At 46.0% G+C, this 71,484-nt stretch overlaps 1 protein-coding gene across 2 annotated transcripts; it reads left to right on the top strand.

Moving 5' to 3' along the window:
- Positions 1–32,398: 32,398 nt before the first annotated feature.
- On the top strand, positions 32,399–70,674 carry LOC136568509 (mothers against decapentaplegic homolog 7-like). Of its 2 annotated transcripts, XM_066568516.1 has the most exons (5): positions 32,399–33,656; positions 34,215–34,268; positions 36,731–36,789; positions 39,782–39,853; positions 69,587–70,674. In XM_066568516.1, exons 1-5 carry the CDS (start codon positions 33,155–33,157, stop codon positions 70,043–70,045), a joined length of 1,146 nt encoding a protein of 381 aa, XP_066424613.1. In that variant the 5' UTR covers positions 32,399–33,154; the 3' UTR covers positions 70,046–70,674. The 2 variants fall into 2 exon arrangements, with proteins under 2 accessions (XP_066424613.1, XP_066424612.1); XM_066568515.1 differs by lacking the exon at positions 36,731–36,789.
- The last annotated feature ends 810 nt before the right edge of the window (positions 70,675–71,484 follow it).

Below are 71,484 nucleotides of genomic sequence, written 5' to 3'. Positions count from 1 at the left end.
AAATCAGCAGCTATCCCAGTCACTCAGGCTGCAGCCAATACCCCAGCTACTCAAGTTGTAGCTAAACCAGACAGTAAGCCTAAGCCACTGGCAGTTGCTGCAAAAAAAAAAGCACACAAACAAAACCAATCAGCCAGTAACCGACAATGATTATCCGGGGGAAGGACCCTCAACACCAATTACTGATACAAAACCCTAAGTTAAAGCAACTGACACAACATCCAAAGCCGCTATTAAATCCTATTCCCTAAAGGACCTTCGTAGCCTAAAAAAGAATTACACTCAAAGACCTCATAAATCTATAATTAGTTGGTTAGTCCATCTTTGAGATGCTGAAAGCAAGGGTACAGTTTTGGACAGTAGTGAAGCAAGGCATTTAAGATCCCTATCACATAATCCCGTCATTGACCAAAGAATGATGAGGGAGGCTAACCCTCACAGCCTCTGGGCATGGGTCCAGGGAAGTGTAGCACAAAAATACCTGTGTGCAGACAATCTCTATATGCAGCAAACTCAGTAAAAAAACATAGAACGAGAAATTCAATGCTTGAGGGAAATGGCAGTGGCAGAGATTGTCTTCTCAGATAACATAAACACTGTAAATCCAGACTTAGTACTGTGAAAAATGCGTCTTTTATGACTGGCTTTTTGCAAATATTAAAATTAATATTATATGTATTATGTTAGAAAGTTATGTTGTATTAATTTTCTTAAGTAGTGTGTTAAATATAGTTTTAGGTTATAACATAATGTTAAAATAGAAACTATGCTATGTAAGATACTTTTTTTTAAAGAAAGGACTTGCACCGAGATAGCAGCCACAGGACACCTAAATCTTTCAAAGAATTTATTGCTCTCTTATCAGAAGAAACTAACTTCTTCTCACCTCGCTCAGCCCTGAAGACACCATTAGGATTAAGAGGAAGAAGTTGGCACTGACCAGACAGAGTCCTTTGTTTGAATGGAATTTATGCATCATGTATGTAGATGTATGAATATGCAATGGGCTATTGTTTTTAAGGGTTAATCCTCTGTTAACGTGTGTCCTTTTTTGGGCTTGTGCTGCCCAGAAAAAGGTACCTGGATGTCCGTAACTCCTTGTTTTTTATCGTCTCGTATTGTCCTAAATCCTAATTGTCCAAGTTTTTATTACTCTAATTATATTACTATTTTTAGAATGATTTATTACTATTAAACTTTTAAAATTTAAAAAAAAAGTGATTGGCGTTTTTCACAGTACCATGTACATCCATGATGTAGTGAAAACTTATACGACTTAAGCCACAAGAATATGCTTCTACTTTAGTAATAATGAAGCAAAATGACAGTGAGAAAACTGTACTTAATATGGCAAAGAAGGCTCTGAGCATATACAAATACTGTACATAGCCCAACACATGACAGAATTGCAGCAGTAGAAACATGTCTCCAAAAATTAGAAGACAAGATGGAGGAGAATTGCAAGAAACTCAAAAAAAAAGATTAAAGAAGGCTTTCTCCAAATCTCAGCAGTACAAATCAAAGATTCTAGTACCCAACGCAGACATTCCCCAGATAGGGAGAGAAGGTACACCCCACAAGCTGAGCTATAGTTCTTCCTACTCAATTGCAGAAAAACCATGAAGAACTAGAATAGAAAATCTACTGCTGCTCTAGCACAACAAGTGCGTGAACTAAAGACTCAGAGAAAAAGTTCCAAAAGAAAAGCAGCTCCAGTGACCTGTAACCAAACTGCCATATATAATGATAATGACAATATTTTCAATCCCCTTGAAAAAACCTCCAAGACATATGCCCAGGGAAAGAAGGATAAACAAGCTTAAAAAAGCCCTGCCTCTAGCCAAGTAGAGGCTAAGGAAAACTATGGTTTTTAGACTGTGTGAATTTGTTAACCTGGCACATCTGAACCACAAAAATATAAAGCTTTAGTCGACACTGGTGCGCAGTGCACATTAATCCCATCAAGACATGTGGGGGCAGAATCTGTTTCTATTGCTAGTGTGACAGGGGGATCACAAGATTTTACTCAAGCAAAAGCTAAAGTAAGCCTGACTATAAATGAGTAAAAGAAACACCCTATTGTGACTAGCCCAGAGGCCCCATGCATTTTAAGCATAGACTTCCTCCAAAGTGAGTATTTGAAAGACCCAAAAAAACTCAAATGAGCATTTAGAATAGCTGCTATAAAGACAAATAGCATCAAGCAAATAAACACCTTACCTAGACTATCAAAAAACCCATCTGCAGTAAGTCTGCTAAAAGTAAAAGAACAACGAGTACCAATTACCACCTCAACAGTACACTGCCAACAGTACCAAACAAATTCAGATGCTGTAATCCCCATCCACAAAATTATCTGTGAGCTAAAAAGCCAAAGGGTGGTCAGCAAGACCAACTCACCCTTCAACAGCCCCATTTAGCCTGTACTCAAATCTGAAAAAGAATAAAAATTGACTGTAGACTACCGTACATTGAATAAAATGACTCCACCACTGAGCGCTGCTGTGCCAAACACGCTAAAACTCCAAGCTAAAGTCCAAAGCAACAAAGTAGTATGCCACTATCAATATTGCCAATGCATTTTTCTCCATTCCTCTAGCAACAAAATACAAGCCTCAGTTTGCCTTCACCTAAAAATGCATGCAGTGCACCTAAAACCGACTGCCCTAGGGGTGGAAGCACAGTCCTACCATCTGCCATAGACTGATCCAAAGTGCACTAAAAAAGAGTAAAGCTCCAAAACATCTACAATATATTGATGACATCATTGTGTAGAAAACAACAACAACAAAAGTGTTTTAAAAAAGTGAAAAAATCATCCAAATTCTCCTAAAAGCCGGCTTCACCATCAAAAAGAGCAAAGTCAAGAGACCTGCTCAAAAAATCCAATTTCTGAGAGTAAAGTTCCAAAATAGATGGCATCAGATTCCCACTGATGTCATCAACAAAATCACAGCAATGTCTCCACCATCCAACAAAAAAAAATCACAAGCTTTCCTAAGCGCCATAAGTTTTTAAAAGATGCATATTCCTGAGTACAGTCAAATTGTAAGCCTTCTCTACCTAATCACCCGTAAAAACCCACTTTCCACTAAAACCCTGAACAGCAACAAACCTTTACCCAAATTAAGCAAGAAATCGCTCATGCGGTAGCCCTTAACCTAGTCAAAACAAAACCAAATATAAAAAACGTACTCTACTCTGCAGCCAGGAACCATAGTTTATCCTAGAACCTTTAGCAGAAAGTGCCTAAGAAGACTCAAAGCCAACCACTAAAATTTTGAAGTCGAAGCTACAAAAAATCTGAAGCCAACTATATTCCAACAAAAAAAAGAAATTTTAGCAACCTATAGAAAAGTCCAAACCTCCTCAAAAGTAATAAGCACTGAAACACAACTCCTCCTGGCACCCCGACTACCAGTACTGGGGTGAATGTTCAAAATAAAAATTCCCTCTACCCACCATGCCACCAATGCTACATGGAGCAAATAAATTGCTCTCATCACACAACGTGCCTGTATTAAAAAACTGAATCGCCCTAAAATTCTAAAAATAATTACAAACTAGCCAAAAAATAAAAACTTTAGTCCTGCTAATAAAAAACCCCAAAAAGTACCACGTGCTAAAATAAGCGCCACCATATAACCAACTGCCAGCAAAAGAAACAAAATATGCTCTTTTTACTGATAGTTCTTGCCACACTGTAAAAATAAAACAAAAGTAGAAAGCAGCTGTATAAAGCCCTACACAACAAGTCGCAAAAACCACTAAAAAAGAAAGTAAATCAAACCAACTTACTGAACTCAAAGCTATTCAACTAGCCCTAGACAATACTGAAAAAAAGAAGTAGCCAAAACTCTACCTCTACACTAATTCATAAATAGTAGCCAATACTCTGTAAAGAAAGTGAAAAAAGCTAATTAGCAACATAAAAAAAAAACCAATTTGAGCTGCTAATGAGTAAAAAGGCATTGTTACCAAAGTAAAAAAGCTACCTGTAAAAGTCCGCCATATAAATGCCCATGTCCCCAAGAATAAAGCCAATAAAAAGCACCAAAGCAATAAGCAAGTAAACCAAGCTACAAATTAAGTGTCAAAGATAGACTTAAATTAACAACACAAAAAAGAGTTATTCCTAACTCGATGAGCCCATGATACCTCAAGTCATCAAAGTAAAAATGCCACCTATAAGTGAGCGTGAAACCGAAGAGTAGATTTAACCATAGACAGTATTTCTCAAATTATCTACCACTGTGAGACATGTACTGCCATCAAGCAAGCTAAGCGAGTAAAGCCCCTATAGTATAGTAAGCAGTTATCCAAGTACAAGTATAGAAAAGCCTAGCAAATTGACTACATCACACTGCCCCAGACACGCCAAAGCCAGCGATATGTGCTGACAATAATAAAAGCCACCACAAGATAATTAAAAACCTACCCTGTACCTCATGCTACAACCCATAACACCATCCTAAGCCTTAAAAAACAAATCCTATAAAGACATAGTACCCCTGAAAAAATTAGGTCAAACAACAAAACTCATTTCAAAAACAACCTTATCAACACCTAGGCTAGGGAACATAGCATTAAGTAAGTGTACCATATTCCCTACCATACACCAACTACAAAGTAGAAAGATACAACAAACTATTAAAAACCACCTTGAAAGCCTTAAGTAAAAAATCTTTCAAAAATTAAGAGCAACATCTAACACAAGACACCTAGTTAGTTAACACCTGAAACTCTACTAACCAAGTAAGTCCTACCCAATCTAAGCCTTTGCATAAAGTAAATAGAGACAAAGTCCCAGTAGTACATATCAAAAGTTTGTTAGAAAAGACAGTTTGGATCAATTCTGCCTCGAATACAAACAAACCCATTTGTAAAGTTGTTTTTACTCAAAAACCAAGTTGCACATAGTAAATAATGCAAAAAAATAAAAAACCACAATGTATACCGCAAAAAGATCTAATTGTTAAGTGAGAACTACGCATAAATATCACTGTTTGCTGAATGTTACTACCATTGTCTGTGTATAGCTGTATATTGGATGTATATGTGTTTGTAAAGTTAAAATATATATTAGTTTTAGTAGTAAGCTGACGATATAAGGATAAGAAGTAGAATGTCCTGAGTTGACTATATGATGCTTTTATCCCCAATTGTCTTGTTCTGTTTATGCTGAATAATGTTTTGCACCTTTAAGACTTGTTCCAAAGAGTAAAAAAAAAAAGAAAAAAGCACAAGCAGTTTGTTTTCAGACACTGCTCTCACTCCTCCACATTCCTCCTCCAGGACTGTGTTGTCTGCAGACGGACAGACAGCAGGACAGAGCTCTCCTTTGTTTTAATTAGTTTTAGCTAGCTGAGGCAAAGAAGTTCCCTTGACTGTGGGTTTTTTTTCCCTTTTCTTTAGACCTGTTTAAACCTGCTCTAAACTGAACACCCAAAAGAACCCCAACAGCTTGCACCTGTGGCCTACCAGGCTGGGCCTAAACCACAGCATTTTCAACACCAAAAAGACTGATAAGAGACTGAGTAAGCTAAGCTGCAACCTGGGGAGGGGACTTTCTGAATTTGTCATCTCTTTTAAAGCAGCAAAAAGTTTTATTGTTTAATATTGTTTAGTTTAGGTTTTATAATTTAATAGACAAGTTTTTTCCACTTTTCTCCAAAGAAATATTTTAACCTGCTTTCCTAAAAAAGCCCCTTTAAAAATTCTCTCCCAAATTTACCCTAAACCAAAACAACAGGTCAAATTTGTGCTATGGTTTCCATGACACCCCCCCCCCCCCATCACTATTCTGGCAGGGACTCGGGTTGCTCAACTTGTGCCTTTTCAGTCATGTGTCCCCAGGACTGACCAGCGGACTTGTGGAGATGGCGGCTTCAGATCCACAGGACTGCCACAAGTCTTCTGGTCCTGCCACAAGTCTTCTGGTCTGCAGATATTGCTGCTCAGTGACCACAGATGACGTGTACCCTGATTCTACTGGGTGCCAGCCCACCTCAGATCCAGCTCTGAGGTTTGATTGACACAGGGGCTGATGTGACAGTCATCTCCTTCTCTGCGTGGTCTCCTATGTGGCCTTTGGCTTCCAAAGGTTGGGCCATCGAAGGGGTGGGGGGTGCCACACAGACCTTTGCAAGTCAATGGTCTGTGCTGATCAAAAATGTAGATGGGCAGACAGCTGCAGTTCAGCCCTATGTCACTGCAGCTCAAATCAACCTCTAGGGGCAGGATGTATTGGCAGCCTGGGGGGGGTACGGATTGGGAGACATTTTTGTCTGGGGTCACTGCGCTGAAGGACACAAAGTATCCTACACTGTCTTTAGGGTGGCTAGTGAGCAGACCCATTTGGGAGAACCAGTGGCCCCTGACAAAAGAAAAATTGGTTGCCCTTCGTGAATTAGTTCAGGAACAATTGCAACAGGGACACATTGAGCCTTCTACTAGTCCCTGGAATACTCCTGTCTTTGTGATAAAGAAAAACTGGGAAATGGAGGCTGTTACAGGACCTCCAGAAAATTAATGCAGTGATGGAAAGTATGGGGGCATTGCAGCTTGGCATGCCCTCATCCACCATGCTGCCCACAGGATGGGAAATTTTGATCATTGATTTAAAGGACTGTTTCTTCATAATTCCTTTGCATCCTGATGACAAACCAAAGTTTGTCTTTACAGTGCCTTCAATTAACAATGCTGAACCTGTGCAGAGATATCAATGGGAAGTTTTGCCACAGGGCTGTAGAAACAGCCTATTTGTCCATGGTATGTGGCTCAGGCCTTGTCCAGAGCCTGCAAGCAGTTTCCTGACGCATATCGCTATCACTACATGGATGACATCCTGGTGGCAGCATCCACCCAGGATGAGTCGCTGAGGATACAGCCTCAGCTGTTCACTGCTCTACATTCATATGGGCTGCAAGTGGCTCTGGAGAAGGATCAACAGCATCCTCCTTGGAAATATTTAAGAGTCAAAATTCTGGATCAAACCATTCAGCATCAAGAGGTGCAATTCACGGATTCCATTAAGACTCTGAATGATGCCCAGAAATTGCTGGGTACCATCAGTTGGTTGCGTCCTTATTTAGCGCTAACCATGACACAATTGTCCCCACTGTATAATATTCTAAGGGGGGGGACCCTGAACCTGAATTCACCTCAGAAATTGACTCCTGAGGGTCAATGAGCCCTGGAGGAAGTCCAACAAACTGTTTCTGCTCATCAGGTTTATCGAGTAGATCCTTCCATTGATATCACTGTTTTCATTACCAATCCAGATTTTCATCCTACAGGTATCATTGGCCAATGGAGTGAAAAATGGTTTGATCCCTTGCACATTTTGGAATGGGTCTTCTTGCCCCATCAACCAAAAAAGACAGCACCCACGTTGTTTGAATTGATTGCTCATTTGATAATCAAATGCCATCAACGGTGTTTGCAATTAATGCAAATTGTAATTAATGGCAGCTGATCCCACAAAAATTGTTCTTCCAATAGAGCGGGAAGTCTTTGAATGGAGCTTCATTAACAGTGCTCCTCTGCAAAGTGTGCTGCAAAACTTTTCTGGGCAGATTGCCTATAATCTTCCCAGTCATAAGTTATTGCAGTTGGCAAAATTAACCAATCTATCTTTGTGGCCAAAAAATAGTTGTGTGCCGGTGCAAGGACCCACCATCTTCACTGACAGCTCAGGAAAAACTGGGAAAGCCATTGTTACTTGGAAGGATGAATCTGGGTGGCAAGTGCTGGAAGGCCATGAATAAGGCCTTGCCCAATTGGTTGAATTAAAGGCTGCTGCCATGGCATTCCAGAAATTTTCTCAGGTGCCTCTGAACTTGGTCACTGATTCTGCTTATGTTGCAGACATAACCAAATGTTTAGATTGTTCAGTTCTGAAAGAAGTCAATAACGCAGCTTGGTTTCAGTTATTGGAAACTTTGTGGTGTGCAATTTAGCCCCGAGTTCATTCGTATTTACATCTTGCACATTCGGAGTCACACCAATTTACCAGGTTTCATAACAGAAGGTAATGCAGGGCTGACAGGTTGGCTAACCCTGCGTGGGTAGCACCTCAGCCTGACAAGATTGCTCAAGCTAAAGCATTGCATGATTTTTTCCATCAAAGTGCACATACCCTGCAGAAACAATTTCACTTAATGCCAACTGAGGCTCATGACATTGTCAGTTCTTGTGCTGACTGTCATGGGCATGCTGCACCTTTACCAGCAGGGGTCACCACATATTACAGTTGAATCCGTGATGTTCGTATGTCTGAGACGTAACATACAACAAAACTCCCTCTGGTCATCAGCAAACGGCATTGTTTATTGTGTCTGGCACCTTTTATAGCCTATTCAAAACACCTGGGTTGAGATAGCTCATTGGTCTATCTCTGAGCCCCCAGACTCTGAACCAATACAATGTATGCATCTTAGGAGAGCTCCCATTGTCTGTGAGCTTCTGTCAGTCAGCCCAGAGGCTGCTTCATGGACCTGAGCTGGGCTGCTTATTATAACTTGATTAATACTAATGCAACAAACCCCAGAGGCCTAAAAGCCTTGCAGCTTTGGCAAACGGATGTCACCCATATTGCCAAATTTGGCTGACTTAAGTATGTGCATGTGTCTATTGACACTTTCTCCTCTGCTATGTGGGCATCTGCTCATACTGGAGAAAAGGGTTGGGACGTGATTGCCCATTGGAGGATGGCTTTTGTGATCTTAGGTATACCTTCTTCTGTGAAAACTGATAATGGTCCCGCCTACGTCTCACAGAAGACACGGCAGTTTTTGTACCTATGGGGAGTCTCACATAAACTTGCTATTCCACATGCTCCAACTGATCAAGCTGTTGTTGAACATGCTCATAGTATTTTAAAGCGTGTTCTGGAAAAAAATAGGGGAATGTCTGGAGAAACCCCCACAGACAATTGGAAAAAGCTCTATATACAATCATCTTACAGTGCCACAAAATTCAAACAATCCTATCATTTAAAATCACTTTTTCTCATTGCAGTCTTCAGGTGAGACGCACCTGCCTTGAGCGAAAGTCCGGATATGGGACCTAACCACTAATAAGTGGGAGGCCCCGTGCGAGCTTATTGCTTGGGGTCGCGGGTATGCATGTGTTTCCACAGATACTGGGTTATGGTGGATACCTGCAAGGTGTGTTCACCCTGACTTGCGACATCAAAAACAGAATGTGGCCAACAGGCAACCTTTGAACAGTGATCAAGATGCCTATCATCAATCAGATGGTCCCTCTACAAGTAGGGAATGAGCATTCTATCTTTTTCTTTGTTTCTGGAAAAGGGTTGTTGGCAAGTTAGACTGCAAGTTGCCAGTTCTTTGAGCAGACTAAGAATGTTTTGTTACTGTATTAGAATTAGTAAGGATTTCTTGTAAGAAGGAACAACAAGGCTTGATGTTGGTAAAAGGATGTGATTGTAAAGAATTCGATGGTATGTGTTGGAGAATCTCCCTGACCATTCTAAGTCAGCATCTGATTGAGTTTCTGATTGATAACCAGCAGATTGCTAAAGGGACCTCTTGAGCTGTGTTTGTTTTCCTTTCTGCAATGGGCCCTTAAGAGGATTATAAATGCCACCTTCTGCTTTAAACAAAAAAGGGGGACCTGTGGATGCTGACAGATTAGTCAGAAACAGATAACTTTCCCAGGCATCATCCTGGGGAAGTTGTGACAAAGCTCAGAGAAAGAATTAAAACAATTCTTATCTTAATCTCTGCACCTGATGTTTGTGAACATGTGGAATGTTTGTACATGATGTTTATGGAAAGAGATTTACAAGAAGCTGTTGCTTCTAATTAACCAATGGTGTGAGGGATGTTGTTTAAGGACCAATCAGGTTCTGGGTGAACGATCCTGTCTATAAATATGTGTAGTTCCTAATAAACCTTGCTTTATGCCTTCTGAGTGTTGGAGTCAATGTTGTCTTCTTTTAGCCGTTCCTAACTCAATGGCGACAAATATGCATGAACCTATTGCGAAACTTAATGCATATACAACAAGTTAAGGGACAAAAGGAGAGTTGACTGCTCATCGTGGGGGCAGACAAGACTTCTAGCATTACAAACAAAGGATATGTTTATAATTATAGAAATTAGTTTGTAAGTTGTACGTACACGTAGCTGAGGGGGCAGTTGGTAAGTTACAAGGGGACACCCTGTGTGTAACAAGGGCCCATAGGGTTGCTTGCAAACATTGTAGGGTTTACTTGCCAGCTAAAGGGTAATTTGTCATGTTGATGGGACATGCTAGCACTTTTGGGTGTGAACTAGGCAAATTCCATTGTATTACTGCTATTTGACTGTGTACTGTTATTTTGATTGTGTCCAGAATGTGTGAATGTTAGAAGATGCTAATGTAGGTAGATGATGAAGTGTTGCATGCTGTGTGTTGTGTTGAGAAAAGTGAGCACTTTAAGAGACACCCCTTTCACAGTAAGTTTGTGTGTGTGAACTTTCTAGTTGTGAAGAACTGTATTCCCTGTGACACCAAGTGTTTGAGTATAAACAGTCTCTTGTCAATGCCTTGTGTTTGAGTATTAACCAAATCCTCTGCCTGTGGAACCTGAGAGGCAAGAGTCGAAGGCTGTAACATGGTGCCTGTGGTCCCTCTCCTTGTGAAGTTTGTAAAGTTGCAACTTTAGATTACTTTAGATTCATCTAGTGTAGTGTGAGATTTTACTGGTTATTGTGTAGAAGTTATAATTGTAACAAACTAGTAATTTTGTTTTGTGTCAGCTGTGTTGTTAGCTGTGTGTTAAGACTGAGCCTGAGTTGAAAGGGTTCGGCCATTTAGGCAACCTTTCTAGAACAGTTTTAACTTGAACAGGTGTTTGTGGGCTGTTAGAACTGTAATAAAGACAGCTTATTATAACTGATTCCCAGGATTTGGGATACAAGGGGATTGTGTAGTTTTTCTCCTGCATTGTGGTAATTTAATTCTCTGGACTGTACAGTTGTGTTTGTAGAAATTTTAAGATTTGTTTGCAACAAGTACAGCACACTACAGTGTGATGATTTATGTATGCTAAACTGTATTAAAACAAATTAAAGGAATTTCCCTCCTGCAGCAACTTAGCCTTGACTCTCGTGAATTTGGGAGGGGGGGGTTATGTTGTCTTTGTGGGCATATGAGAGTTTTTACTGTAACAGAGACAACCTTTTGTATGAGAGCAATTTGTTTTAACCGTGGCTAGACAGATTGAAGGGGTCCCTTAACCTCAGTAGTTTGGACTTGATCTTTAGGAGTTTGTGCAAGACAATATTATTGTTATTTTGCAAAGCAACAAAGTGTCAGTGGAAACGCTTTAATTGAGCTGATTTTGAAGATTAGATTGTGTGAGAAGAAAACTAAGAAAGGACTGGGAAATTTTGTGAAACAAAGTTTAAGTAGAGTGAGTGAGAAATAAGTAGCTGAAGTGTCCTATGAATAAAAATAGAACTCAGAAGACACTGAGTTTATTAGAGGTTGATTGTCCAAAGGGCTATCCTTGTGAATCCTAAGTTTGTTTATTTTTAGTAGACACAGAGGCAACCTACTCGGTGTTAAATAAAGCCTTAATGCCTATGACAATTTATTATGCTATAGTAAGGGGAGCAACTGGCCAATCTGAAAAAGCATATTTTTGCAAACCATCAAAATATAAACTTAGAAAACAAGTGGAGATTCATAGGTTTTTGTATATGCCCAACACTCCAAAGGCACTGTTAAGCAGCTAGAAGCAAAGATCACATTTAAAGATAGGGAGATTATTTTGGAGGTAAAGGATCAACAATATGTAGACATACTAAGCTTAATGTTAACAATTAGTGAGACCAAAATTGAAAATGAGGATGAAATTAGCAAAAATAATGGATCAAGTGTTTCCTGGGGTATGGGCCTCTAACATACCAGAGAGGGTAAAGAATGCACTTCCGGTGCAAGTTAAGCTTAAAGAAAGAAAACAACCATTTAAGATCAGGCAGTACCCTTTGAAAAAGGAAAATAGAAAAGGGATTAGGCCAGTAATTGGGAACTTTTTTCAGTTTGGACTCTAAAAAGAGTATCAATTTAATTTTAATACTCCCATTTTACCTGATAGGTTACATCAAGTAGTACTGATAGATTACAAGTAGACTGATAGATTACATCAAGTAGTACAGGACCTAAGAGCTGTTAACAAGATTACAGAGGATCTGCACCCAGTGGTTGTCATAGTTGAGACAGTCACAATACAAAGCAACACTCCATTTTCAGAAGGCTTCAAAATGGTTTTATTATAGCATTCATGCTTTTTATACATTCTTACAAAACTCATAAGTTTACACTTTACTCATTGGCCAGGAAAGACAAACAAAGTGCTTATTGGAATAGACAGTGGTAGGTTTCTCTTATTTATCCTTCTTTCTTTCTTGGTTTCTATGTCAACGACCTTAGTAGAAAATTCTTTCAGGGGTTGTCCTGGTTCAGGGCAAATTTGGGAGAGAACCCCCAAAGGGGCTCCTCTAGGAAAGCAGATTGAATTGGCCCCTCCCCCCAACCGGTTCAGGAGAAAATATCTCCTTGGAGAAAAGTGGGAAAATACCTGTTTATTAAACAATAAAACCCCTTGCTGCTCCAAAAGAGATGACAAATTCAGAAAGTCCTCTCCCCGGGTTGCAGCTCAGCTCGCTCAGTCTCTTATCAGTCCCTCTGGTGCTGGAAATGCCGCGGCCCAGGCCCGGTCTGGTGGGCCACAGGTGCGAGCTGTTGGTGCTCTTCTGGGTGTTCAGTCCAGAGCAGGTTTAAACACGTCCAAAGAAAAAGGAAAAAGAACCTACAGTCCAGGAAACATCTTTGCCTCAGCGAGCTAAAACTAACTAAAACAAAGGAGAGCTCTATCCTGCTGTCTATCTGCAGACAACACAGTCCAGGAGGAGGAATGTGGAGGAGTGAGTGCAGTGTCTGAAAACAAACTGCATGCTTCTTCTCTCCCTCCCTTCACTCTCTGGAACAAGTCTTAAAGGTGCAAAACTTATTATTCAGAATAAACAGAACAAGATGATTGGGGATAAAAGCATCATATAGTCAACCTAGGACAGGGGTAAACATGGATCCTCTGATCAAACTTCTCTCTGGCTCACAGAAGTCACTGTAAAACCTCTTCCACAATTCCCCCTTTTTTTGTATTTGAACCACAAACACAACTGCTAAGGACTTTTGGAGGGCCCTTGCAAAAATCCAAGCAGACAGGGGTAACACAAAGCAATGATGACAACCACGAGTGAAATTAACAACCCAACTTCCAACGATACCCCAAACCGTTTAACAGTACCCCAACTTGCAAGGAAACCACTCAACCATTTCCATCCTTCATTCACCTGCAAACTACTAACTTCTTCCTTCAAATCCAAAACTCCTGTGAACTGATTCACTATGCCCTAACAAGCCCATACAACATACGCCCTCAAAATCCTGATGTTTATAACCATGCACCAACAATAAAGATGCACCAACACAGCACATAGAAAATGAATTTTCAAATGCTGTTACAGACCCCACACTCCCTTAATGACACATTTATGGCAGGATGACGCTTTCACTTTTAGTTGAATAGATTTTTCTCCACACAGAATTAGAGACCAAGTCATCTGCCCAGTCACCACTTAGAACTAAGTAGCATCCACTTAACTTTACAACTAGTTGCTGCTGTCATAATGGGCAACAAACCTAGTTGTTCAAAGTGTGGAACCTTAATTACTAATTCAAAATCCCTATGCAAAGGCAACACTTCTCCCCTAGGTACATTAAATTCCCCTATTTTGGGAACGCCAGTGCCATGTAAAGGGAAATTGTACAAGACACATTACTCAGCACTACCAACCTCTCTGTAGAAAAATAAAAAGAACTAAAGTAAAGGTAACATCCACCAACTTAAATTTGAGTTTTCAGGGTGAGTAAATATCCCCCTTTGCTCTGCCTTGAATTATCATCTTCACAGCATGTTCTTTGAGGGTCCGTGCTTCAATCCACCTAGTGGCCAGTGCCACCGACTCATTCTACTTCAGCTGTGGAACCACCTATCCTATTTCTTCCTATACAGTCCAAATAAGACTTACCAATGAGCAAAAACCCAATGAGGGCCATTCTCTAACAGAACACACACCCTTTCCTTCACATTATTAATTCCACTGAGCCAGTCTACCTTCCAGGAATCAAATCTTTAACCCATACCTGTGGCCACAGTTCTCTTCACAGAGAGCAACAGGCACAAGTTTCACAAGGATTTTTCCTAGTCAAGGCAGTGAGAACCTCAGAGAAGAAAACAATTCTTATCTCTATTCACTGCTCCTGTTGTTTTGCACATGTGGAATGTGTTATGGAGATTGTTTACCCAAAGGGATTTGTTAATTGGACACCCGTGAAGGTTGTTTTGATTCCTTGGCCAATTGGGTCAAAGCTGTGTCCTGGCTGTCTCAGACAGTCACGGGTTTTTATTTAGTATCTTTTTAGTATGTAATTTAGTATAGTATTAGTGTAATAAAGTATAGCTTAATAAAGCAATTGTTCAGCCTTCTGAATCATGGGTCAGAGCACATTATTCCCTACATTGGGGTTGCCCGGCATCGATACATACCTTAATATTTTTACGAACATTTGACTATTTAGAATTCAAAGAAGAAAAATTATAGAATATAGGAGACAGTTGTAAGTCAGGTAAAGGATGTAAAAAGTTTAGCACATAAACAGTTTTATCTAATCTCACTTAAGGTAACTCCCTATACATTCCCCCTTTTTATTTTTAAACCTGGCGCTTCTGCCATCACCTTTGCCTTTGCTTTCACCTTTTCCTCATCCCTTCCTACATAAGCTTCCTAACCAGTTCATCCAGGGGCTTATTCTGTCCTTCCTCCAGTCCCTCCCCCACTACTGCCTATGGGTATTCATTCTCCCACAGCTCAAAACCATTCGTTTCTCCAGTGAACCAAAAAAAATCCTTAAAAGAAAGTGCTAATCTTTCCACGTACAATCTACATTTCCCATATGTTCCTTCCTCCTTGTTCTCTCTCTCTTTATCACACACTGTATAACAGAGTCAGTGTCTGTCTTGCCGCAGTGTCCAAATGCGGTCCCCCGCCCAGTGCTCCCGGTCGGCACAGCCAGCAGCATCACAGATGGCCAGGGTCTCCCACAGGCTCACTGGGCTCACTGGGCCAGGGTGTCCCGCAGCCTCATGGGGGCCACAGCCACTGTCGCCCCTGCCCAGGGGTAGCAGGATCAGGCACTGCCTGATGCTGAGCCCTGGCTGCCCCACAGCCCCCACAGACCCCCAGCCTGTGTTCCTGGTCCTGGACCTCCGCACCCAGTCCTGCCACTCCTTGCCTCAACCATATCTCTCCATACTCCCCTTCAACCAATTCTGTTCCAACACACCAACAGTACCCATCCATCCATCCATCCATCCATCCATCCATCCATCCATCCATCCATCCATCCATCCATCCATCCATCCATCCATCCCCTGTTGTCAAGATCCCTTCTCGACTCCCCTTATTGCCCCCGGGACCATGGATTCTCGAGACACCATCTTGACTTTCTCTTATTGCCCCCTTTGGGCATCTATGTCCTTTATTACCTCTGGGAGAATGTGTAAACCAACTCCACATTCTTCCAAGGGATTCTTTGGAGATATTTTGGGATCATCATTCCTTTTGCTGAGACCTCTTCCCGGCTTTACTTTGAAACCCTCCATGGGTACCATCCCAGGTTTACTCCCCAGAGATCCCATTTTACTCACTGGTGAGATTTTCAGTGGTCCTTCCCTGTGTGGACTCTTCACAGACCCCCCCAGTCCACCACTCGTCTGTCTCCTGGACAGTCTTGGGAACTCTATCTATCACCCAGTGCTGGCCACCAGCAAGGGGAGCTGATCACCAAAACTGGGTGAGGCACGCCTTCAGCTCCACTCACTGCCCACCACCCCTGGATGGTGGAAATATCGTGGACAAGAGTCCCCAAATTGTCAGGAGAATTAATCCACAAACACCAGAGGTTTATGTCCAAAAAGGAGACAGAGGAGTCCTGTTACTTTATTCAAATAAAGGGAGAGGCCATGGGGCATTTCCCCTGCAGTCTCTCAAATTTTTGAGGGATGCAGCCTCCTTTTTATCCTATTTTTCCAGCCGTATGTCCCTCTCTCTTTCCCCATTGGCTGAGGTACTTGAGAGGTACAGATTTTCCTGAAATGGCTAATTTCTAAGACCCCCTTCTAATGTATAGCCCCCCCACTTTGTCTTTTCCTTGTGTCACTCAGTGGAATTCTTTATGGAATTTATGATTCTTCTCATTGTTTCTTTCATCTCTCAGTATCCAGTTCTATTTATCAGCAGACCCACAGTTTGTTTGTAAAGACAAGTCCCTCATTCCTTTCATCCCTAAGCAGAAACATTCCCTGGAAATTTTAAATTGTTTCCCAATGTTCTGTCTGTTTAATCACTGTCTCCATTCATGAGAAAGACATGTGTTGTTACCAGTTATTGGGTATTTTGATCTGTCCCTCTGTTCAGGGGAAGATCAGCTCTTGTGAAGTCATGTTCCTATCTTTTGAAACCACTTAGGGAGTTAATGTTAATATAATTGTAATGTTCCAGACCTGGATTTATAAACTTATATATACCTTCTGTGAAAGAAAATTAGCTAATTTAAATATTAAGTTTCCTGCTGGTGTATTTAATTATTATATGTGTCATTTAGCAAGTGAAGAGATAAATAATTGAAAGAAGTCAATATGTTTGCATTCCATTTCATAATTAAAACAATTTATGTTTTTGCTAAGTTGTAAATTTTGACATGACTATCTACTAGAAAGATTTAAGGTTAACTGTGTGATTGTAATATGTTTCTGGATCCAGATAATGTTAATACATAAAGTATGTATAAAGAGATTTAGCTTGAAGATAATTATTTTATGTTACTTATATGCGTTCTTTTGGTTATCTTAATAAAAGTTTGCTTGTAAGTATTCTAGGGAAACCTTCCCAGTCAAAGCTTGGGCCCTGGCCATGATTCGCTTCAACGCTGAGCCAAGGGTCACCTCAGAGAATGACTCAGTGAGGTGAGTATTTGCTTTATTTGGCACCTGGCACTTCGGGGATCGTTCCTCCTAACACACACACTCAGCACTTTACAAAGCACAATATATGGTTAAATTTCATGCATATTCATTACATTCCTTGGGATAGGAGTGGTTATACAAATTACTTCTTAAAAGTCATTAATATCATTAGCATATGTGGCGTGCAAGCACAGTGTACTTTGGTTGTCTCACTGAGGAAGGCTCCGAGTCTTCCTCGGCGGCCATTCTGATGAAGGCTGGCAGTCTTCCTCACTTTGCACTTTCCACCTTTCTTTCTGAAGCATGCACAGTCCTTTGCTGGCTGGTTCAGTGTTTGGGTTTTTTTCCCTCTGGTTTCAACAGTTTTTTTTCCTCTTATCTTGACAAGGCTAAGGCACATCCTGCTTCTTAGGCTTATGATTAATATTTGCTGACTCTTAAAAGATAACTCATTCTTACATAGGTTAACTATTAATCAACTCCTTTCAATCCCCCCTTTTTCTGTTGATTTTTAATTCTTTACAAATATTGCATGTCTTAAAAGTAAGTACCCTTCTTTATCTTGTTTCTAGGTTTGTGCTTTTGCCCTTGTATTCTTAATAAATGACTTACTTTCTGCACTACTTGGGATACAAAATGTGGTCCCCTATCAGAATTAATTTTCCTAGGTATTCCAAATAGTGGAAAAATTTATTGTACTAAGGCTTTAACAACTTCTCTAGCTTTATTTGTTCTACAAGGGAAAGCTTCTGGCCAACCTGAAAAAGTGTCTGTGAGGACTAAGAGGTATTTATATCCTCCTTTTCTAGTGTGAGAAGCGACTGCTCACTTTAAAATTTCAAAGGTTCATTAAACCTCAACAAACACAACAAAGGACTGAATAAGGAAAAAGGGACAGCGCTGGGAGCGTGGCTGACTGCCAGAGGCTCATCCACAAAATGGCGGCTCTGTCTTTTATAGCCCTGGTATTGCATCAGCCAACCCTGGTCCCTCCCAAAGTCTGCCAGTCAACTCTTCTTTGCCATCCATTGGTGGAGACCTTCTTGCAACTTGATTGGAGGTGAGGTGTTGTCATGCCAAGCTTCCCCAACAATAAGCTATTCCCATTCCCAACTGCCCCATGCAAGGGGCACATGTACACACCCTCCCTCCACATGTCCCTGAAAACCCTGACAACCAAGGTTGTTTGGTGGCAACAATACAGAGGGGCGAGGGGAAAGGGGACTATGGGGAGAACAGAAGGTGTCCAAACAACAAACTACAGTAACATAACCATACATCAACAAAACTTCTCTTAACATGCACACAGTATTCATCCCTTGTTGTGGTGTGTTTTATGTCTGTTCAGTTTTCCCCCCATTGTTCTCTCAGAAGGTCCTGCCCTGTTACCAGTTTGTGTCAATCCCCAAACCCCTCCCCAGTTGTCTTGGTTACTAAATGTATCTTTCTCGTTCCCCACCCCTGGCTGCCTGCCTGTCACTCGACACCCCTGCCTCTTTTTCTAGAAAGTTCGGGCCAGGGTGTCGGGCGATTGGGTTAGGGGCCAGGGTCCCTCCCACAACTGTGTTTGATTGGTTCTCCGATTATGCCAATCCTTAGTGTATCCTTCTCTGATTTGCTATCTTTGACCCCCCCCCCCCACCCTCTGTAAAACCCGGGGTTTTCTTGCCTCGGGGCTCTCAGCTCGTTCTCCACGTTTTCCCTACCAATAAAACCACCCTCCCTGTAGAGACTGAGAGTCGCCTCTTCATTTCATCCTGCGACTTCGGAGCTCACTACTGCGGCCACTCGTCCGTAAGCCTGTCATCGCTAGGCACCGGGCCCTGACTTCGTGTTGGGGAAGTGCCTTACTGGCTGGAGGTTGGCTGGACACTTATCTAGCCTGGGCGTTTTACTTTCCACCGGCCACCGCTCCAGTTCTGGCGCCCACGTGGGGCCCCCCCTTTTCGGATTTGCTCCTGACCAGACAACGTCAGTAGAGCCTGGACTCGTGGACCCCACGGACGGGATTTCGAGAATCCCAGCGGTCGCGGAACTACCCTGTGGTCGAGCAGACCTTGTTCGAGAGGTAGCGCTCCCCGGGGACCTCGGACGGCAGCTCCTTGCACCCTGGAGTCGTCCTGTCGCAGGAAACTCCTCGTTCCAGCTTTTTGTTTGTCGCGTCCAGACTTTGTGAGTATTCTGCTACTCTCCCTGTCGCCTTCCCCTCTATTGGTGTTTCGTCACCACTCTTCTTTTTCTCTAGACAGGGGCCGGGGGTGGGCACCCTTATTTCTTTCTTTCTTTCACGTTTACTGGAACGGGGGGGCTTTACCGCGGCTGCCACCTAACATCGAGCGATGGGTGCGAAGCTTTCGCTCTCGGCAGCTCAGAAGGGGCTGTTTTACCAAGTTGTGGGTGTCCTAGTTGGGGGGGGTTGTTCCGTTGATAAAAAGGAAGTTAAAAAATTAATCCGATGGCTTTTTTCTGAGTTCCCCGAAGTCTCCCCCGATCTAATCAAGGATCCTGCCTTTTGGCAGAGGGCAAATGCCAAGTTATCAAACTTGATTAGATCAGGGGACACCTCGCTTTCTCCATTAGCTTTTTGGATTTCACAAATTCGATCTATCTTGAAAGCAGGAGGAAACTCAGAAAAACCTTCGGTCAGTTTTAGTTCGTGCCCCAGTTCTTCTGCCTCTCCCTTTACCCCTAACCCTCCTCCCCGTCCCCACAAACGTAAAACCGGGATTCTGAAGGGTGCAGCTCGCTCCAGCCCCGCGCAGGGTGACCATTCGTCCCCTGGCCCCCTTCAGAATCCTCGGCCCCCCCGCCCTAAGAGTCCTGGCCAGGCTCTTAGGGGCTCCTCGTCTTCCCCTATCTCCCCTGTTCCCGTCCCCAGGTCCTCAGTTTCTAAAACCCCAAGATCCAAAACCCTAATTTCTAAGTCCCCAGTTTGCTCCCAGTCGCCTCCAATTCCCCAAAATGGCTCCTATGGAGCCCAAGATGGAGGCAGCCACATGGCTGAAATGGCGGGAAAGCCCTCTTCTTCTCCCCAGAATCCCTTCTTCCCAAGCTCCAACCCCTTTCTGCCATTCGGCCACTCCCAATGTTCTACCCCCTCGTCCTTCCCCCCTCCTGGTCCCTCCTCCTTTCCCGAAACCTCCCCTTCAGTAGTCCCTCCCCTTTCTCCTCCCATGTCCCCGCCCATGGCTCCTCCTTCAGTCCCTCCCATACCACCTCCCATCTCTCCACCCCCTGCCAGTCAAAAAGTTCCACCCCTTGTCTCTGCCTCCTGGGAGGGTCCCTCGATATCGGACCGCCCTGCCCCAGTTCCCAGCCACGCCCCTACCTCCTCCTCTCCCGGTTCCCACGCTCTCCCTGCCGGCTCCCGCGCTTTGAGTTCCGGGGGGGGGAGGGGGAGTTGGGAACCGGGAACCGGGGTCTGCTGCGATACCATCCGCAGCCCCGGTTGTTTACCATCCAGAGGGAGATGGTGGGGTGCGTCGCCAATGGGTCCCCTTACACCATTCTCAGATCAAGGAGCTGTGCAAGGCACAGAAAGATTACGGCCGGGACAGCGAATACTTTCGGGGAGTGTTGCAGGCAACACTTACCGAAGCCGATGTCACCCCCTATGACATCCGGCGCCTCTTCACGTGCCTGCTCAATCCCACCGAGCGAGTTATGTGGGAGGCAGCCTGGAAGAGGGGAGTGACGGAAGCCCTCCCGAGCCTGTGGGAACAGCCCCACACGGGGCTGGACCTAACGGGCAATGTCCTGGCCGTCGATCAGCTCCTTGGGACCGGGAACTGGGCAGATGGGCACTCGCAGGCGAGTGCCATCCCCCAGGAAGCGCTCCAGCAGTCAGTGCGGGCGGCTGAGAAGGCGTCCCTGGCGCTGCCGGGGGCGGCTCCTCTCCTTTCTTTTTCCAGGATCTTTCAGGGCGCCGAGGAATTTTTCCTCGATTTTGTCAAGCGTCTTCAAAAAGCTGTCGAGCAGCAAGTGGCGGACGAGATTGCCCAGGAACATATCCTGAAGGAAGTGGCGTCCACGAATGCAAACTCTGCGTGTAGGGACGCCATCCTCAGCCTCCCAGTGCACCCGCCCCCCTCGCTGCACGATATACTCGAGGTCTGCACCCGGAAAGTCCTGATCATGCCATCTAGGGAGGGAGAGAAGAAAAAACAGCTGCCGCCCCGAGTCAGCGCCGCAGAAGAAACACCTGAAGACACCTTCTCTGAAGCCACCTGCCGCTCGCCTGCACCCGGTCCTTCCGCCGCCAAATCACCCTGCCATCTGTGCGGAAAGCTCGGGCATTGGATGCCCGACTGCCCGCTGCGGCGGGAATTTTATGAATTCAAAAAGGGGCAGAGACTCCTGGGGAAAACCCAGACAAAAAACTAACATCTGAGCGCAGTTCCCCCCTGCGCCATGATAAAAATAGGGCGGGACAACCAACACCACGCAGGGAGGGGAGATCTCAGGGACCGCCGCCTGCCAAACAAGACAGATTCTCACCGGACTTGTCATATATTGCATGTCTCCAACCTAGACCCGTGCTAACTGCCTTTTCTGCTTTCAGACCCTTCCGGCTGCAGCTGACGGAGCCGCTACATCTTAAGAACTCCGATTTTCAACTCGTGTCAGTCAGCCTGGAATGCCCAGGAAACTGGGGGCGGATAAGGTGTAAGTACGTCGTTGTCGGAGACACTAAGCACACACCTTTAGAGGTGAACATAATCCCGGGTCTTCTGCCATCTGACCCGGGACTGTTCGCCGTGGGGCTGCACTGTGTCCAACCCCCCACTTTCCTGCCCAAGGGACAGGTAATTGCACAAGCGATCCCTGTTCCCGAAATGACTTGGGCCCTGGGGTTTCCTCCGGCTGAACTCCAAAATACAGCAGTAGCTTGGGCCCAGGTCCTGGGGCGGGAAAGGCCTCATGTCACCTGTCATATCTCGAAAGGGGGAGAGGGCAAGCCTCTTAAAGGCTTGTTGGACACAGGAGCAGATGTAACGATCATTCCTTCCCGGGAATGGCCGTCACATTGGGAATTGCAAAACACGCCTGGCCACGTCCGAGGTGTCGGGGGTTTACAATTGGCACGCCAATCTAAAAGTGTCGTACAAATTATGGGGCCGGATGGGCAATTGGCTTCAGTGCGCCCATTCGTATTAGATTACATGGAACCCCTGTGGGGGAGAGACCTCTTGGCCCAGTGGGGAGCCCGAATTGACCTCCCAGCGGCTCCCCAGGTTTTTCGGGCAACGGTCACTGATGAGCGCCCTACCTGGAAACTGAATTGGAAATCAGACAAACCAGTGCAGGTAGTGCAGTGGCCGCTCAACAAGCAAAAATTAGCGGCGCTCAATGAGCTCGTTAAGGAGCAGCTACTGAAGGGCAACCTGGTGGAGACCATGTCAGAATGGAACTCTCCAGTATTCGTTATCAAAAAGCCCAACAAAGATAAGTGGCGGCTCCTTCACGACCTCCGCCAAATTAACAACATCATTGAAGATATGGGGCCTCTCCAACCAGGGATGCCGTCCCCAACGATGCTCCCCCAAAATTGGAATTTGGCTGTTATTGACATAAAAGATTGCTTTTTCCAAATTCCCTTACACCCAGACGATGCTCCGCGTTTCGCCTTCACGGTTCCTGCCATCAACCGTGAAGCCCCAAGCAAGCACTATCATTGGCGGGTCCTTCCACAAGGCCTAAAGAGCAGCCCAGTGATCTGCCAATGGTACGTCGCTTCTTTGCTGTCCCCAGTACGTGCAGCCACCAAAGACACCATTATTTACCACTATATGGATGACATCCTAGTGTGCGCTCCGACCAACGACCTACTTACCCACACGCTTGACCTGACAATCGATGCATTGGTTGTTGCAGGGTTCGAGCTCCAGCAAGATAAGATTCAACAGATGCCACCCTGGAAGTACCTGGGCCTGGAAATAACGAAGCGGACCATTGTTCTGCAAAAATTGGCTATTAAAACTAACATCAAAAACCTGGCGGATGTCCACCAGCTGTGTGGGTCCTTGAATTGGGTAAGGCCTTGGCTAGGCATTCCAACAGAAGACCTAGCCTCCCTTTTCAATTTATTGAAAGGGGGAGAAGAGCTTAGTTCTCCAAGGTCCCTTACCCCAGAGGCCCAGACAGCGCTGGAGAAGATCCAAAACTCCATCTCGGCCAGGCAGGCCCACAGATATCACCCGGGCCTGCCATTTAAATTCATTGTTCTAGGTAAGCTGCCACACCTCCATGGAGTGATTTTCCAGTGGGACAATTCCATCAAGGGCAAGGACCGGGGCTCGGGGGATCCCCTCTTAATCATAGAGTGGGTGTTCCTCAGCCATCACAGGTCCAAAAGGATGACGCAGCCAGCCGAGCTGGTGGCAGAATTGATCAGAAAGGCTAGATCACGGATCAGAGAGTTGGCAGGTTGTGACTTTGACTGCATCCACATTCCTTTAAAATTCAATTCGGGCCATCTAAAAAGAAAGATGATTGATCACCTCCTTGAAACAAATAAAATGCTTCAGTTTGCTCTGGACAGCTACACCGGTCAAATTGCAGTAGATCGGCCGGCCCACAAATTATTTAATCAGGAATTTACTCTAGCTACTAAATCAGTTCAGAGCAGAACCCCTTTGAAGGCTTTGACAGTTTTCACGGACGCGTCTGGAGCATCCCATAAGTCAGTGATGACTTGGAAGGATCCTCAGACTCAGCGGTGGGAGGCAGATGTCACCGAGGTGGAGGGCTCGCCTCAAGTTGCTGAGTTGGACGCAGTCGTCAGAGCCTTTGAGAGGTTCTCTGAACCATTCAATCTTGTTACCGATTCAGCTTACGTAGCAGGTGTAGTGTCCAGAGCCGAAAATGCAATTTTACAGGAGGTATCAAACATCCCTTTGTTTAACTTGCTCTCTAAGCTTGTGAACTTAGTCTCCCACCGAGAGCAACCCTTTTATGTGATGCATGTCAGGTCACATACTGATTTGCCTGGGTTTATTGCGGAAGGCAACAGGCGTGCTGACGCCCTTGCCGCTCCTGTTCAAGCTGCCCCACTCCCTGATCTGTTCAGTCAGGCAAAGATCAGCCACCAGCAATTCCATCAGAACGCCCCTGGCCTTGTTCGACAATTTCATCTTACACGCGAACAGGCCAAGGCGATCGTGGCTACATGTCCTCAATGCCAGTCCCACCAGCTCCCAACAATACCCTTGGGAGCTAACCCCAGAGGTCTATCTAGTTGCGAGGTGTGGCAGATGGATGTTACCCACATTCCTTCCTTTGGCCGTCTGCAATTTGTACATGTCTCAGTGGATACCTTCTCCGGCGCAGTCTATGCCTCTGCCCACACAGGGGAAAAGGCAGCAGATTGTGAAAAACACCTAGTTCAAGCGTTCGCTGTCCTGGGCATCCCCAAGGTCCTGAAAACAGACAATGGCCCGGCGTATAAATCCAGGGAGCTGCGAAGCTTCCTGCAACAATGGGGAATAGAGCATAAGATCGGCATCCCCTATTCCCCGACAGGCCAAGCCGTGGTAGAAAGGACCCACCAGAGCCTAAAAAGAGTTCTGGAACAACAACGAGTGGCCGTAAAGGTGGAGTCCCCCCATATCCGTCTCGCGAAGGCGCTTTTTACCATTAATTTCCTAAACTGTTCGTTTGAAAATCTCAATCCGCCTATCGTGCGACATTTCGGGAGACATGAGCAGCTGCAGGCCAGGGCCAGGCCTCCTGTCCTGATTAAGGATCCGGAGACCTGGAAAACGGAAGGGCCTTTCGATCTCGTGACCTGGGGAAGGGGATACGCTTGCGTGTCCACCCCCTCAGGTCCGAGATGGATCCCTGCTAAGTGGGTCAAGCCCTTCCGCCCTGGGAGGACTCTGAGAGCAGAAAACGTAGAACAGGTCACGGAGGCATGTTGGCGGCGGAAGCTCCCAGGGATGGAGCCACTCCTAGTTTAACCCTCTCCCTGCCCCGGGCAGGACCTGATTCAGAGTCATTCCTTATGTCTGTCTCTTGTTTGTTTTTAGTTTTCCCCCGATGGAACAGTGTTTGCCCTTACCGTTCTTTTGTTTTAAACGAAAAAGGGGGAGATGTTGTGGTGTGTTTTATGTCTGTTCAGTTTTCCCCCCATTGTTCTCTCAGAAGGTCCTGCCCTGTTACCAGTTTGTGTCAATCCCCAAACCCCTCCCCAGTTGTCTTGGTTACTAAATGTATCTTTCTTGTTCCCCACCCCTGGCTGCCTGCCTGTCACTCGACACCCCTGCCTCTTTTTCTAGAAAGTTCGGGCCAGGGTGTCGGGCGATTGGGTTAGGGGCCAGGGTCCCTTCCACAACTGTGTTTGATTGGTTCTCCGATTATGCCAATCCTTAGTGTATCCTTCTCTGATTTGCTATCTTTGACCCCCCCCCACCCTCTGTAAAACCCGGGGTTTTCTTGCCTCGGGGCTCTCAGCTCGTTCTCCACGTTTTCCCTACCAATAAAACCACCCTCCCTGTAGAGACTGAGAGTCGCCTCTTCATTTCATCCTGTGACTTCGGAGCTCACTACTGCAGCCACTCGTCCGTAAGCCTGTCATCGCTAGGCACCGGGCCCTGACTTCGTGTTGGGGAAGTGCCTTACTGGCTGGAGGTTGGCTGGACACTTATCTAGCCTGGGCGTTTTACTTTCCACCGGCCACTGCTCCAATCCCTTAATTGCGAGAGCCAATCATCATACTACTCATCTATAACAATGCCCCCTTTTCCTTTTTAGAGTCATTTGGCTCGAGCAATTAATTCCCATTTTCCACTCATGCTTTTCATAGATCTCTTTGGCTTCTTTGTGGGGGTCTTCTAGTTTGTTTTGCTTCTTCAGCATAATTTGGATGGGTCATAACAGTGTGTCTTGGTTTGGAAAGACAGGTGTCTGCTAAGGAAGGCAGGAGCCTCCCCTGAAATGGAAAATGTAAACCCTCTCCCTCCGACTTGCTATAAATTTTAAATTAAGGGGCTCTCAGGCAAAAATATGGGAGCAAGAATAACAGTTCTTTATTAGGGAAGAAAATAAAATAAACAATGCAGTTAACCAAAACAACACTGACAGAGTCAGAATACAACCTGACACCCTGTTGGTCAGGATGTTGGTATCAGTCCAATTGGAATTGTGGCTGCAGTCCTCCTGGAGTGTCAGGTGTGATTCTGTTGGAGCAGTGATCCTGTAGAAAGGGTGTGGTCTTCCTCTGAAGATCCAGTGGAAGAGGCAGCTGTTCCTCTGGGAAATCCATTGGAGAAGCCGTGCTGGTGTTCCAGAATCTCAAGATTATATCTGGGTAGGAATGCTTGGCTCCTCCCTCTGGTCAGAGCATCTCACAATGGGATGCTATAGTTCTTATCAGTCATTCAGTGACATTCAATAGCCTATTATCAGCAGATGTCTCCCCGAGGGAGGATTAGTTGTGGAAAAAATAAGGAAATCTGCCCACTTAACAGAAGACAACTGCCATACAGATGGCAAATAGAATACAATTCGCTTGGCAATCCAGGACACAGTGCAAATTTACAATAGTGTGAACAATGAAAAGAGTACCCACATAAAATGATTGATCAAGAATTTGTTTGGATTCCAGAAGGGAAAAGACAACTAAGGAGTAATAGACAGAAAGGGAATGATAGAGGTCCAGTATGGCTTCTACCACCACCTACCATGCCTACAGGGTTGCTGCCCGCAGCAGAGTTATATAATCTTCTCAATGGCGAGCACACGGGTCAACCCGGTCTTGCCCTCCGGCTCCTGTCGTACTCCACTTGTCAATTCCCAAGTGAATCATCCTAGCACTTTCCACTGTTTCCTATGTACTTCCCCTCAACAGACACCAGCAATCCCCATCTACTAAATAGGACGACTACATCAGTGACCAATACAATCCAAATCTCCCACTCAAAGCGTTATCTAAGCAGTCCTTAAGATGGCTGGTGGAAGCTTGACCTTATTTCTTGGATGTCCTGGGCCTTTCTGGTTACCTTTCAGTCTTTGTTTAAAAGTCAATCTCATCTCACCCGGTCTGGATGTTATGGTCCATTCCTTTGGTTCTTCCACCAGACCCTTAATTCTGTGGGCACAAGACCATCCCCCCTCCGTAGTTCTCACCACCAATTCAACCGTGAGTAGCACCTGAAAGGGACCTCCCCATTGAGAGGTCAGAACCTGGTCTTTCCATGACTTGATTATTACCCAATCTCCAGGGTTAACATTATGAATTCTGAAATCCAAAGTAGTAGTTTGAGGGATCATCCCTTTATGCCTCAACTCTGGTATTTAAACTGCGAGTGTGAAAAACAGTTACAGCAATTGCAGATAACCCTGTTTATAGGGATTTAATGGAAACCTTCAGCATGAAATTCACCAAGCAGCATCTTGCTGTTGGAGCAGTTACATTCTAAACACCATTAAACTTGATGGAAATCACAGCACACAACCTCATATAAACCTTTCGGCAAATTTAAATGCAGAGGCAAATTCCTCTCCAGGATGGATGGGGCATTATGGCACAGTTTTCTTCACCTTTTGTCCTTCCCCATACCACCCAGTTAGGTAATTATTGTGGGTAAACCAGGACTCCTGAACAACTAACCAATATGATCAAGCAGAAGCCCTTTATTGTTTACATTACACACACTTTTATAGATTCTACAAACTACTAAGATGACACTTCTTGACTGGTGCCTTCGTCTTGTTCCCTCCTTCTCTGCCTCCATTTCTCAATGTCCATGATTGGTTACCATGCAGGTGCTCTACAGTCCTCTGTTATCTAGTCATTGTGATCCTGGTATGCAGTCTCTCAGCTTCTTTGTTCTTATTTTAGCACAGTTTATATCTTAGCAACCTTGATGAATTCCACGGTGCCCTGAGAAAATTCTGATAAGAACAGTTAGAGATGGTATGGCTGGTGCACACTGAGGCCTAAGTTGTTCAGATACATTGCTACAATTCTGTTGCAGACATCTTTTATGAAAAACATTTTCCTTAGGATTTTTCCTCCTGAGAAGCTGAGAGGCCTCAGGAACAAAATGTAAACATTGATTATCTGCTGCTGTTGAATGCAACAGGCGCATCTTTGATTGGCCCATGTTGGATGTTTGTAGTTAATGGCCAATCACAGCCCAGCTGGCTTGGACAGAGAGCTGAGCCACAAACCTTTGTTATCATTCCTTGCTATTCTATTCTTAGCTAGCCTTCTGATGAAACCTTTTCTTCTATTCTTTTAGTATAGTTTTAATGTAATATATATCATAAAATAATAAATCAAGCCTTCTGAAACATGGAGTCAGATCCTCGTCTCTTCCCCAATCTGAAAACCCCTGTGAACACTGTCACACAATTCCCCCTTCTTCTTCTTCTTGCACCAGCCAGACCCTCTTTACTGTCTTTTCTACTAAGCGGGTCACCAACTTAATTATGCATGGAATAACACAAAGCAATAAAATAATAACTACTAAAACTAACAAAATTCCTTTTACCATATCTTTCAACCATCTAGTTATTCCCCATCCCTTGAACCATTCATCCAAACCCCAGTCATTCACAGTCAATTTGTTCATGTTATCTTGTAGTTGTTTGAGTTTTTTGTGAATGGACGCAGAATTGTCAGAAAGGTTCATCCAACACATCCCTTCAAACTCCTCACACCCGTGCCCATGTGCCAACAACAAAAAATCTATAGCAGCTCTATTTTGAAGTGTGCCGTGTCTAATACTACCTACATCAGTGAGCATTTGATTTAGAATAGCTGAAGTTGTGTTCAGTTGCTTAGCTGTCCAGCATTCCAGCATCCCAACTTATTCAATGTAGTCAAAGCCTGAGCAGCCGCAACACCTGGAGCAAGGACTGATGCTATGATTCTTGCTGGAGCACCCCAAAGCTCTTCATGATCATTACAATTAGATCCTAAGCTTGTGATTGCTCTTTTAGTTCTTTTGCTATGTCCTGTTCTCCAGATAGTCTGATTCAGCATCTCTCGCATGCTAGGTGCAAACATGGTTAGTTTTCCTAAGTAACAAGGTCCACCAAATGGATTACTCGGAATTGCAGGCCAGGCTCTACCCCCACAAATTAAAAAGATACCTGGTGGAAGCTTTCTTACAGTCGCATTTGCACCAGCACTGCCATGGTAAGTCCAATTGTGGCAGTATTTGGCCATGTTCTTATACCATGGAGAATTGGGATTAAGAACAACACTATTATTCTTGGGATGTGGGACTAGAAAATCACTCATATTAGTTGTTTTGGGGTCCAGAAAGTAGTTAAAAAACAAGCAATAATTCCCAGGAACTGATCCTAACAGGTCTAGTTCTTGGGATTCTAGTCCAGTTTCATTCAGTGATTGTGTTATCACACCTGCTTGGAAGCCTTTGCCATTTGGCTTAATTCCCAGCCTTTAGCATATGTCCAGTTTTGTACCACCTTTGGTGATGTTAGACCAATGATTCTCTGCGCTTGATCTATTTGTTCCCACATGTGGCTTTCCTCTAGCTCCTACCCACTTTGCAAAACCAGTAAAATTACTCACTGGGATACCAATTAGACATGTGCGAAAAGGATCTCTGGGCATGGCTAAAGATAAACAAAAGGAATCCACTCCAGTAGCATTGGCCCAAGTAAGCCACATATTCTGCCAATGCCATCCTGTCAAGCTAATTTCCTCTGCACTACAGATGTTACCACTTATTACAGCTAACAGAAAAAAGACTTCCGAAAACCCGCATCTCTAATTTAAAGCTGTTCTTTATCTCGCTCATCAGTAAAGAACCCTTCCCCTATGAGATCGGGGCAAAATCTGAACTAACTGCACCTCCTGCTCTTGGAGCCTTTCTCCTATTCCTTCTTTCCTGGTTCCTTTCTTTCCAGATTCTTTGTTCCCACTGACCTGCTCACATTAATGTTTGCATGACTGGGATTTAAAATTATTCCTGCATGTCGCAGACATCTTTCATGAAAAATCCTTTCTTAGGATTTTTCCTTGTGAGAAGCTGCAGTTTCAGCAACCAAAAGTAAACAATGGTTATCTGCTGCTGTGGAATGCAACAGGTAGACCTGTGATTGGTCTCCTGTGGGTGTTTGGATTTACTGACCGCTCATGGCAGAGCTGGCTCTTGCTCTCTGTCTGAGACACAGATCTTTGTTATTCATTCTTTTCTATTCTTAGCTTAGCTAGCTTCTGAAGAAACCTTTTCCTTTCTATTTCTTTTTAGTATAGTCTTAATGTAACATATATCATAAAATAATAAATCAAGCCTTCTGATCATGGAGTCAACATTCTCATCTCTTCTTCATCCTGAAAACCCTTGTGACCACGGTCACACCTGCACTCCTGCCAGCACCAAAGGCAGGGATTCAGGACAGGCACCCCAGGGATGCCCTGCCTGCATGGTGTATTAGTTTTATGTGGTTTATGTCTGGTATTGCATTTAGTTGGGTGCAATTGTTTTAGAATTAGATTAGCTTTCAGCAGCCATGATTTAAGCCTTGGGTTTTCCTTCCAATGTTATAACTGACTTAGTGAGTGACCTTGGAGCAACTTATGCACCTGCACTTATTATATGAAAAAGGAGTTACTCCTCTGTGGGAGTGCATGTGGGATGGGGACCCTAGGGGGCTTCTGCCCTGCGAAACCTGGCACTAGGAAGTCTATCTGGACTTCCCAGCTCTGCCACAGAGTGCAGTAGGGCTGGTAGAGCTGCACAGCTTCTTGGTGACTCAGTTTCCCCATCCTCTGCTGCAGAGGATCAGGAATGGGACATCACGCCATGATCAATATGATCAAGTGAAGCCGATTTATTGAAAAAAGCAAGCTATATTTATATTGTGTTCTACTGTTCATGCCTCGAGCTAATACATGATTGGTTAAATCCTTTTGTGCATGTGTTTTAAGCTTTCAGTTAATTTTAGTTAGTCCTTCTTCTTCATGTGTCTCACTGCGGTTTTCTTGTCTGCCTTTACATCCTGAACTGTCTGCTTCTGAGCATGTTCTTCTCCTTCCATGTCCTTCAAGGGCATGGTGACCTTACTCAATTTCTATGAAGGCTGGATTGTGCATATGTTGCATATGTCCATTGTCTTGCAAAAAACTCTCAACACTCTGTAGGTCCACAATTGGAATGTGGGATCTGCAGAGCTCCCAGGGTGCAAGGGATTATTACCACTAGTAGTATGAGAATATCAGAGTGCTATGTGCTGATCATTTCTGCTTTGCATTTGGTGAGAATTGAAGTGTACCAACCTTCTATGAAATATTTTTCCATCCTTTGGCGACCAGTGCTGTAAAAGTGGAAAGTATTATTATTATTGCTTTTTGTGCCGTGTCCTCTTTCGATGCCCAGAACCATATATATATATATATATATAAATAAACGTTTTAATTGTTATGATTGATTTGGTTTAATATTTCAATACTTACAGTGGGCTCCGGCACACCCCGGCCCCGGAGGCTCCCTCTGCTCTGCCCCACTGGGTCTAGGTGAGAGACCAGCCGCTCCGTACCCTCGCCGTGCTCCCGGAGGGGGGCCCCTCATCCTGGGGCACGGATGGAGATTGGGATGGGGGAACGAGGACGAGGGGGACCCACAACCTTTCAGCGACCCCTGTCGTCGATTGTGCAAGGCGGTTGGAGGTAAATATAATATATAGATTTTTTTTTTTTTCCCTGGAGCGACACGTCGTCTAGACGCCCACGTGACGGGGCCGGGCCGGGGCCGAGCCTGGGCGGAGCCGCTGCGCACTGCGAGTCGCCGTCGGAGCCAGGGGGGGAGCAGAGCGGGGGACTGAGCGGAGGAGAGGGGGCGCAGGCATCGCGCCGCCGTCGGCTCCGCTCCCGCCGTGCCCCGCTCTGTTGCTGGGGTTCCTCTCTCCGGCAGCAAGGACAATACGGAGGCGCTCGTGCGGGGATGGAGGCTCGTTGCAGAGAGTGGAGGGAAGGAAAAATAAAAAACAAAAAACAAGCCAAGAAAGGAGGAGGAGGAGAAAGAGGAAGAGGAGGAGGAAGTGGAGGAGGAAGAAGTGGGAGGGGGGGAAGGAAGGCACGCAGGAAGGAGGAGACAGGAGGAAAAAACCCTAAACACCGAAACAGAGGCGCTGGCAGCAAGGAGAGGGTCGCCAGGTGGTGGGCAGCCCCGCACTCGTAAGCACCGCCGGGAGCTGCGGGCGGCTGGCTTGGCTCGGCGCGGCTCCCCCCGCCGCAGCACGCTGCTGGGGAAGGCAAGGAGGAGGGGACACAGCCCCACTTTCCTTTCCCCCCCCCCCCCCCTTTTCGTAGCAGTCGGATCAAGATTCCATGTGTGTGTCCATGTGGATTAAAATCTTTGGAAAAGAGAAGGAAAAGAGTCCACCTCGAACACTCCCTCAAGACGATCCGGGCTTTAAAACGGAATACAACACTGGATGCGCTTGTTCGTCTCTTTAGTGACAGATGCTTAAACCGACGTCCAAAACTTAGGGTTGGTGTTTCAGGTTTTTTTAATATTTCTAATTTTTTTTCCACTACACACCCTTTTGAATCGCTTTTTATTTTTTATCCTTTGATTCTGCCCTGCCGTATCCCTGCCTCCTTATCCCCCCCCGCACTCCCTCCCCGGTGAACGGGTTGATGGGCACTGCGGCTCCTGGGCAGCCAAGGTTCTCCCGCGGCTTCGGCCGCGCTCCGCCGTCTCACAGGGCGGCGCGGCGCCGACACCCTCCGCCCCCCTCTTCTCGTGTCGGGCGTCGCAGGTTCTAGACGGGCTTTTTCTTTTAAGTGCAAAGCCGAGACGAGCAGCGGCTCCCCATTCGCCCCGGTTTTTCCCTAATTTGATTTTTTTTCTACCCTTGCGCCCTCGCAGCGGGCGGAGGTGCGACCAGTGCAGCCCCCCGCAGGAGGCGGTGGGACCCGCGGCCCCAGCGCAGAGACTGGCGCATGTCACAGCCCGCCTAGGCCCTGCCGCCGCCCGCTGCTGGCCGCCGCCGCGTCTCGTCTCCCGGCCCCTTCATGCACGGCGGACGACATGCCCGTTTTGTAGCCGGAGCCCCCTCCTCTCGTCCCGTATGTTCAGGACCAAACGTTCTGTGCTCGTCCGGCGGCTCTGGCGGAGCCGTGCACCCGGCGGAAAGGAGGAGGCGGCGGCGGGCGAGTCTGGCGCGGCCGAGGCCGAGGCCCGGGCGCCTGCCTGCGGCGGGGGGTGCGGGTGCTGCCCGGGCAAGGCGGGCCGCGGCGGGCGGTCGTCGGCGGGCGTGGAGGCGGAACTGAAGGCGCTGATCCACGCCGTGCTGAAGCGGCTGAAGGAGCGGCAGCTGGAGGAGCTGCTGCACGCCGTGGAGTCCCGCGGTGGGGCGCGGACCCCCTGCCTGCTGCTGCCCGCCAAGGCTGACTCCCGGCTGGGCCAGCATTGGTACCCTCTGCCGATGCTGCTCTGCAAGGTGTTCCGCTGGCCCGACCTCCGCCACTGCTCCGAAGTGAAGCGATTATGTTGCTGTGAATCCTACAGCAAGGCTCACCCCGAGCTTGTTTGCTGCAACCCGCACCACCTCAGCCGGCTGTGCGAGCTAGGTACGGCGGCGGAGGGAGCAGGGGTACGGGAAGATGGAGGGGATGGAGGGATGAAGCCCATTCGCCTTCCAGCCCACCAATTTTTTTCCCCTCTGGAAAAAAAAAAAAACAAAAACAAAAAACCCAAACCAACAAACCAACACACGAAACCTCATTTCCATTGCCTTGGTTTATTTTTTTCTTTTTTTCTGTTTAGAGGGGAGGCGGGTGAGTTCCCGCCCCGGGGGCCCCGGCGCGGCGGGCGGAGCAGTCTCTCCTCCGTCTCCGCGCGGTGCTGGGGTTAAGGGCCGAGCGGCCCAAGCGCTGCTATGGCTCCGCCGAGCCAAGGAGGCCCTGCTTAGACAGCCCAAGTAGATAGCACGGAGGTTGGCGCCAGACGGCCCCTTTTGTTTATCTGACAGCTAAATATCAAGGCAATCACTGCCTCTGCCCTGCCTCCAACCCCCAGAGCTAAGACAGTTTTGCTAAAAGAATGCCACTCTTATCATAAATTCCTATCTTTTTTTTTTTCTTTCTCATGGCTCTGCCTTTATTTTCTCTGTACTTTTCTAATTCCAGAGTGTCCCCCTCCACCCTACTCCAGATATTCAATGGATTTTCTCAAGCCAAGTGGTAAGTGGACTTTTTGCAATGCAGACTACAGATAAAAGGGAAAACAACCCCTTTCTTAGCTAAGTGAAACATCTCCAGCCTTTGTCATGCATTTTGCTTTTGGGCTGCTTGCCTCTGTGCTTCCTGCTACTTCTTGAAGAATTAACATATAATTAACATATAATTTATCTAAGACACCCTCTGCATAGAGTAGGATTTTAAAACTTTGGCAAGAAACTCTAGGAGGGATTGCACTGCAGCACAGGCCTGCATTGCTCGAATCAGCCAGGAAAATCACGGGGCCCAGTTGGAAATGGCAGTGGTCCTGCACCCCTAGGTGAATTTTGTAGGGATTTATGCTAGGAACCAGCACCTCATCTCCCTGATTCCTGGGAATCCAAATGAACCTTGATAAATGGACTTGTTAGAAATCGTTGTCTTTTTAAAGGAAATTAATCCCACCTTGTCAGGTTGAAAAAATTAGGAAAAGGGGTTGAAATGGTTTTTTTCTTGTTTTTTTTTTTTTTTTTTTTTTTATTTTTTAGCACAGCTTTGCATGCCTGTTGCTTGTAATTGAATGTCAGGATGCCAGGGGAGAAGCCCGTTTGAGGCTGGCACCAGTTCTTTTGTGATTGTCTGCATAAACGCTTGGTTGGCAGTGAGCTTGCCGGGTGTGAGATAAATCAGTCTGGAAGAAGGAGGAGATGTGGGGAGAATCAGAAAGGGGAGCAGGTCAGGAAGGAGCAGCTCCTGGCTCCTCAAGAATTAGTGGATCTGGAGTGTTGGCTGGAGCACAGTGGTCTCTGTGATCATGTCCCATGGCCATGGCAGTCAGGAAGGGCATGGTAGTACATGGAGGCAAAGAAGACCAATACTAAGTTATTGTTTTGGGCTTTTTTTTTGTTTGTTTGTTTTTGATTTTTTTTGTTTGTTTGTTTTTTGGGTTGTTTTTTTTTTTGCCAAAAGAACAGTTTCTGTTAAATTGTTGTTCATCAGTTTTTTGGGACGAAAAGAAACCCCAACCTTGAGGTTGCTTTGGTACTGTGTGGGGTCCCACCTTGCCTACTGTTCCTTTAGAGGCTGGACTGTTCTTTTTCCCCCCTCTGCACACTTTTTAAGAAACACTTATAAGTCTTTTTATGACTTGTGGAAATAGGCAAAGATGTTTAACTCAAAATTGGGTCACTGTCGCAGTGCCTCTCCGAGTGTGTGCTCAGAGCCACCCCGGCTTGCTCTGGCACAGCAAGCAGCGAGGGACATTCTCCCGTTCCTCGGGAGGTCAGAAGAGTGGCTAAGGCTTTCACCTTTTGGACAAGACAGCATCACGACGTAGGCAGAAGAAGGAGAGTGGACTCCAGTTGGGGGCAAAGTCCAGGTTTATTCCAGAGCTCAAACGAGGTCCCAAACCCAGAGAAACCAGCCAGCTGAAGACACCCGATTTGGGGGTCTGCAGGGTGTTAAAAAGAGGGGAGTAAACCAGGGAGGGTTTGCCCACCTGCCAATGGGGATACAGGAGGGCGTGGAGACCAGGGAAACAGGCAGGTAGGGGGACCAATAAGAGCCACCCGAGGGAGGGGCCCCGGTGCCTGAACCTATCACTTGACGCCCTTGGTAGAAGTTTTTAGAGGGAGGGGATGGGCCGTCGAGTGAAGGACAGGACACTGGGGAGGGGTTAAGGGAAGGATTCAGCCACTATTGGGGAACAGGGGGAGGAGGTAGGGAGATTGACATTAACAAGAAGGGAGGAGGCAGCAGGGGCAGAACCATTATAACAGGGGGGAAACTGGGATAAACCAAAGTACAGCTTAATGCAACTAAAATATATAAGAACACAATACAACAGGTCACGAAGCATGAACTATTTTGCCTCAGCTTGAAAAAGCCAGGAGATGAAGAGTCATGAATGAAAGAAGGATATCTGGAGTAGGTTCAACATCCTGAGCATGTGCTGGTATGCAGAATGGTTGCTCTGTAATAGACTTTGAGGATCTGCCAGGTTGCAAAATTTTGTGGGTTTGTGTGAGATTGGCATTATTTTGCCTGCATCCCTGCAGTGCTTCCCCAAAAGTTTCTATTTCTGCCTTTATTGCTTTTCTTTCCACTCACCAGTGATCCTGGCATGGGGTGTAAAGAGCTTCGGAGCTGCAGGAGAGAAGGTTTAAAGCTTGATTTTAGTTTCCTGAAAAGATGTTAGGATAAATCTGTTAGCAGGGTTTAAACATCCAATCTGCCTCTGCCAGGACCTCATTTTCAGTTAGCCCAGTGATATATTTATTAATCAGAAAGTGATGACATAAAGTAGCAAAACATGTGTAAACAGAAAAGCTGCAGAACATGAATGTGCTATTTTGAAAGGAAAAGTTATTCCTATTGGCCAATAGGAAGTGATTAATGCTGCCTATCAGAAACACAGGAACAACTGGGTTACTCACCAAAAAAAACCTCCTTTTTTTTCCTTTTTGAAAGAAAAATCTGTTTTACAGCTGAACTCTTTACTGGGCTGCAACAGGCTGAAGTGGAGCCTGGAAGTCTGTTGTTGCAGGTGGGTTTTCCAAGCTCAGGGTTTCTTGGCATTTCTTCTGGGGAGGGACCAAGAGTTTCCTGTCTCAGCCATCTTCTCCCCTCGGACCTTGGGGGGAGGATGGTCCCTCCATTTAGATTTGGGCAGCTGCATCTGCTGATAGAGCTGGGAATATGCATTCAGCAAGAAACTTTTGCTTTTCCATCAAGTGTGATAGTGGCAACAAAAATATTTAAGTATTTAGTGCCATGTCTTGTGTTTGATATGGAGAGACAGACAGAAATACCAGGACCAATATGGGCTCTCAAAGTGGTCATCAGTGCTCATGATCATAGAATCACAGAATGGTTTGGGTTGGAAGGAACCTTTAAAGCTCATCCAGTCCAACCCCCCTGCCACGATCTGGGACATCTTCAACCTGACCAGGTTGCTCAGACCCCCGTCCAACCTAACGTTTAATGTTTCCAGGCATGGGGTATCTACCACCTCTCTGGGCAACCTGTGCCAGTGTTTCACCACCCTCATTGTAAAAAATTTCTCTATTCTATCTAGTCTGAATCTCCCCTCTTTTAGATTAGAACCATTATGATGGGGATTCAACTGTTTTTTTGGAGGTGATGGAGGCTGATACAGGCTGTGTCACTGTCTGAAGGAAAGCAGGGGTGGACAGGAAGCTGGGGGTCTGCTTCAGGCAGTGAAATGCCACATCAGTTTGTGCATTGGCAGACTAGATCTGGCAGAGTGGAAAGATCTGCCCTTGATGGCCAGGTTACCTGTGGGAAGGTTGGACGTCCAGGCTGGCTTGCTCATTCATAGAATCCTAGAATGGTTTGGGTTGGAAGGGACCTTAAAGATCATCTAGTTTCAAGTCTCCTGCCATGGGCAGAGACACCTTTCACTAGACTAGGTTGCTCAAAGCCCCATCCAACCTGGCCTTGAACACTTCCAGGGATGGGGAGGACATTCATCAAGGAGAGGACTTCCCCTCTTTACATGGGACATTTGCAGGCATGGGTGACAGTGGTTTGCATGGGGCTAGTCTCACCCTGCAAGCCTGGAGGCATGTGGGCGTTCAGCATCCCTGATGTCCCTGCAGGAGCTGCTGCTTGCAGCTGTGTTGGAAGCGAGGTGGACAGTTGTGACTCCAAATAATTCAAGCAGGCATTTTGACCCATCATTAAGTGGGACAAGTGGCTGCAAGTTGCTGTGTCCATCATGCTCCTGGGTGGCTAGTCATGGTGGTGCTGGAGTATGAGAGTTCAGGAAACCCACTGAGACCTCATTGAAGAGCTGAATGCCTTCCTGTGGCCTTGAATTTTAGGGGAGCTGAAGGTTAGGCAGCTTCCAGGAGCTATTGGACATGTTGCAAAGTTATGCTGGTGGCCACCAGGATTAATTGTATGTCTCTGCAATGGTTTTATATTGTGAGAAATATTGCATCTTCTAAAGCAACTTCAGAAGATAATTCATTGATGAGAAGAACTGGCTGTGGATGATGAGATACAAGAAGGGAGCTGATAAGTCATGAAAGCACTTCACCCTGTTGCTAGGGTTATGCATTTTAATTTGGGATAGGATTCTCTCCTGCCATCCTGTTTGATGTGCTAACAGGGGACCTGGTTGCATATGATCCCTAGAACAAGACAACATAGAAAGGACAAATTATGTCCTCTATCCCACAGGGACTCTTCAGGGAGCTGTAGCTGGGGGCAGGAGCCCAGTGCAGAGCAGGGTGGTCCAGCCTGCATTCAGAAAGCATCTGTTGCCCAAGCAGTTGTAACCATCCCAGGAGAGGGGCAGGGGGAATCTTCTGCCTGGAATATAAAGGGTTAAAACCCCAAAAAACAAAGGAAAAAAAAAAACCAACACAACTAACCACCCATATTTCTCATGACAAACCATCATATACAGTATTTTGCCAGTAAGTCCATTTCCTGTCTCCCCTATTGTTTTTGGTTTGATTAAGTATATCCTGTTAAACTGTATATTCCTGTTAGGGCTATACTCTGATAAAATGAGGTTATACAGACAGGAATTTCTTGTCCACTTGGATTTCAGGGATGAAATCTTGAAAAATTACTTTATCACTAGGGAGAAAATTATCTTGACTCCTGGTGGTGGCCCTTGCTTTGAGATACAGCTGTGAGCAAAGTGGTGTCATTAGGGAGCCCAAATTTGACAAAACCTGAAGTCTCTGGGAACTTGCTGAGGAGCAGAAGGTTTTGTGAACTTCACAGGCCTTCTCAGGTTTGTCCTTGAGCTTGTTCCACACATAGTAGTGACCAAAAAGTTGAAGTTTGCCTGCAGGACAAGGAGATTGGTGTTGGCTTCTGGCTGTTTTCATCTGGAGGAACAGGCTTGGGATGCAAAGTTCCAAATCTTGACCTCAACTACATTCATGCATCAGGAGAAACTTTTTATAGGGCTGGCAATCTTACTCTGCCCTTTGGTGGTGCATGGAGGAGTAGATCCAGTTGCCCACCTGCCTTAGGAGGTGACAGCAGGGTATAAGATTGACTAGCAACTGGTGGTGACAAAAATTGAGTGGTGAAATGCAAATGTAGACTGTTTGCTGCAAAAGTGCAGCAATGATACATTTCCTTTTTAGTTCCCATTTTGGTGAGTTACAGGAGTTGACTAAATTGGAAGTGTAAAACATTTATATATTTAAGTATCTAATGCATTTAAACATTTTTGGGAGCTTGCTTACATCAGAATGGCGACAACCTTGATCTTGTTACCCAGTGACTTGGGTGGAGAGGTCGCAGCCAGTCTGTAATTTTTGCCAGTCTATAAATCAGCATTGGATGGTGAGGAAGCACAGTGTACAGACTTGACTGAGGCAACAAGTTAGGGTGGATGCTTCTTGATGAACTACAGTCTCTGTGCTGGACAGTTAGTAATTGTTTTTTGCTAAGCCCTTTGGAATGTGTGTTCTGTTCATGGCATTGCTGGGAACCTGTGAAGAACTGCTTATATACTGGATTTTTTTTCTTTGCCTCTGCTCCATCAGATTGTCCAGATTCTGTGCCTTCCTCCACTGAAACAGGGAGAACTAATTGTCCAGCCCCTGGGAGGCTTTCAGGTAAGACATCTCTTTTTTTTCTTGATCTTGGATGTGGGTTGAGTTGACCAAGGGTCCCAACAGAAGGCGAAGTGATGCTGAGGAGTTTTGGGGATGTGTGTTGTTGAGAAAGGCATGCTTGAAGGGGAAATTAGGTTTTATTTCAGTAGCAGTCGCATACCTCATGCAGAGGATGTGCTGAAATCCCAGGTGAGGTTCTCCATCCCTGAAAGCCCATATTTCCTTTTAATTCCAGACTTACGCCCCATTAATTTTTGGACCGAGGCAGGAAGAGGCCTGTTGGGGAAGGCTAAGTGATGTTGGCTGATGATTTGTTCAGATACATGGATTATGGGAGCAGGTGCAGTTGTGCCTTGCAGAAGGATTTGGTGTCAAGGTCTCTTTGACTTGGTGGTGGTGGCACCTCTCGTCTCTGGGATGAGAGCTGTGCTTGGGCTTTGCTCCTGGTAGGGTAACCAGTGTCCTGCATCTGTGTGAGACTCATGGTGCCTGGCAAGGAAAGGTGACCCCATTTTTTGCAGAGGACATTGCAGAAGGAGTTGGGCTCAATGATCCTTATGGATTTATTCCAACTTGAGATACTCTATGATTTTAATAATTTTCCTGTTTGCCATTTCCTTTAGCCTCCAGGTGCTGTTATGGGATGAAGGTTTGGAGGGTGGTTTCCCCACCCTTCTTGGGCTTTGGGTTGGAGCAGACCTTTAACGGTCATCTAGTCCAACTCCCACCCCTTTTCCAAGGTGTGATGTCTTCAGCACCTCATCTTCCATCCTGGATGGGCCAAGTTGGTGGATGGGCTCTGTCTCTACCAGGATTAGAGTGTCTGAAACCATGTACCTGCATGTACTGACTGATGTTTGAAGGTCCTTCTTTTTGTGCTGATGTCTCCTTGATTTATTTATTATTTTTATTCATTGCCCTGAAACAAATTTCAGAAATAGGTCATTGGTGACTGCATGCACGCATCTGCCCCTGCCTCTCTTCAGGAATTGCATTTGGTGTGGATGTCTTTAAGTGAGTCTTGTTTGTTTTTATTTGGGTCTAATATATGCCTTGTCTGTTATTTGAGAGAAGAGCATATTGTTTGCTCAAAGGCCCTAATGAGAATTAATCAAAGGAAGGGGGAGAGGGAACAGAGAAACTTGACACTATTTTTTTTAATACAGAAGACTTTTGGGTTTTGAGTTTTTTTTTGTTACTGTTATTGGAGCCTATAGCTTTAGGGAATTAAAAAAAAAGAGACTGTAAAAAGAAAAAGGACAAGAAGCAAAACAATACAATAAGGATGTTGTTAGATTTTTTTTTCCTTTTTCCTTCTGAAATATACTCATTGCAAAGGAGAGAGTTCAGTTCCACAGGATACCACATGAAATAAGCAAAAGAAGTACACACTTTTAAAAGGGTGTTTTCTATAAGGGTTAACCTATTGATAACATCTTTTCTGGCTGCTCTGCTCCCAAAGGGAAGGTGGGAAGTGAGGGCTTGGGCTGCCAGAAATAACATGGCTTGTTCTGGGTGCCTCCCAAAGGCCTCTGGAAAGGGAACCTCCAGCTCCTCAATAGAGCCTTCTCCCCAAAAGAAATCACATTTGGCCCTGAAAATGCTTTTAAAACTTATTTTATTTTTATAATTTCATTGTATTGCATTTTTTTTTGGTCTTATGAAATGTTCATTTTCCACCAGGTCTGGAAACAGAACTCTTTGTGATCATTACCTGCTCTTTTTTCCTTTCCAAATGTAATTGTAGCCATTTAATTTAATGAGGAGCTGATAGGAGAGTTAACTCATGAAGGAATACAGTTAGCTACCGAAGCCCTGAAACAAAGCTGAATGCTTCCACATGAAAGAGCATTTTCTTTTTAATTTACTTTGATTTACTGACATCTCCCTTCTGCATGCAGAAGTGCTGAGCTGAAAATTCCCAACCGGAGAGACCCAGTCAAGAAAGGAAAATAAATGCACTTTGCAGCAATACTCCAAAACTGACTTTCTCCTGCTTTTTTTCTACCCCTTCCTGCATATTTTAGTTAGCAGAAAAATGTATTTGAAGAGGGCTTTAGTGGGTTATTGGCAGGGTACGTGGCGAGTGCTTTGGCTTGGTCTTATCTAGTTTGGGCAGATAGGGATCCATAATGCCGGTTGGAGAATCCAGCATCCCTCATCCTCTCCAGACCAGGGCTGTACACTCTTCTTGATGCTCCTTGATGAAAGGATGGCTTTATAAAATAAAAAAAAGCAGCCAATTTTGGTAGATTTGGAAACTGGAGTAGGTGGCTGAGGAAGAAGACATTATGGGCGATTGGTGGTAGTGGGTTCCTATAGCACTGTAGACTTTGACCACCAGTGATGGGCAGTGGATGCTGGTGTAGTAGCAATGTTCAAGGCCAGTAGACCTCTAATGTCTTGAAGCTGGAAGGGCACGATTTAGTGAGGCAGATTGCTCTCAGCAATGAGAATTTGGGAACGCAGCCAGACTGGGGTTCACAGCCATTCTGTCAGGGAAACCACATGGTGGGGGGGGGTTGAAAGAATGATAACAAGAGGAGCATTAAAAAGGGGATCAAAATGAGTGCCCTTGCATCTCTCCACAAAGTTCCTTTGATGATCAGGAGTCTGAGATCCAGCCACTACTGGGGTCTCAATCTCTGTCTGGAGGCTGAAAGCAGTTTCATTGATGGATACCAGAGGCACTGGAGGGTTTGGGAGGGGGAGCAGTGAGGCCAGGGGTATGTATGGGGAGTGTTTCTCCTTTGCAATAACTGATCTGAGCTGCTCTTTTCCTCCCCCTCCTATTTTCTGTTCTTCTTCCTGGCCCAGGAATGCAATATTGGATAGTCCTTCATGCTGTGCTGGTGTCCTCTTCTCATCCTACCTCTGCTGTCTCTTCCCCAGCCATCCCATTCTCCAGCTGATGTACCCCTTGCTCTCCTCGAGGCACTGGCTCCACTTATCCTTACCTTTATTTATTTTCATTGGTGGTCACTCTGTGGGTAGGTAAGGACTCCTCGCTCATGGTGTCTCCCACTGACATGGTTGTGCTCAGCCCAGATCCTTTCTATCCTCAATGTGGTTAAAAAAAAAAGCAAAAATATCCCATTGTAGATAAAAATAAATTCTGTAAATGGGAGAGAGAGGGGAGTTTTTCCTGTATTTTAAGCTGACTCATTCTTGGCAGATATCTTTGGTTATGACTCTTCTTTCAAACAAGTAAAGTCATGCTTGGAGACCCTGGACGTGGCTGGCCTGTGGTCTGGAGACATTGGATTAGTCGGAGCCGAATTCCCATATGACCCATGGAGAAAGTTCTGTTGCAAAGGTAGAAGTGAGCTGATGGTGCTTGATTGTGTCAATGCTGGCTCTCCATGCTATGATCTTCACTCAGCCCTGGACACCTTCCTCTTGACCCATGCATGGCGTGAGACTGATGGAAGGTTATGGTGCTCATGGTGGGTGAGAAGATGTCTCTCTTGCAGGATAAATGGATGGTGCTGGATCTGCTGGCAAATTGAAGCTCTCCAAGAAGCCCAGAACCGGCCATCACAGAGGGAAAGCAAGATGAGCTGGCTTATGTCCTCACCACCTCCACTTTAGGGGTTATTCATAAAATACCAAACCTGGAAGTTTACCTAGATTTCAGCCCAATCCTGTTGGCTTTTCCTGACTCTGGAACTGCCCCAGGGTCTCCTGGAGCCAGTGGATGTTGAGTGACAATTCTTGGTGGATGCTGGACCAAGCAAGGCTTTGCAAGGCTTGAGGATGGGAGACCCATGGGGGTCTTCTGCAGCAAGCCCAGCCTCAGTTTCTCCCTCCCAACTCCTCTGAAACAAAAAGACAGGAAAAGACCTTTGGAGTCTGAAGAAGCATCAGCATCACTCCCCTCTCTGGTTCTTCTGGTGGTGGGACCTCATCAGGTTTAAGGGACCACTTGGCTGAATGATATTTCATTTCAAAATTGCAGACAGGTCAGAAATGTTTCACTATGACTCTGATCCCTGCTGGTATCTGCTCACTAGGGAAGAAGCACCTTGCCCAAATCCAGAGCTATTTGTGCTCCAAAGTGGCTCCTCATTACATATCCCCATGTAAACAGGATCCCATGCAGTTTCTCTGGCAGAGTTCTGCCTGTGTTTTCCCATTTCCTCTCTTTCCACCTCCCTTTTGTATGGAGTTTATAACCACCTGTGAAGTGCCTTTTTTTACAAATTGGCATTCTATTATAATCTGAAATTGACATCTTCCTGTGGAACTAGGATTGCATATTTGTCCCAGGGATAAACAATTGCTGGGGATTTTTTTTAAGTCACTTATTCTTAGTTTATTTTTGAGCATGCATACTTTTTTGTCGCAGACATCTTTCATGAAAAATCCTTTCTTAGGATTTTTCCTTGTGACAAGCTGCAGTTCAGCAACCAAAGTAAACAATGGTTATCTGCTGCTGTGGAATGCAACAGGTGATTGGTCTCCTGTGGGTGTTTGGATTTCTTGACCACTCATGGCAGAGCTGGCTCTTGCTCTGTCTGAGACACAGATCTTTGTTATTCATTCTTTTCTATTCTTAGCTTAGCTAGCATCTCAAGAAACCTTTTCCTTTCTATTGCTTTTTAGTATAGTCTTAATGTAACATATATCATAAAATAATAAATCAAGCCTTCTGATCATGGAGTCAACATTCTCGTCTCTTCTTCATCCTGAAAACCCTTGTGACCGCAGTCACAATTGGTGACCCCCGACTGAGGAGGACAATCATCACTTGGTGAGACCACCAGAGGAGCATTGCTGCACTGGGTAAACCCTGAATGTGTGGCATTGATGGTTGCTTCACAAGTGACCACAGAAGTGGATTCTAGCCAGGAGCTGAAGAACTGAAGATCCGAATTTGGACAGAGTTCACAGCAAGGCTGACCACAAAGAGAACCTTCTGAAAAGCCTCCAGGAAGATGTTCGGAAAGCTCAGCAGCACCGTGCAGATAGCCAGAGAGTCCTGGACACTGTCACAAGGTACTGTTGGTTTTTCCCCTCCTAAAGATGAGGTCATTCGCAGTTTGTGGCTGCTCATCTGGAGGACTCCTCCCCTAGAGGATGAGGTTCCATTCTCCCCTTCAGAGGAGAAACTTATTGCCCTCTGGCAAAAATGGGGTGAAGAGGACAGAATTCTCCTGTTGGAGGCAGATCTCTATGAGTTTTTTCGATGGGTGAAGCTCTTTGGGTTTTTTACGAATGTGCTATATGCCCTCGATGTGTTTGTCTGGGAGTGTATGGGCTCCATTTTCCAATTCTTTTTATACCGGGGGTTCGGATGCCCCTCGATTTATCCAACCTTTTTGAAGCTCTTTCTAGTCTTGAAACGGAGAGCAGCTGTTTTTCCCTGGATTGCTAACTGCAAGGGCAAAGCCCCGTTCCCCCCAATTCCGGGGGAAGACCCTTTGGAGGGGGACGATCTGCTGCTTTCCAGCCCCCCTGAACCACAGTGGGGGGGCGAAGTTTCGCCCGCAGCCGAAGTTTTTTTTACCGCGTCTTCGGAGCATGCTCAGACGGAGCCGTTTGTTCCCCCCTCCCGTTGCTCTCAGGGGGGATGGGAGTGGGCGGCGCTGCCCCGGCCAGCGCCGCGAGCACCACCCCGGCCAGCGCCGCGAGCACCGCCCCGGCCAGCGCCACGGGCACCGCCCCGCCCAGCGCCACGGGCACCGCCCCGCCCAGCGCCACGGGCACCGCCCCAACCCGCCCCGCGGGTGCGGGCGGTTTCCCGCGCGGCCCGTCCCGCGGCCGTCCCTCCGGGGGAGCCTGTGGGCGCTCCGGCCGCGGTTCCGCCGGCTTCCTTGCCTGCATCTATCTCAGAGACACCGCTTCCCGCGGCTGCGCCGATGTTGCTGGGCAACAGCGATCCACCGCTCCCCCCGGCCGTCCCGCCGCCTTCTGCGACTGCGGTTCCGCGGCCGATGTCAGAGTCCGGCGCAGAAGAAGCTGCCGACCCCGTGCCGCCCCCGCCGCCCCCGCCGCCTCCCCAGGCGGCCCCGCTGCCCGCCCCTGCGGGGACTCCGTTCTCCATGTCCGCGTCAGAGGCTGCCTTGGAGCCGGCGGCAGCAGCAGAGGCGCCTCCTGCATCCAGCGTGACTTCCTCCCCGAGTTTTTCGGGTTGTCCCGGGGCTGCCCCTACGGGGGGAGCTGGGACAGGGGAAGAGGGCGTCAGCCTGTCCTTCCGTGGAGGAGGCATGGCCCGACAGCTGGCTGTGGGCGCAGCCCGGCTGCCTGTTTTCAAGATCAGCATACTTGGCGGGTTGGGGGGTGTTTGGTCCGGGTTTTCCCCCTGGGGGATGCGAATCTCTCTGCCGCCCCTCGCGCGCCCTAGCGGCGAGGGGGAGGTGGGTCCCGAAAGTTCTGCCCCTGGTCCCCAGCCCAGAGGGGGTGGCGGTGGTGCCGTGAGGCAGATGGGAGGAACACCTGGTGCATTTGCATCGCAGAGGCAGAGGGCACAGCAGGAAGCGAGCATCGCTTGTCTGCTGTGGGGAAAGGACATCCCCAGACCCGAGACGAAGTTTCTCGGGACAGCTTCTGTCTTCCCATTGCCGGCATGCCTCGGTGATTTTGGGGAAAGGAATCGTTTGGTCACCCCTTCTGCCATTGTACTGGCAGCAGGGTGCGGGTCTGTGCCAATGCAGAGCCTGCCTCGGGGGGCTGGGCCTGGGCTGTCTGGCTTGGTTGCTTGGGCCAGGGCCACCTCCCAGCCTCCTGTTGAGTTTGGGGGCTTTGCTTCCCCCTTCTGGTCCTGGGCCACCTTTCAGTGGGCCAGGTCTGGGGTTCCTGATCCTTCCACATGGGCCAGGGCCCCCAAGGGCCTCTCTCTGACTCCTCTGCTGCTGCTGCTGCTCTTTCCGACAAGACAAAAAAAAAAAAAAAAAAAAAAAAAAAAAAAAAAAAATTAAATTGAATAAAAAAGGGTGAAAGAGCTGGCAGCAGCTCAGAGGCATTGAGGAGCCAGGGATTGGCTTCAGCCCAAGTTGTTCAATGAAGGGCTGTGGCAAGACATTTCAGAAATTTTCTAATTTTCTCAAAATTGTTTGAAGACTGTCAATGGACCTTTGATAAATATTGATGGACCTTTTTCTGTAGCAAGCCTGTTTCAGGACCAAAAGAAACTTTCAGATATGGCAAAGAGGAACATCTTCAAGCCATGGACTTTTCCTGAAACTCAGCTGCTTGGACTTGAATTTTCTTTGCATTGTTTTTGCATTTTCTTATATTATAGAATTGTTTTAGTAATATGATAGAATTTTATGTTCTACAGGTGAAGAAATTCCCAGTGCATTCCACAGGAGCACTTGAGTGGAGTTTGATTGGCAACAGATAACCTGTCAAGTGTTTGTCTTTTTCTTCGGCATGAGTACAGCAGAGAAAATTACAAACACTTTTTCCTTTTAATTTAACTAAATAAAAAAAGGTGACATGTCGCAGACATCTTTCATGAAAAATCCTTTCTTAGGATTTTTCCTTGTGACAAGCTGCAGTTCAGCAACCAAAGTAAACAATGGTTATCTGCTGCTGTGGAATGCAACAGGTGATTGGTCTCCTGTGGGTGTTTGGATTTCTTGACCACTCATGGCAGAGCTGGCTCTTGCTCTGTCTGAGACACAGATCTTTGTTATTCATTCTTTTCTATTCTTAGCTTAGCTAGCATCTCAAGAAACCTTTTCCTTTCTATTGCTTTTTAGTATAGTCTTAATGTAACATATATCATAAAATAATAAATCAAGCCTTCTGATCATGGAGTCAACATTCTCGTCTCTTCTTCATCCTGAAAACCCTTGTGACCGCAGTCACACTTTTTTTCTTTTTTTTTTTTTTTTTTTTGTTTTGTTTTGGGTTTTTTTGTTTGTTTTGTTTTGAGCATCACAGGGCATTGCACCCTTTCCTTCCCAGCTTCATTGGAGAGATAACCTCTCCTCCCTGCTTACCTAAAAACCTACCATCCTGTCTTGGAAAGGACAAAGTTATCAGGGGTTAGACTAGGAACCTCTCAACTTGCCTTGCACATCATCTGACTGTGGCTGACAGGGAGGAGGGAGCCAGGAGCTTGGAACCAACCCTGGGACTTTTGGCTTGGTGACCCACTCTGGCTCCTTCAGCCTTGTGAAGTTTTTTTAAGGAGGTTCTCACCCTGCAGTGACCCCTCCAGGAACACCCTGGGATAACCCCTGTGCTGCTGTGGAGATGCTGAGGTTATCCTCCTGCCAGCTCCGGGCTCTTCACCAATTAAAATTCCCCCAAAGCAAATAGGACCCATTTAATAATTACTTTTTAAATGCTTTAGGGCCTTTTGAACCTTTCCTAGATACTCCTCTATTATGGGTTTTAAACAGAAATGATGGCAGAGGTGGTGCCCCCCATTAAATGCTGGTTATTTCAATCCATCCCTGTATAGCTCCATTAAATCCATTTTTCTGGATACTGATAGATTTTCCCAACCAAATGGTCCTTTGAGGGCAGCTGACAATAAAATGCAGAAGAAGACCCTACCACCAGCAAGTCCTTCATGATGGGGACTACTTGTGTTTTATCCTGCAACCTGACACTTTTTGGGGAGGAATGAGGATAAAAAGGTGAATTTTGGAGGTTAGGTGTCAATTCAGACCATGCTCTGCTTGCAAAAGCTGTCCCCATGAACATTGGCAACTAGATCATTGGGGACATTTAAAACTCGATGGGACAAAAACACTTGTAGAGAAGCAGCCCCAGGCTGGCAGGGATGTGGGTTGTATCGTTTCCATCTCCACTGTCTGCCAGTGGATATTACTTACCCTAGAGGAACCAGTACCACTAACCACATGCATTTCCCTGCTGCCCGCATGGGAAATGTCTATTTTGAACTGCAGCAGCCAAGATCATAAACCTCCGTGCTGACTTTAAAAAAGATACACCCCATTTTCGAGTGCACATGGAATAAATGGTGTGTAAGGACTCCCTCCCCAGCCCTAATCAGGTGCTTTAGGAGGGTGATGGGCTGGGCAATGGGTAGGTGCCAGGTCCTTCTGCCATCCCCTGCCTGGCCGCCTGCCTACTGTCACAAAGGAGCTTCCTTTCCAGTTTATTTTCAGCACTGAGATATTAACTGCTGAGGCATGGTCTCTGTTCTAACCACCCTCACTTTTTTGCCTAAATTGCTTTGTTTTCACCCCCCATCAGCGTGCCGAACCTGTTGGCTTGGCTTTGATGCTGCCGGGGTACTGGCTGTGAGTCACAGTTGCTGCTGAGGAAGAGGAAAGCACAGAGGAGACAGTGGCCTGATCCTGCATGGGGCTAAGGTCAAGGAAGGGAAGGAGCGCAGCAGCTCCCAGGATTTCTGTTCACTTGCTTTGGATTATTCACTTTGTTCTGTTTGTTTTTTATTGTTTTAACTTCTTTTAATAAAAGCAACATCTTGGATGTTGCCTGCTGCCTCTTTCTCTGCATTTTATTTTATTTTATTTTACTTTATTTTATTTATTTATTTTTAATTTTTTTTTCATTTCTTTTCCTCTTTCTCCTCATCCTCCTTCTAATGCAAGAAAAGAGCTTTTCTGGGAAAGCATTGCCAGAATTTTCCATTCTCATCCAGGGAAGAGTGGGGGCTCACATCCCCTGTACACAGACCTGCTGTGGCAGCCACCCCGGGGGGGGTCTTTGTTGATGGACTCAAGTTGTTGGGTACAAAATTTTTTTCCAGGGGATTTTGTGCTGTTAGGGATGTGACATGGTGCTTGCTAATAGACAGTCCTTCTCTCCCCTTTCTTTTTTCTTTTATCTTTATTTTTCCTGTGTTTTTTCCCTTCCTCTTTCGGGTAGTCATTTAAATGCCTGATGATAACTTTCACCCTGTTAATTAACAGGAAACATTGGGACAAGACAGGAAATTGCATCAGTCTTTTAGGAGAAAAGAGACAAGAAAAAGAAAATACAAGAAAATATAGTTATTAGTGAAAGAAAGTGCTGGGGGAGGAGGAGAAAGAAAAGGAGGAAAAACACATCCCACAGGCCTTGCTTTTCCAAGGGAGTCTGTTCCAGCACTTGATTTTATTTTTATTATGCCAGAAAAATATTTGACTAGCAGGATCACCTTTGCTCCAGCTTCCCAAGGAATCTTTTTTTTTTTTCTCATGCTTTTTCTCAGCTTTCTTTCCTAAACTGTGAGGCTTAGGAAGCTCTTGCCGGGGAGACTAATTTTGGTTTGGCTGCTCAGCCCTTCAAATTGGTCCACACACAGTATCATTATCTTGGTTTTAACTTGCAAGGGGGAAAAAACCCCCCACCCTGTAAGAGCTGTCTCAGTCCTTTTCTACCCTTTTAACCTCTGTATAAAATACTTCCTGGCTTCAGCTCCCCAGTTGGCTTGTGCTGACAATGCCAAAGCACTGTAGGGTGGTTGCAGGTCCTGATGACGCTCTCACTGATGCTCCTCCACGTGCAATGGCGAGTACCCGGCTCTGTGGTGCTTCCTCAACCTCCCTTGGGGATGAAGTAAAATGCCCAGTGGGCTTTTGGTGATGCTTCTCCATGTGCAATGGTGAATACCCGGCTCTGTGCCCCATCCTTGGGGATGAAGTAAGATGCCTGGTGGAGTGCTGGGATTTGGTGAGCTATCTTTGGGGTAAAGTTCTGGCTCCCATGGACTTTCCTGGTTTTTCCCTGAATTCCTGAGCAGGTGGAAAGGCAAATATTGCTATTAAATGAATAATTCAGAAGCACTTGGGCTGTTAAGCCTTGTTGCAAATATGTACCTATATGTGTACCTAATGAATGAGACTATGGATGGTTATATATTCAGCAAAATCTATTCAGCCTATATATATATATAAATATATTCAATATATATAATATATAGGTATATTCTATATATAATGAATATATAATATATATTTTATATAGGTTGAATATATTAAATATATTCACTATATATTGAAAATATTTTCTATTTTTATAGAATTCTATATAATACATACAAAGGTTGAATAGATTTTGTTTGTAGAGCTGCCAAATCTGCATCAATAAGAGTTTGCTTTGTGTTGGAGAAACTCAGGTGTTGGGAAGGTGGTGGAAGTTCAAACATCCTTCAGTTTTACAACCAGTGAAGTTGGCTCTGGATCTAATGATTTTAAGTGATGGAAAGCAATGGGTTGAATTTATGGATACTAAAAATTCCTGGGGATCACTGCCAGTGATGCAAAGTAATACGAGAGGGGTTGTATGTCTGCATGTTGGTGTGCAAGGTGAGATTTTGAGTAGAAAAGCAGGAGAAATGACAAAATAGTTGAGAAATTAAACCATAAGATGAGATCCTACTTGCCCACACAGGACAGCTGCCAATGACCCTGTGGCTGGGCTCTGGCAGTACCTTCCCAGGCAAAGAGGACAGAGTAAATAACTCCATAAAATCATCCTTTGAGTGGGAATAAAATAACAGGAGTTTTATTTGGAAAAAGAGTTGGGACCCTGAAGTTACATCACTGTGTTTGAACTGATGACATGAAGCCTTGACTTACCTGAGATGTTGCACTAAGGTTATTTTCTGGAGCAGCCAGTGTGATTGGTGCTGGGTTTGCTGAAGGGTGGTGCTGAGCCCCAGATTCCCTGGGGCTTTTTCCCCGCAGGATGATGTTGCTGGGTGTTGGTGACACCCCAAATTACCTGATCTTTGCCCCCATGTGTCCTGGTTTAGGGCAAATTTGGGGGAAAACCTCCAAAAGGGGGCCCCTCCAGAAAGCAAACCCACACGGCCCCTCCCCCCAACTGGTTCAGGAAAGATTCCTCAGAGACAAGTGGAAAGAACCTGTTTATTTAACAGGCAAAGCACCCCCCAGCACACAAAATGAACAATACCGGATGACACCACTCTTTCACCGCTCTGAAAAAGATGACAAATTCAGAAAGTCTTTCTTGGGAGTGGTCACTCTTTTATCAGTCCCTCCAGTGCTGGGGGCAGCTGCTGCAGCCACAAGGTGCAAACTTGGTGTTTCCCAGGTCCCAGTCTGGAGCAGGTTCGAGTAGTCCCAAAAAAGGGAAAGGAAAAACAGTCCAAGGAAAAATTTGGGCTGCTTAGCTAAACTAAGTAATGAGCAGAAGCAAAAAGCAAGAGCAAAGCAGGAGCAAAGCAGAAGCAAGAGCAAGATCAAAATCAAAGCAAAAAGCCAAGCAAAAAGCAAAAGCAGCACTATGTACTGCCCCATCTCTGTGTCCCGCCAGCTGTGGGGGAGCAGGCTAATAACAAAACCAAAAGAAAACATTCGGTCTTCAGAGCCAGTCTTGAAGGCACAGAACATAATATCCAGCATAAACAGAACACACAGATGGGGATACAAGCATCATAATGTCACCCTAGGACACCATGGGAGGATGCTGCTTGTTCTCAGTGGTGCCACCCTGGCTGGCAGTGGCACAGTCTATGGCTGGGTCACACCTCAGCTGCTGCACCCAAAAGTGGGGTGGGATGAGCCACAAAGAGCTTTTTGGGTTGTTTTTTTTCTTTCTTAATCTGTGTGCTGCCCACCTGCCCTGATTTATAGCCCAGGGCAAACCTCTGCCGGCCTCCATCTGCAAAAAGAGGGTGCCAGCTCTGACGGAGCATCAGGAGGGTTAATTAGTTAATTAATGTAATATTCTCTATAATTGCTACATGTTATTAATCCAGAGCAAAGTGAGAGGCAAGGGGAGGGATGTGTGCGTGGTCAAGCTTGTGAACTCCATCCAAACACTGTCCATTCTGTCTGTCCATCCCTTGCTTTCTCCCTACCTGGGTAGGGGCTGATGCTGTTTGTCCATTGGTCCATCCCTGGGTAGCAACCCTGTCTGTACACCAGCGTGCTTCACTGCTTGATTTTAGGAATAGGTGTGATTAAATTATAAAGTCAAACAAGTAATTATTAACTTTTTCAGTCTGCATGCTTTCTCCAGTCTGGCACTAGGTGGTTTTTTTCCCCTAAGTAAGCCCTGGCCCTGCATCGACAGGGTATTAGGTTGTAAAGAAAGCCAGGAGGAATGAAGGGAAGAAAGGAGGGAGGGAGGGAGGGAGGGAGAAGGGGGTGGCAGGGAGACCTTTTCATCAGATTCATGACTGGAATTTATTGGCAGGAATGCAGTAAATGCTCCAAATGCCAGCCTAATAAAGCCTCTTATTTGGCCTTATCATAATGCAGAGCACTAGGGCTCAGGAGCTCAGTCCCTGGGTAGGGACCGGGTGCCCGAAGCTAGCTCGCTCATGCCAAGACCGCAGGGCTACCATCTAGCAAGCATGGTGATTATCAGCTCTATAGTGATTGCAAGCTCTCAGGATTTCAGCTCTGCTTGCTAGGTAGTGGTGCCCTGGGCTTGAGGCTGCAGCAGACGGAGAGAGAGGAGAAGGAGAAGGCGCAGGCTGTTCCACGAAGATGGCTTTATTTGGGGAGGTCCGTGAAGGGTCTCTGCTCTTCTTCTTTCTCCCCTAATGGGGTACAGTATGCTTCTTTTATAGGGTTGGAAAGGATCCAAGCTTGACCAATGGGTAAGGGGTTAACATGACATTGCCTTATAGGGTTACAGAGATAGGTTAGGGGGTAGAGGACAGGGAAACAGGAATTTTCTTTTTCTGTTTCAGCATTCCTATTGTTCATATCCTCCATGGTGCTTTTCCTAAATCTATGGGGTTTACTACAATGGACCTGTTGGAGCAAGTCCAGAAGAGGCCATGAAGGTAATCACAGGGCTGAAGCACCTCTCCTAAGACAGGCTGGGAGAGTTGGAGTTGTTCAGCCTGGAGAAGAGAAGGCTCTGGGGAAACTTTAAAGTACCTTCCAGTACCTAAAGGGGCTACAAGAGAGCTGAAGAGGGACTTTTGTCTGGGGCATGGAGTGACAGGACAAGGGGGAATGCCTTCAAACTGACAGAGAGCAGGGTTAGATTAGATATTGGGAAGAAATTCTTGATTGTGAGGGTGGTGAGGTACTGGCACGGGTTGCCCAGACAGGTGATAGACACCCGCTCACCATAAGTGTTCAAGTCCAGGTTGGATGGGGCTTTGAGCAACCTGGTCTAGAGGAAGGTGTCCCTGCCCATAGCAGGGGGTTGGAACTAGATGATTTTTATGTTTCCTTTCAACCCAAACCATTCTAGGATGCTATGATCTCCTTGCTGCCCCAGGAGCTCCCGTCTGGGTCCTGGCCCTTCTAGGACAGGTCCATAAGACCAATCTACTTTTGGTGCTATGATTTCTTGGTGGACATCTACAGTAATTTATCTGTTGCCTTTACCTGTTCATGCTGGATTATTGGTTGTGTGTGCAATGCCACCTCCACAAGTGGCCAAGGTGAGGGTACCACAAAACCTGAGCATCCTGATTTAGTGGAAGGTGTCCTTGCTCATGGTAGAGGGGTTTGACTAGATGGCCTTTAAAGGTCCCTTCCAACCCAAACCATTCAATGGTTCTATGAAAATTAAAGACTTTTGTTAGCAATTATGGGTAGATGATACCATGGTGAGTGTTGTATCAGGGTGGTTGTTTGGTGGGAAATCCAGCCCTAGAGATCCAGAGGAATGAAGGAGAAGAGAGGGTGAGATGGTGAGAAGTTTAGAAAGGGCATGAGAAGGTGCTTTGGGTCAAAGTTGTGCTCTTAAAAAAATCCATAAATGCATATATATATATATATATAAATTCATAGTTTGAAACACTTTTGCAATTGGATAATTTAATTTGTGTCTAATCCTAATATCACTGAGGAAAGATCCAATTACAGACATTTAAAAACCTTATCAGCAACACAGTTCTATTCCCATTTTCAGTGACAAGTTATTATTGCAGATATCAATGATGATTTAGACAGCTCTTGACTTGATTGGCTGGGAGTAGTCCCAGCAGGTGAGACAGCTCACTGTGTGCTAAACTTGATGTTTTCTCTCAAGGTCCTTGATTACAGGAAAACCTTTAGCTATGTCAAAACAAAACAAGCAAAACAAAAGATATCCAGCTTACCTCCCCTCTACATTCATGAACTTGGCACTTGGCACCAGGACAAGGCTGAGAGCTGAGAACTGAACAGGACCTGTGTTAGCTTATTATTATTATTATTATTATTATTATTATTATTATTATTATTATTATTATTATTATTATTATTATTATTACATTTTGATAAAATGCTTTGGTTTTTCCTGAATGAAAGAAAAAGAACTTTTTCTTTCCAAACTCCTAATAAAACTGGTGGAGCTTGGGAAAAAAAGTACAGATGACATGGTTTCATCATCTTAAAAGTGTTCATGTGTCAAGGAGAAAAGCCATACCAGAATTTTTCTGCCCCTTCCAATTTATGGGAGATGTGTCCTCCTGCCACAGCTTGGGAGAACCAAGCATTGAGCTATTACTGATAAATTTGAGTGTTTCCATGGTGTGAATCTCCCACACTCACCTTCATCTGGACTTTCTTGATTTCAGCAGCTTTTAATACTTTTTGTGGTTATTGCTTTGGTGTCTCATCCTCCAGGATTTCTGTATGGATGTAGCAGTTTCTGCAGCATCTCTGCCCAGAGCAGGATGATGCTCCAAGCCCACAGGCAGCACGAGCACGCTCAACGCTAGAGAAATCCTGACTGTGGCCTTTTATTGAGTGATTTTGGGCAGGATTTGATGTTCATAAAAGTTGAGGCAGGTGGTGGGAAGCCTCACAACCTCTTGTGTATTAGGAAATAACTGGTCAAGTCAGGTCAGCCACTCAGGAAAATTCAGGAGGGTATAAAACATATGGGAAAAAAATTGAATAATGTGGTTGTGCTGGGGCATCACTGGTGATGAACATCTGCACCAAATTTCCAAGCAATGTTACCCCAAAGACTTTGGGGGCATCAAGTTATTGCCTTGATTTCTCCACTCTGTGCTGAACTGAGCTCTGCTGCGGATGGCCATTCTCTGTAGACCCAATTATGAGTGATCGATACAACTAATTCCCTAAATTCCTGAGAGCAGAGTCACTTTTCTTTCAGTCCCTTTCCTTTTTTTTTTTTTTGTCATCTCAAAATAAGCTTGCACAATATGCTGAGGGGAGCCTGCTGGAGCCCTGAGGGAGCTTTTGCAGGAACGTGGGGAAGGTGTATCACCTTTGGAAAAAGGGGCAGATAACTCAGGAAGTGTTAGTGTTTAAGGATGTCATTAGGTCATGCAGAAGGGAAATTAGAGAGACAAAAGCTCAATTAAAACTTTATCTGGCCTCTTCTGTAGAGGATAATAAAAAGTGTTTTTATCAATACATTAATAACAAAAGGAGGGCCAAGGAAAACCTCCATTCTTTATTGGACACAGGGGAAATATAGTTACCAAAGATGAGGAAAAGGCTGAGGTAATTAACACCTTCTTTGTCTCAGTCTTCAACAGTAAGACCAGTTATCCTCAGAACAACCAGCCCACTGAACTGGTAGACAGGGATGGGGAGCAGAATAGACCCCCTGCAATCCAGGAGGAAGCAGTTAGAGACCTGCTGGGCCACTTAGATGCTCACAAGTCTATGGGACAAGATGGGATCCATCCTAGGGTGATGAGGGAGCTTGCAGAAGAGCTCACCAAGCCACTCTTCATAATTTATCATCAGTCCTGGCTGACCAGGGAGGTCCCAGATGACTGGAAGCTGGCCAATGTGATGCCCATCCATAAGAAGGGCCAGAAGGAGGATCCAAGAAACTACAGGCCTGTCAGCCTGACCTCAGTGCTGGTTATGGAGCAGATCATTCTGAGTGTGATCACATAGCACCTACAGGACAACCAAGGGAACAGGCCCAGCCAGTGTGGATTTAGGAAGGGCAGGTCCTGCTTCACCAACTTGATCTCCTTTTATGACCAGGTGGATGAAGGTAAGGCTGTGGATGTTGTCTACCTGGACTTCAGCAAAGCCGTTTCCCATATCATACTCCTGGAAAAGCTGTCAGCCCTCGACTTGGACAGGGGTACTCTTCGCTGGATTAAGAACTGGCTGGACAGCCGGGCCCAGAGAGTGGTGGTGAATGGTGCCACATCCAGTTGGCAGCCAGTCACTAGCAGTGCCCCCTAAGGGATCAGTGTTGGGCCCAGTACAGTTTAATATCTTTATTGATGATCTGGATGAGGGGATCGAATCTACCATTAGCAAATTTGTGGATGACACCAAGTTGGAAGAGGGTGTCAATCTGCTGGAGGGTAGGAAGGCCCTGCAGAGGGACCTGGATAGATGGGCTGAGACCAAGAGCATGAGGTTTAAGAAGACCAAGTGCCATGTCCTACACTTCAGCCACAATAGTTCCATGCAGTGCTACAGGCTGGGGGCAGAATGGCTGGGAAGTGGCTCAGTGGAAAAGGACCTGGGGGTGCTGTTTGACAGCTGGCTGAACATGAGCCAGCGTGTGTTCATGTTGTCAAGAAGGCCAATGGCCTTCTGGCTTTTATCAGAGATAGTGTGGTCAGCAGAACCAGGGAAGTGATTGTCCCCCTGTACTCGGCACTGGTGATGCCACGCTTTGAGTGCTGTGTCCAGTTTTGGGCCCCTCACTACAAAAAAGGCATTGAGGTGCTAGAGTGGGTCCGGAGGAGTGCAGCAAGGCTGGTGAAGAGTCCGGAGCACAAGTCCTATGAGGAGCAGCTGAGGGAGCTGGGGGTGTTTGATCTGGAGAAAAGGAGGATCAGAGGGAACCTTATCATTCTCTACAACTCCCTGAAAGGAGATTATAGCCAGATGGGCATCAGCCTCTTCTCCCAGGCAACTAGAAACCAGAAGAGAGGACATAGCCTCAAGCTGTGCCAGGGGATGTTTAGGTTGGATATTATAATGAAATTATTCACAGTGAGGGTGATAGGTATTGGAATGGGCTGTCCAGGGAGGTGATGGAGTCAGCATCCTTGGAAGTGTTTAAGGAAAGACTGGATATGACACTCAGTGCCATGGTCTAGTTGACATGGTGGTGTTCGGTTATAGGGTGGACTCGATGATCTCAGAGGTCTTTTCCAACCTAATTGATTCTGTGAAACCATGGAAAATCTTAATAACCTAGTGATAGCAGCAAATGGAGGGATGCTTAATAATGAAATAATAGTGCAGATGTTTATAGCATTAAACATTATCAGTTTGCTGGAATATAGGAACACTCCCTGTTTGCTGTGAGTTTTCCAGGCATTTAGAAAGGGATGTGTTTGCTCCAAGGAGCTTGTAAAACACAATGTTTTTAACTCAAACGAGAATCCCAAAGCATTGAGTGATGTGGCTGTGAATTTCCTAGGATCTGGGTTTTTTGTAAGAGTTGGCAGCAGACAGAGTGGGAGTTGGATAGTGGGTCACTGCCATGACTCCAGGTTGCACAGGAGGAACACAATGGGGTGTTTTGAGGCAAAATCCATCTATCTGCTTCATTTGCCCAGATCCATACTCATTGCCACTAAAAAAGCCTTTTGGGGAAAAAAATGTCCATCACTGTAGGAAGCATCTCTGCATAATTTTTTTCTTCCTCTCCTGCCTCTGCTGCCCAAATGATGCTACTGGCTTTTCCCAGTGGATGCCAGAATCACGGAGGCAGGGAAGCTCTGCTGGGGTCCAAACAACCATGAAAAGCATCTTTGGTAGCAGGGAGGCCTGAGCCTACTTATCCAAGCTCAACCCTTATATTCTCATGTCTTTTTGACTAGACATCCAGTCAACAGCCGAAGTCCACAAATGAAAGAGGCTCTGGCGTATTTATACTGTGTGCTGGTATCGTCTCCTAAAAAAAATATCCTGGATTACCTAAGATTCATCCTTGAGGTCTGGTCACCCCATATAATTGAAAAACCTAGTGGAATTCATTCAGCCCTCCATAAAGGTCTGTTCATTCATTGCCAAGGCAGTTGTTTTTTTGTGGTTTGGGGTTTTGTTTTTTTTTTTTTTTTTAATGTTCTGACAATTAAATAACTCTTTGTAAGCAGCAATGAGCTACTTGTTAAGTGGTCTTCACTAATGCAAGCACAAATATCAAGTGAAAAAGGCTTCCCCCCCTGCTGCCTCCTGAAAGGGATGCTTTTATGTCCAAATAAATAAAAACCTATAAGAATTTCAGTATGTTCAATGTGTAGCAGGCAGGTGGAGGGAGGGAAGTGATGGCTGGTTGAGATGAGGATGTATAAAGGAGCATTCTCCCCCTGTATTCAGTAGTATCCCCTCTATGGACTGAGGGGCATCCCCCCAAATTCCTCTATCTCCTGAGCATTACCCTCCTTAATGGGTGGAGGAAACACTATGCTGGGCATGTTTCTTGACCAACTGGGGGCACCCCATTTGGGTTAGGAGAGAGGTAACTCAAACCACCCACCTTATTCCCCTTCATTCCCTTGAGTGGTGCTAGATTTCAGCAGGATATAAAATTATTGGCAACAAAGTCTTGGGAGGCACTGAAAAGGGGAGATGGAAGGACAAACTGGGGTGCACCTTGATGAATGCTGTCCCAGGGACCACCTTCCCACTGCCGGAACTCCCATCCCCACTTTCACCCTGGAGGGAGGGTCCCTATTATGGGGCATACACAACCAGGCCCATTTTTAGTAGCTGCCTCCAGCAACTGGAGAAATATTTCCCCCACTGGGATAGAAATGAGGAAATTAAAAGTGTGTGGCTGAGTTTTGTTTTTGTTCTCTTAAAAGCACAGTGCAGGGCTTGAAACACAACTCAGAGACAGAAGAAAAATGCCTGCACTGGGGAAATGGGCTTTTTAATACCAAAAAATAAAGAAAATGGGGCAGCCAACATGTTCCTGCCATTGCTTATGTTGGGCAAAGGGGTTTGGGGGTCCACAAAAAGAGCTTTGGGGTGCTGGGTTACCCACTATTCCCATTACCATATCTGCTCCCATGCTGCAGGGGATTATTTTGGTAGCACTCACTAGCATACCAAGCTTCCAAGCTTGATTTTTTTTTATTAAATGCAATTACAGAGACGAATAGTTCCCAGGTCTTAACATGACTACCAAGGCTGGAACGAATTACCTGCTGAGCAGTGCCAGGCTTTTAGGGATCCTTCATGAGGAAAAGGGGCTTTTCACATTCCCTCCCCCCCCCCAACTTGGATTTTTCCTGCTACATTGTATCCCTGCTTCTTGCACAGGATAGCTATGCGCAAGGAAGTAAAAAAAAAAAGCTACATGAATGAATTTCGGGGGGCGTTAGGCCATTTTTGTTAAGAAGTATGAGATTTTTGGTCCCCACCATCTCTCAGTGCTTCCCACAAGTTGGGGTGTCATCCAATGTCTCCATCCTCTCCACCACCCAGGCTCTGACTACAGGTAGGGAAAAGCCCTGTGAACTAGAGTAGGTGAGTCCTTGCCCCCTCTGGTCCCATGGGGTGACCTTCTGTAGAGAACTTTTTGGATAATTGGTTAGCTGAGAAAGGACATTTCGATGTGATACCAATGGATAAGGATAGGGGAAACAAGCTGGGAACTGAGCAACCAGTGTCCAATCACTGACAAAGGTCACAGTGACCTTCTCTGAAACGGGAAGACCGGGGAGAAAATCGCTTGCCAGAAAATGTAGTTATCTTAGGTAGAAAAGTTAGAAGAATGCAAACATAGAAGCAAAATAATTGTTAGAAGATAGAAGTAGGTGTGGTTGATCTAAGTGTGCTTTAACCAATAATGAGCTCAGCTTTTGCAATATGTATAAGCTTCATTAACACCAATATAAATATGTGTGGGTGTCGCAGACATCTTTCATGAAAAATCCTTTCTTAGGATTTTTCCTTGTGACAAGCTGCAGTTCAGCAACCAAAGTAAACAATGGTTATCTGCTGCTGTGGAATGCAACAGGTGATTGGTCTCCTGTGGGTGTTTGGATTTCTTGACCACTCATGGCAGAGCTGGCTCTTGCTCTGTCTGAGACACAGATCCTTGTTATTCATTCTTTTCTATTCTTAGCTTAGCTAGCTGCTGAAGAAACTTTTCCTTTCTATTGCTTTTTAGTATAGTCTTAATGTAACATATATCATAAAATAATAAATCAAGCCTTCTGATCATGGAGTCAACATTCTCGTCTCTTCTTCATCCTGAAAACCCTTGTGACCACAGTCACAATTGGTGACCCCCGACTGAGGAGGACAATCATCACTTGGTGAGACCACCAGAGGAGCATTGCTGCACTGGGTAAACCCTGAATGTGTGGCATTGATGGTTGCTTCACAAGTGACCACAGAAGTGGATTCTAGCCAGGAGCTGAAGAACTGAAGATCCGAATTTGGACAGAGTTCACAGCAAGGCTGACCACAAAGAGAACCTTCTGAAAAGCCTCCAGGAAGATGTTCGGAAAGCTCAGCAGAACCGTGCAGATAGCCAGAGAGTCCTGGACACTGTCACAAGGTACTGTTGGTTTTTCCCCTCCTAAAGATGAGGCCATTCGCAGTTTGTGGCTGCTCATCTGGAGGACTCCTCCCCTAGAGGATGAGGTTCCATTCTCCCCTTCAGAGGAGAAACTTATTGCCCTCAGGCAAAAATGGGGTGAAGAGGACAGAATTCTCCTGTTGGAGGCAGATCTCTATGAGTTTTTTCGATGGGCAAAGCTCTTTGGTTTTTTTACGAATGTGCTATATGCCCTCGATATGTTTGTCTGGGAGTGTATGGGCTCCATTTTCCAATTCTTTTTATACCGGGGGTTCGGATGCCCCTCGATTTATCCAACCTTTTTGAAGCTCTTTCTAGTCTTGAAACGGAGAGCAGCTGTTTTTCCCTGGATTGCTAACTGCAAGGGCAAAGCCCCGTTCCCCCCAATTCCGGGGGAAGACCCTTTGGAGGGGGACGCTCTGCTGCTTTCCAGCCCCCCCGAACCACAGTGGGGGGGCGAAGTTTCGCCCGCAGCCGAAGTTTTTTTTACCGCGTCTTCGGAGCATGCTCAGACGGAGCCGTTTGTTCCCCCCTCCCGTTGCTCTCAGGGGGGATGGGAGTGGGCGGCGCTGCCCCGGCCAGCGCCACGGGCACCGCCCCAACCCGCCCCGCGGGTGCGGGCGGTTCCCCGCGCGGCCCGTCCCGCGGCCGCCCCTCCGGGGGAGCCTGTGGGCGCTCCGGCCGCAGTTCCGCCGGCTTCCCTGCCTGCATCTATCTCAGAGACACCGCTTCCCGCGGCTGCGCCGATGTTGCTGGGCAACAGCGATCCACCGCTCCCCCCGGCCGTCCCGCCGCCTTCTGCGACTGCGGTTCCGCGGCCGATGTCAGAGTCCGGCGCAGAAGAAGCTGCCGACCCCGTGCCGCCCCCGCCGCCTCCCCAGGCGGCCCCGCTGCCCGCCCCTGCGGGGACTCCGTTCTCCATGTCCGCGTCAGAGGCTGCCTTGGAGCCGGCGGCAGCAGCAGAGGCGCCTCCTGCATCCAGCGTGACTTCCTCCCCGAGTTTTTCGGGTTGTCCCGGGGCTGCCCCTACGGGGGGAGCTGGGACAGGGGAAGAGGGCGTCAGCCTGTCCTTCCGTGGAGGAGGCATGGCCCGACAGCTGGCTGTGGGCGCAGCGCGACTGCCTGTTTTCAAGATCAGCATTCTTGGCGGGTTGGGGGGTGTTTGGTCCGGGTTTTCCCCCTGGGAGATGCGAATGTCTCTACCGCCCCTCGCGCGCCCCAGCGGCGAGGGGGAGCTGGGTCCCGAAAGTTCTGCCCCTGGTCCCCAGCCCAGAGGGGGTGGCGGTGGTGCCGTGAGGCAGATGGGAGGAACACCTGGTGCATTTGCATTGCAGAGGCAGAGGGCACAGCAGGAAGCGAGCATCGCTTGTCTGCTGTGGGGAAAGGACATCCCCAGACCCGAGACGAAGTTTCTCGGGACAGCTTCTGTCTTCCCATTGCCGGCATGCCTCGGTGATTTTGGGGAAAGGAAGCGTTTGGTCACCCCTTCTGCCATTGTACTGGCAGCAGGGTGCGGGTCTGTGCCAATGCAGAGCCTGCCTCGGGGGGCTGGGCCTGGGCTGTCTGGCTTGGTTGCTTGGGCCAGGGCCACCTCCCAGCCTCCTGTTGAGTTTGGGGGCTTTGCTTCCCCCTTCTGGTCCTGGGCCACCTTTCAGTGGGCCAGGTCTGGGGTTCCTGATCCTTCCACATGGGCCAGGGCCCCCAAGGGCCTCTCTCTGACTCCTCTGCTGCTGCTGCTGCTCTTTCCGACAAGACAAAAAAAAAAAAAAAAAAAAAAAAAAAAAAAAAAAAAAATTAAATTGAATAAAAAAGGGTGAAAGAGCTGGCAGCAGCTCAGAGGCATTGAGGAGCCAGGGATTGGCTTCAGCCCAAGTTGTTCAATGAAGGGCTGTGGCAAGACATTTCAGAAATTTTCTAATTTTCTCAAAATTGTTTGAAGACTGTCAATGGACCTTTGATAAATATTGATGGACCTTTTTCTGTAGCAAGCCTGTTTCAGGACCAAAAGAAACTTTCAGATATGGCAAAGAGGAACATCTTCAAGCCATGGACTTTTCCTGAAACTCAGCTGCTTGGACTTGAATTTTCTTTGCATTGTTTTTGCATTTTCTTATATTATAGAATTGTTTTAGTAATATGATAGAATTTTATGTTCTACGGGTGAAGAAATTCCCAGTGCATTCCACAGGAGCACTTGAGTGGAGTTTGATTGGCAACAGATAACCTGTCAAGTGTTTGTCTTTTTCTTCGGCATGAGTACAGCAGAGAAAATTACAAACACTTTTTCCTTTTAATTTAGCTAAATAAAAAAAGGTGACATGTCGCAGACATCTTTCATGAAAAATCCTTTCTTAGGATTTTTCCTTGTGACAAGCTGCAGTTCAGCAACCAAAGTAAACAATGGTTATCTGCTGCTGTGGAATGCAACAGGTGATTGGTCTCCTGTGGGTGTTTGGATTTCTTGACCACTCATGGCAGAGCTGGCTCTTGCTCTGTCTGAGACACAGATCCTTGTTATTCATTCTTTTCTATTCTTAGCTTAGCTAGCTGCTGAAGAAACTTTTCCTTTCTATTGCTTTTTAGTATAGTCTTAATGTAACATATATCATAAAATAATAAATCAAGCCTTCTGATCATGGAGTCAACATTCTCGTCTCTTCTTCATCCTGAAAACCCTTGTGACCACAGTCACATGTGGGGTTTCAATAAACTTGGGGATTTGCTATTCATCGCATATGGTGTGTCGCATTTCTCCCGCCGTATCACGACAAATGGTGACCCCGGACGTTCTTCTTCGGGACTAGCCACGGTCGGCGGCGTGAGAGGTGTTCAGGTCCTATCTGCAGCCGAGGACGGCAAAAGCACCGCTGAAAAAGGGAAGGTGCGAAGGCCCCGGGTGACCTGATAGCAGAGCCCGGCTGATACATGCTGCCGAAGCTGGAAAAGGGCTGCAAGAAGCGCGCTATTATCGTTAACATGGATAAAGACAGGCAAGCAGCATATGATTTATTTACTGACTTTTTACGAAGGCGTCAGGTTAAGGGTATAGATTTACAGAAAGAGCTCCCTGGGTTGTTAGCTTATGGGTGTGCACAGGGGCTTTTTCGTAATCCGCACACGGTGCATGAATTGTCGGAGTGGCGTATATTTGGGGATAAGCTGTGGCAGGCAGTCATAGATGATGATAAGACCGCGAGAAAGTTGGGAAAGTTATGGCGTGTCGTGCATGCTGAATTCTTGAAATACCAGGCAGAGGAAAGAGCTGCCCAGCAGACTAGTGCAGCCCATGAAAGAAACAGGAGTTACGGAGACTGGTTTGGCTCCCCGCCGATACAAGCTCCTGCTCTAAACAGCAGCTCCCTGCAGCTATCGGCTCCTGCTTCGGGCAGCAGCTCCCCCCCCGCGTACTCCAGCCGTGCCGTCCGCGCCGCCTGTCCCGGTGTTAAACCCTACACCTCCTCCGCCTCCTCCCGCTCCGGACCCGCGCCCTCTGCCTCCCCGCCGCAGCGCACAGCCCGCAGCCGCCCCGCCGGAGGGGCTCGTGCCGGCCCCGGCCCTGGGCGACTTAACAGCTGCAGCGCGGCCGCCTCCCGTCCCGCTCCGCTCCGCAGCCGCCCCGCCCCCGAGCCGAGGGGGGGGCGGCAGGACGGGCCTCCCAACCCCCGTGGGGAAGCAGGCTCTGGGGAGTCCGCCCGCCCCGCGGCTGCCCGGCGCGGTTCTGCTTCCTGGCCACCAGCCGCCGCGCCCGGACACAAGCAGCAGCGGCCAGTAACCCTGCTGTCTATTCACCCGGAAAAGGTTCCAACTGGGGTAAAATGACCGCTCATTATTGATGGGTTACCTATGGGAGCTTTGCTTTTAGGACGTTCCTCAGCTACAATGATGGGATTATTTGTTTTACCTAACCTGGCTATGTTGCCAAGGGACTGGCCACTTTTGATTATTGATCTGAAGGACTGCTTCTTTACTATTGCTCTTCATCCTTGAGACACTGCAGCAGATATTGGACTGTGTTACACAAGGCAGTGTTCGGAGACGTGACCTTGATCTCACTATACAGCTGACAGTTTGGTGTGGACCAAAATTTTTACTGGGTGCACTTACTCAGCATAACAGAAAAACGGGGGAGACATGGGCCTTGGAATGGATATCTCCTCCACTTCAACAACATAAAACCCTTCTTCAGAAAATTGAGATTTTAGCTGATTTGCTCAAAAAGGGTCGTGATAGGACAATGGGGTTGGATTCAATGCCCAAAAAGATCACTAAAGCCCTTATCAGATGCTATAACTGCCTACACTGATGCAGGAAGAAAATCCAAAACTGCTGCAGTGACCTGGCGAGAAAAGGGACAATGGCATCATCACATACTCCGAGCTACTGAGGTGGACACTTTACAAATGATGGAGCTATTGGCTGTTGTATGGGCCATGATGCATTTCTCTGGACCTCTTAACATTGTAACAGATTCTTTGTATGTTGCAGGAGTGTGTGAGCGAATAGAGGATGCCTCCATAAAAGAGGTTCAGAACAAGAAGTTACATGAGCTGTTTATGCAACTGCAGAGAGCAATTAAGCTAAGAAAGCATTCTTTTTGTGTTATCCATATCAGAAGTCACAAATGGGATATTGGTCTGGGAGAAGGTAACATGCGAGCAGATAAATTAGTCTCAATCACACAAGCAACTCCGATTCCCAAACAAACCATAGCCAGAGAGGCACACTCCATGTTCCACCAGAATGCAAAGGGCCTCCATAGAGAATTTCAGATATCTATGGAGGAGGCTCGGACAATAGTCAAAGCCTGTCCTATATGCAGTCATCATAATGGAGGCTGTGGCTTAGGTCTGGGAGTTTACCCGAGAGGGCTGAGCACAAATGAGACCTGGCAAATGGACGTCACACATGTGGCAGAGTTTGGGAGGTTGAAGTATGTACATGTTACCATAGACACTTACAGTCATTTTATATGGGCCACAGCACAGACCGGTGAAAAAGCAGGGCAGGTAGAGAGACATCTCAGCAGTTGTTTTGCAGTAATGGGAGTGCCACAGCGCATCAAGACAGATAATGGGCCTGCTTACTGTAGCAAAAGAATAAAGCAGTTTCTGCAAACGTGGGGAATAGAGCACATAACAGGCATCCCCAATTCTCCTACAGGACAAGCGATTGTTGAGAGACCAAATGGTACCTTGAAAAGATATCTGAATAAATATAGGGATACCAGAAAGCCACAAGAGAGATTGTTAAAGTGCTTGTTTGTCTTGAACCACCTGTGTGTTTTTGGGGAAAATAAGGTTCCTGCTGTGATTCGTCACTATGTACATGAAACAGATGGTGTAAAGAAAGATGTATGGGTGAGATACAGGGATCCCAAAACAGGACAATGGCAAGGTCCTGCTAAGGTGTTATATTGGGGCCGCGGATATCTTTGTGTTTCTACTCCTACAGGACCTTTGTGGGTACCTGCTAAGTGGACCCGAGCAGCTGTGTTTGATGGAACATCTCGACCGGCTGAGCGAAGGGGATCGTCAGCGGGTGGAGACGAAGCTGCTGATCATCCTTCGACCGATACTTCTCAAACTGAAAGGACAGTGTGATGCTGCCATCGATCGAGCAGTTGATCGGTGCAAATCTCTTGATAATATATTAAGCTTGTATTCGATGCTTTCTGAGTTGGAATTTGAGGGGCCTAGGAATTTAGCTTGTATTAAGTGTCAAGATAGACGTTGTACTGCATGGGTACTGTTTTTTGTGGAGGTTGTCAGGAGACTAAGTGGGTGCACCAAACTCGATTACCTGAGTTGTGGTGTGAAAGGTGTGGCTTCTATTGGCGGTTTAACTCTTGGCAGAGGGATCTTACATCTTTCACAGGACTGCCTGGTTTCCAAGGGTTACAATTGTATGAGTCCCCAGAACAGAAGATTCTCGCGTGGTTTAGGTGGGAAATACAACATTTAGTCAGACGTATTCTGGGGATATCTCGGTCCTGTATTTTGCAGACTAAGTGTGGTAGAAATATTCCTCTGGCACAGGCGAACGTGATAGGTCCTATTTTGGTGGGTCAGGATCCCAACCAAGTGTGGGAGGATTGTCTGAAAAGCTTAAAGGGGCTGAAGCTAAGGAGAAAGAGACGTTCTTAAGAGTTTGTGACAGGCATGATGGCCGAGTGGCCCAAAAGGGTGCCTGAGAAAATCAAGGTGGGATGGAAACTTTATGTTGTTGCCTTATCAATTTTTGCTTCTTTTGGGGACAGTGTAGACCATCAGGCATGGGCCCCTCCTCAGCCCAAAACTAACATATGGGTCACCCTGGCAAACCTAACTAAACAGGAGACCATTTGCCTGTCACTGTCTTCTCCTGGCAATCCTTTCACAACTTGTTTGGTTGGATTACCAGCAGATCCCTGGCCGTGCCCTTTACATGTGCCAACTTGCAAGGCCAGCAATGCTAGGATGAGTGTGGACAATTGGGATCAATGGATTTCCCGCTTTCCTCTAGCACCACAGGAGCCCCAAGAGTTAGAGTTGTTAGGGTCAGTGATGGCAGATGCATGCATTCATTTTAACCATAGAAGCCTGCTGTCAGTCAAGAACCACTCTAATGTTGTGACTTCTAGCATGGCTGTCTACCGGAATGCATCGGCCTGGTGCAATTATACAACGAAGAGAGTGTCAGTCTCATCCAATGACCCTATTCAATTGCCAGCAGGATATTTCCTAATATGTGGAGACCGTGCTTGGGCCGGTATCCCGTCAATGCTGCACGGGGGACCATGTACACTTGGACGACTGTCTCTACTTACACCTAACATGTCCATGATACTAAACATGAGCCGCCGCCATCGTAGAGGCAAACGAATGGCTCATGCATTTGCAGCAGACTGCCGGGACGATGTAAAGTTTTGGTCCCCAGCGGCCATAGTTGCAGCATCTTTCTTAACTCCAGGGGTATCAGAGCAGGTGCTCATGCTATTTTAAATAAGTTAGGGTGTTGGCTTGCTAAACAAACAAATGCAACTTCTTTAGCAATTTCCAGTCTTTTGCTTGATGTAGATTCTATTCGCCATGCGACGCTTCAAAATAGAGCTGCAATTGATTTTCTCTTACTTGCACAAGGCCATGGTTGTGATGAATTTGAGGGCATGTGTTGCATGAATCTCTCTGATCATGCACAATCTGTACACTCACAGCTCACTGAGTTACGGAGGTTAACTGGGAATTTACAGGTGGAATCAGGCCTTGGTATTGATGGATGGCTCAAATCTTTAAACTTAGGATCATGGTTACGTTCTATTGTTAAGATTAGCATTGTAGTAGCTATTGTAGCTTTGCTGTTAGTATTAGTTTTGCCTTGTTTTTGTATATGCTTACAGAATATGGTGCGAAAGATGATAACTACCACATTTAATCAAACCATGCTTGTTCAACAGAAAAACAGGGGAGATGTAGAGAGCTTTTTGGATAATTGGTTAGCTGAGAAAGGACATTTCGATGTGATACCGATGGATAAGGATAGGGGAAACAAGCTGGGAACTGAGCAACCAGTGTCCAATCACTGACAAAGGTCACAGTGACCTTCTCTGAAACGGGAAGACGGGGGAGAAAATCGCTTGCCAGAAAATGTAGTTATCTTAGGTAGAAAAGTTAGAAGAATGCAAACATAGAAGCAAAATAATTGTTAGAAGATAGAAGTAGGTGTGGTTGATCTAAGTGTGCTTTAACCAATAATGAGCTCAGCTTTTGCAATATGTATAAGCTTCATTAACACCAATATAAATATGTGTGGGGTTTCAATAAACTTCGGGATTTGCTATTCATCGCATATGGTGTGTCGCATTTCTCCCGCCGTATCACGACAACCTTCAATGTGGTTTTCTTAGCAGCACCTCATTTCCTCATTTTTTCTCAGCATCTGTGTCGAGTAGATAGTTATTTATGGAAGTGGATCCACTATCTGGTGAGTGAAAATAAGGACATTTAGGGTGTTTGGTCTTGGTAAATGCAGCTGGCTAGAGCATCTCATCTCTCCTAGTGCCACTGAAGGTGGTCCTGGTGATGGTTTGAGTGAGGGTGACTGCACCATGGATGCTGCTGGTAGGTCTCAAGCCACTTTTGAAGGTAGACATGGTGATTTAAGACTCATAATTCTAACTAGAATTAGGTGCTGAAATGACACAGGAATTCCCCAAATCTGGGTCAACTTAAATGGTCCTAATAACATTGCTTTTGGAAATGGTGGTGTGCCATGGGTGTTGGTGTGTACGTGGAGAGTGTCATGAACACATTGGTAGGCAATGACCTGCCAGCATTGTGTCACTTTTGGGTTGTATTACCCCTTTTGGTGCTAAATTTCTGTTTTTCTTCCTTTTTTTCTCCTGTTCTGTAGATTCCCAAGTTCTTCAGGAGCCAGGGGATCGGTCACATTGGTGTGTGGTGGCATACTGGGAAGAGAAGACACGCGTGGGTCGGCTGTACTCTGTCCAAGAGCCCTCCCTGGATATCTTCTATGATCTACCTCAGGGGAATGGTTTCTGCCTCGGACAGCTCAACTCAGAAAACAAAAGCCAACTGGTGCAGAAGGTCCGCGGCAAGATCGGCTACGGCATCCAGCTCACCAGGGAAGTGGATGGAGTGTGGGTGTACAACCGCAGCAGTTACCCCATCTTCATCAAGTCAGCCACACTGGACAACCCCGACTCCAGGATGTTGCTGGTTCACAAAGTGTTTCCAGGTTTTTCCATCAAGGCTTTTGACTATGAGAAGGCGTACAGCTTGCAGAGACCAAATGACCATGAGTTCATGCAGCAGCCATGGACAGGATTTACGGTTCAGATCAGCTTTGTGAAAGGCTGGGGCCAATGCTACACTAGACAGTTCATCAGCAGTTGCCCATGCTGGTTGGAGGTTATTTTAAATAACCGATAATTCAAGACAGAGTGGACTCAAGGCATTTATATTACTTTGCTGCTAATATTTCCTTCTGAGTGCTTTCTATTCATGCAAACTTTCTGGTTTTGTTTTGTTTAGTTTGTATGTCCCCCCCCCCTTTGTTTTGAGAAAAATCTTTGGAAATATTTGTTTTGTGCTTTGGGGTAGTTTGATAAACCTAGTTTTTTAAAGTATAAATGACCAATAACTCAGAAGGGTGAGAAAAGGGTGTGGCTCACATATGATAATTATTTCATGCCTCTGAAAGGATTATCCTATGTGATCAATTGATTCAGAAGCCACTTGCTATATGTTACAGTTCCTTCTCTTGGATAAAAGAACAAGATACTTGTATTTTTTATGCACCACCTTCCCATCCCTGGTGATGGTGACGCCAAGACCTCTTCCCCAGCAGTGCTAACCCCACATTGTTGCCAAAGAATGGTGCAAAATCTTCCCAACCAGGTCTTTACCCATCCTTTTTAATTTTTATTTTTTCTTGTTGCTGAGTTGGCACCTTGTCACTGTGTTTATTCTTCCACTGTTTTTTTTTTTTTTTGTATGGTCATGAATTGATGCAAGGGGAGAAAATAATAGCAGAGAAACCTCTTGCATGGACCGCACTTTATCATTTGAGCTGATATAAAGCAACAGAAGCCTAAGCCTAAAAAAACCAAAACAAAGCAAAACCAACAAAACAAATAAAAAACAAATGGGAAGAAAAAAGAAAAAGTGTTGACAATAGTTGGTCTGTTGTAACTTCTTAGATCAGGTTATCCCAGTAACATTCAATTTGAAAATGCAGTTGTGCTTTCATTTCTTCTTGAAATCATACACTAGTATGATACTTTTGCACTCTTCTTAGCTCAATGAGCATGTTTAGACCTTAACATAAGCTATTTTTCTATATATAAAGGTTTAAATGAACAAGAGAGCATTCTCATTGGAACTTTAGCACTGTAGTGCTTTGGAAATACACACAAAAAAAGGACTCCTTAAGACCCCCTGAGATTTATTAAAGAAAAAATGCATTTTATGTTATATATAAATATATTATTACTTGCAAATATAAAGACGTTTTATAAGCACCATTATTTATGTATTGTGCAATGTGTATAAATGAGAAAAAAAAAGAAATATGCACTTTGCTTTGATATAAATGCAATTAACAAATGCTAAATTAAAAAAAAAAAAAGAGCATGAAATTGCTGGGTTTTTCTATGGGTGTTATCATCCAGATGAATGTTTTTTTCTAAAGGAGCTTATGTTCCATTAAAAAATAAAAATGTACACTTGATCCCAGGCTGTGCCAAGTGTCTCTTTTAGTGGCAGGGATGAGGCAGGCAGGAGAGATGC

Source organism: Molothrus aeneus, chromosome W, assembly GCF_037042795.1.
Source record: "Molothrus aeneus isolate 106 chromosome W, BPBGC_Maene_1.0, whole genome shotgun sequence".
NCBI classification, from domain to species: Eukaryota; Metazoa; Chordata; class Aves; order Passeriformes; family Icteridae; genus Molothrus; species Molothrus aeneus.
This window is presented reverse-complemented; position numbering and strand designations above follow the sequence as displayed.

What these genes read in the sequence shown, in the direction of transcription:
- LOC136568509 (XM_066568515.1), top strand. Translation starts at nt 33,155, where the DNA reads ATGTTCAGGACCAAACGTTCTGTGCTCGTCCGGCGGCTCTGGCGGAGC. An exon ending in CAGCCGGCTGTGCGAGCTAG is followed by an intron (nt 33,657 to 34,214) that starts GTACGGCGGCGG and finishes TTCTAATTCCAG; the next exon opens with AGTGTCCCCCTCCACCCTAC. An exon ending in GGATTTTCTCAAGCCAAGTG is followed by an intron (nt 34,269 to 39,781) that starts GTAAGTGGACTT and finishes CTGCTCCATCAG; the next exon opens with ATTGTCCAGATTCTGTGCCT.